Source organism: Larus michahellis, chromosome 19, assembly GCF_964199755.1.
Source record: "Larus michahellis chromosome 19, bLarMic1.1, whole genome shotgun sequence".
NCBI classification, from domain to species: Eukaryota; Metazoa; Chordata; class Aves; order Charadriiformes; family Laridae; genus Larus; species Larus michahellis.
Genome location: NC_133914.1, coordinates 2,794,787 through 2,863,531, shown reverse-complemented (window position 1 = coordinate 2,863,531; position 68,745 = coordinate 2,794,787). Strand labels below are relative to the sequence as shown.

Sequence of the window (68,745 nt, the reverse complement as noted above, 5' to 3'; positions counted from 1 at the left end):
GCGTCCCGGGGATGGCGTGTCTGGCGGTCCCTCCGCAGGGGCTGCATCCAGCCGGCACGGCGGCAGGCGGAGCGGAGGCGCGGGAAGCCATCCAGCTCTCGGCCGCACACCAAGCACTGTAATTACCGTGAGCTTTAATGGAGCTGGACACACCGTGCTGGTGCCTTTATTTAGAGTCCGCCCAAGCGCCGAGTCCTGGAGTGCAAAATGCATCTAGGAATTAGCCCCAGCTGGAGTAAATTGCTAATTATCATTTGCAAAGTACATTATCCTCTCTTCTCATGGACAAATGGAAAAGACTCGTGCTGCATGACCTGCCTGTCTCTCTCACCCCGTGACTAAGGGATAATTGGCGAATGCCTTGTGGTGATTGAGTTACAGAGCAAGTCCCAAAGTGTCTTTCTTCATCAGTGTGTCATGCAACTTGCGTCCCTGATTGCCGGATGAATAGGAGCCGGAGCCGCGCTCACCCCGAGGAAACCCGCTGCAGCTCAGCGCCGTAACGCCAGCGCCCTTGCTGTTAAGGGACATTTGCTGACGCTTTATTGAGGGGCCAATGAAGTTAGAAATCTTGGTAATTGATTTTAAATGGTAATCAGCACAAAGGCTTAAATGTAAAAAAGACTCTTAACAAATAAGGGAAGCACTGTGAAACAGGGAGCTCCACACCTGAGACGTGCTGGCGCTTTGGGGTCCCCCTTGGGGGTGCCCTTGGGAGCGGCGCCAACCAGCCTGGCGCTTACGTGGTCTTCAGCTTTACAGAGGTTTGGGCTGCAAATTCCGCACAGCGCTGCTGGGAACAGGTGAAGGAGATCTGGGAAGAGCCTGGACTGCGGTGAGAGCTCGGCACCGCGGCAGGGGCCAGTCTCTGCCACCGCCACCCCGGAGCACCCTGCCCCGGCTCGCCAGGGCAAGCGACCAGCGGGACCTGTCCATCTGAAACGCATCTGACCGCAAGTGGCGGCCACATGCTGCAGATCCCTTTGTAAAAAAATAAACAGCCTGCTGTGAAATTATTTCCGACGCCACCGAAAATGAAACTCCTAATGACAGCACTTCAAACAGAACTGCTGCAAATCTCTGTAAGTGATTTTAATGAAACCAGCCAGGAATACAAGGAGAGCAAATCAAAGCTAGGACAACTCCTTTCTTCAAATTACACGTAATTGGTATCAAAATTATGATAATGGTTGTTTGCACCATTATACTTGAGGTATATCATCATTTCTATCACAGGCCTCGGCTCTCAGAGGTTCAGACACCTGAGCTCTCAGGCTGCAATTCCAGATTTCAACCAAAGCAAGGGGAGCAGCAGACAAGGGGCTGCCCGAGCGTGAAGCTGTCTGTCTGTGCGAAGCCCGGAGTGCCGGCATCCTGCCCTGTGCTCGGCACCACCGGCAGAGCATCTCCGCAGGGCAGGACCTGCCTCCCTGGGGAGCAGGGGCATCTCTCCGCTTGGGACCCCCCAGCTCGGCTGTGACTGCACGAGGGTCGGCTGGGAAGGGGCTCCGGGCTCTGGCTGGGGGTGGCATCAGCCCCAGCGCCTGTGCGCATCGGCTGTGGGAGCAGGTTGGGATTCCTGATCCTGCCGCTCAGAAGGGACTGAATGGATGTGGCAGGACACAGTCCCAAATTCAGGATGTTTACTTTAAGTAACTGGATGTTAATTAGCACTAAGTTACAGCTGGTTTCCTCTGAAGCTCTAAATTACTTCCTATTGGCACCAAGTGGTTTCCTCTTGGTCGGTGCTGCCCAGGTGAGTGCTGGAGCCGTGGTCAGTGGCCGGTCGGTGGTGACTGCCGGGACGCTCGGGGGACGTGCCGGTCCCCTGGGTGCCGCTGTGCAGGGCATGCGGGGAGGAGCAGAGCTGTGGCTCCTCTCTGCATTCCAGCCCCGTGTCCGCCCTGCGCAAGGCTCTGGGTGCTGCTGCGGGCTGGGATGGGATTTGCCTGGCTTTGTCGTGGCTTGGGCTCCCTCAGCTCTCTAGCCTCAGTAATTTATATGCCATTGTGTGACTGATGAAAACCTGCTATCAGATAATTGATTCCCTTTGGTCTTTTTTTTTGGTAATCCTTCAAAGTCTCTTTGCTGATACTAATCACCTGTCTGGGGCCCTTGCCCGGACGGCCCCTCGTGCTGAGCCCGCTTACGGCCGAAGGAGTGCCCGAGGATGCTGGGCTCGTCTTTGCCAGGCAGCCGGCGGCTTTGCTGCCCTCGTGCTCTTGGCACCAGCTCCAGCTCTGCCCCGCACCCCTATTCCCACATGTCACCGACACGGAGCTGCGCGGCTGTGGGTCTGAGTCCCCTGGGAACAGCACAGGGAGCCTAATTAATGCATGTAATAAATCTGCCGAATTAGGTGGCCTGTCTGCTCTTGTGCATCCGTTGCTTCCTCCTCCACAGAGATAATTACATCAGACAGCTCTTAAAATAGGTGCTTTTTTCCCTCGCAGGGTTTTTGTGCGTGGAGCTGAAGGCAGCACGGGGACTCGCCTGGGCTGGGCACCCGGGACGGCCGGGTGCTGGGAGTGATGCTGAGCCCCGACCCCTCTGCAGCGGGAGAGGTGAGGTGGACTGTGAGAACGCCCCTCGCTCCGTGTCCCTGCCACGTCTGTCCCTGCCCTGCGGGTTACATGAGCCGAGGCCCGGCTTCTGCTTGTTCTCAGCAGGGCCGGGAGAGCGGGAGGCTTTCAGCTGGTCACAAGGAATGAGAGGATGAAGGTCCCGAGGCACGGCTGTGCTGCACGGCGTTCCCGGTGCCTGCTCCTGCATGGCTGCTGTGGCTCTCACCCCCCTGCCAAAGCCACCAGCGCGACCGGGGGTGGAGACAGCGGAAGGCTGCTGCGCAGGGCGAGGGCAGAGCCACCTGCGGGCACTCCGTGCTGCGGGGCAGGGCATGGAGCAGGACAAGGAGAGCCGTCGCACGCAGGTGTGACGTGACAGCGAGATAAAGCATGAGAGTTTTGCCCAGGGACCGTTGCTCACTTGCTGGCGTTGGGTCCCGTGGGGTTTTGGTGGCAGGCGATGCGCCGAGAGCCCTGGAGCCCGAAGGGAAGGAGGGGACGGGGCTGCAGCGCTCCGAGGGGAGCAGGCAGAGGGGCAGCGGGGGTGTGGGGCTCTAGGGGAGACCTGCTTTGCAAAGGGGTTTGCACTCACCTCTGGCCTCCGCCTTGGCAGGGCACGGCATCACCCCCCGCATGCCCTCCTGCTGCTCCCCGCGCCGGTCGGGATGCCAGAGGGAACATTCTCCACGCACGAGTCCGCAGCTCAGTCAGTGCCTTGACTTGCCCTTCAGAGCCTGTCACCAGATTGCGGCGCCTGGATCCCTCCTGTCTGGCTCTAATTAATAGCGTGTGATAATTTGTCTCCGGTTGAGTTGGAATTTAACACTGAACGGATCCTTGCCCCCAGTGAAAGGCTGGGTTTCGCACTGATGATGACAGAACGGAGTATTTCCTATATAAGCATAATGATCTTACGCTGCCTGGAGCTCTGGATTTTCTCAGTATATGACGGATGTGAAGCGTTTAAAAATATTAGACACTTACTCTATTTTACATTATTTTCTAGAACGCGGATCTCTCTGGGTTGCCTAGAAATCCATTAACAAGAAATGTAAAGATGCTTAAAGGCATTTACCCAGATTAGCTGCCTTTATGTAGTCAAGGATCTTTTATGTGATTACCTTAAAAGCTAAAGAGCTGCTGCAAAATATTTATAGTACAGACATCCTGAGGCAGAGAGTACACATCTGACAGAAAAATTAAGCCGTTAAAAAGAAACGCATAGCTCTGGTTGCTTGTGTTTTCAGACAAACAACACAGAAGGTAAAAGGAGTTAATACACAGAGTGTTTTCCTTTCGCAGCCCAGGATTGCAGGGCTGGGCGGCTTTGATCGTGGGATTTATGGGGAAGCTTTACATTAACTTTTATTTTGTCTGTGATTTCTACAGTTAGCGGCGAGTGAGATGGTGCGGGGACGAGACGGCGCTGTCAGCAGCGGGCTGTGAAGGCACCAGCTGCGACGGAGCGTGATCCCCCCGGGAAGCGGTGTCTGAGCCCCGGGATCAGCCGGGGGCAGCGGGTTGGCGAGATGCCGACGGTACGGGGTGTGGATGGTCTGAGCCGCAGGAGCTCCGCCGCCTTCCTGCGGGAGATATCTACTGAATACATGGGTGCTGCGCTGCTGCTGCCTGCGCTCAGCCCAGCCTCCTCGCAGCACGAGCAGCAAAGCTCAGCCTGGAGCATGTTTTTGTGACATGCCCAAAACAGCACGAAATTGCACAAATCCCTGGTTTTCCATTGTAAGAAAACCCTTTCAAGTGTGGAAGAGGAGGGAGAGGTGCGAAAGCTGCCGTGAGGTTTCCGCCTGCTCCTGCTTTCTCCAAGGGCATCTCTTACAGCCACGTACCGCGGCCTCCTGGCTCCTTTGCCCTTTAGCACGAGAGTCATTTGTCAGCAAAAGAAAAAAAGTTTTGTTTTTCGGTCCAGCTCTGGCTGTCCTCCCACTGAGACTTTCAACTCTCTATCTCAGGAATTGATGGTCTTGGATTATGATCCTCTTTCCTTGGTGTTTGTATTGATTTTTTTTTTTTTTTTTTTTTCCTTCCAGGAGGGTTATTTTCACCATGGTTTCAAAACTATCTTTCCGTCTCCGCTTACAGCAGGTAATAGCTCAGCTCGGCGGATGACACCGTGCTGGCGCCGGCGCGGCCTGGAGCCTGGATAACTGGCCGTCTTTGCTTTCCCACTCGTCTCTCGGGCTCATCCCGTGGGGAGTGGGGTACGGGGAGCTGCCCGTGGGCTGGGTGGGAGTGACAGAGGTGACCAGACAAGGTGTATGCCTCTTCCTTTGCTTGCAGGAACTGGCCCCTCGTCACGCCGCGGGTGCTGGAGCAGGCAGCCGGTGTGCCGTGACGTGCCGTCCCGGGAACAGCATCCCTCTGTCCCGCTTGCTCCCTGGTGGGGCCGAGTCCTCGGCGCTGGCTGGTCTCTGCCGCGGCCCCCTTTGCCCGCCCCTGGTTCATCATCTGCGCCTGATAATGAATAAATCCAATAGTCTCCATTTAAAAGTCTGCTCTGTTTCCTTCACCCCCAGCAATGGCTTTTAGTCATCCGGTCTTGCCAAAGAAAAATTCATGAGATCATTTCCCCAAAACAACGTGATACTTCAAAATCGTAATTAAAATACCTCTGGCTGTTCTAATATTAAGCTTTTATAAGTGCTTGGAATAATATCTCAGATAAATGGAAAAGGTTTATACTCTATTAGCATGACATACCCTTCTCCTAATGAAACATATCTCTAACATCAAATCCTTCGTGTACATTGAAAACGCTCTTCCCTGTTTGGTTCTTCAGCGACACGAACGCGTTCACCTCCCGTGGGGCTCGGTGGTGAATGGAGCCGTCCCAGGGGGCCGTATTGATTTGCTTCATGACATTAATACCTTCCAGCGTACCAGCGGCAAGATCCTGCGCGTGAATACTAAATGGGAGGATGTTGTGCCCCAGAGGCTGGTAAGCGAGATCCCATATATTACACCATGTGAGTCGTGTGTCATATTAGAGCAATCTCGTTTTAAAGGGCATCTTTCAAGCACAAACTAGCTTTTTCCCACACTTGACTGATCACACAAATAACTGTGATTAAAGGTCAAGTGCCTGGGTTTTTCTGTTTTACTCCTTAAAAATTTATATGCGAAAGAAAACCTAGAAGTTAACATAGCATGAAATTGTTATGCAGTTATGAGCCTTTAACGACAACTAAATGTCGCTTCTCTTCCTGGGTGGCTTGAAAAATCTCCAGTAATAATGGGTCACTTCTTCTGGTTTCCACTCGAGGAAGATTATAAATAAACCCTGTCTTTTGCTTCCCTGCCCTGTGATGTGGTGGAGGAAGAGTTTTAATCATATGAACTCGTGGCCCCCGTCACCAGGGCTGTACTCTGGGCTCGCTGGGGGCTCCCGGGCTGCAGGCGCGCGGTGGCAGCGTCAGTGGCTGGAAGCTCTGACGTGGTGCGGCCGCGCTGGCCCATGCCAAGCTCTCCCGGATGGAAACAGCATCGATAAATGGATGGGAATTTTCTTGCGGGTCCAGTTAACCCAGAGAAAAGGTAGTGGCCGTATTTTCAGAGGGGATGAGAAATAGAGGGTGAGCTGGAAACCCCCCCCTGGCTTCAGGCGCCCAGCTGGGCTGTCTGCACCCCGTTACCGTCCCTGCCCGGATCTGCCCTGGTGGCTGGATGGCAGCTGTCGGAGCTGGAACACGGGAGGTGGGTGCTTTGGGGTGGGAAGGGAGTGCTGGAAGACATGGAGGGCAAGTAGAAACATTAGAGGTATAGATTGTCAAACCCAATCGTGAATCTTCAGCGCGCTTGAAAAATCTTTCCTCCGTTTCTGCAGAATGGCCACAGCGGCAGCAGCATCTTCTTCTTAACTGGTCAAGAGCCCCAGATTTCCAAGAGGTTTATACTCAGATGCAATGCCTCCCAAACCTCTCGAAAGCAAATATGCCTTAGGTGGTAAAAAAATGCTTGCAAAGGCAAGATTCCTGTGGAACAGGTTAAAGAAACATTTCACGGGGGTTTTGAGCTGGTACCTGGGCTGCTCAGGATTCCTGATCCTGCAGGGACTTTCGCATACGGTTCAATGCGTTCACGTGGGCTGTCTTATTGACTCCGGGAAGAGAATACTTAGAAACTGGAGCATGAGGCAAACGAACCGCAATCACCATATCTAATTAATCTTATTATGCAATGTGCAAATTGGAGTCTGAGTGGCAGCAGGCTTCAATGGGATACCTGCCGCAGGAAACTTTCTGCAGAACTCAGGCTTTGGTGCCTTAACACTTCAAGGTGTTTCGGTGCAGTGCCTTTACGCCGACGCACCGCACCCCTCTTTCCCTGCAGCGCCGCGCCCCCCGCCGGTTTTCCTGCGGGCATATTCCCTGGCTGCTGCCCCCCAGCAGCCCTCGCCGCACCCCTCATCTCGTGCGTGGGTTTTGGTTTCGCTGGTAAGTCCCGTTGCCGGCATGACCCAGCACTCAGCTCTCTGGGTCCGGACACAGCCCCGTGCTCTGGGCGCTCCCCCTCCCTGGGCACCCACCACCCTGAGCAGGGGCTGTGCCATAGCCCAGCCAGCATGTATTAGATGGAGACTCAATATTTTTATTCCAGGCTCACAGTGTTTTACGTTTGAGAGCACATAAGCACAGGGAAGGGAACATCCCCCAGGAAGAAGTGTTGCTACATAAGCAAGCTTTGGCGTCACGGCTTCAGCCATCAGGTGGGAAACCGTCGGGCGTTCAGCCTGACTCAATTTTGCAGGGACCTGTAACACCTACAATTAGTGACAATCAAACCTTGACGAGTTCCTCCCCCGGTGCTGGCGGCTGTGGGCCTGGAGACACACACCTCGCCTGCTGCAAGCTGGGAATCGCCTCCCCCAGCCCAGCCGAGCTCCCTGCACTGCGCTCACCGCCGCCACTCTGCCCGTCACGCAGGGCTGGCAGGGAGCGCCCTGCCTGGGGCTGCCTTTTCCTGGGGTTTCTTTCTGGCCACTCGGACTTTTATGGCAGCCACTGGGCGTAATGGACCTTGAGACAAAGCTGGGAATCAAATTCCAGCCCAGAAAGGCAGAGCAGAGGGCTTGATGTAAACCTGGCGTTCCTGGGCAAGGGCAGAAAAGAGACCTGCCCCGCTGCTCTCCTGGGCCCTGCGGCGCAGCAATAAGGCTCTGACTCGCCACTGCCTGGTAACGGCAGCAGGGAGCAAAGGTCGGCCAGTGGGGCAGCCCCACAGCACTGTTAATTAGGGCTGTGACCACAAGGCCGCGGTGTCTCAGCACCAGCAGGGGCTGTCCATGCCACAGCAGTCCTTTGGCTTGCATGGGGGGGGGCAGCCCTTGCCCTCGGCAGCCCAAAGCTCAGCCCCGCTGTGCTCAGTCTGTTCCAGCCCGAGCCTGCCCCGCCGATCGTGCAACGAGACTCAGCTGGTGGCAGACGAACTGCCGCTGCCATCCTTAGGCTTCAGAGTGAACGGCGCCCCCGCGCCCGCCCCTGGCCCCGCCCCTTCTCGCCGCGCGCCCCGGCGGCCCCCGCGGATTGGCCGAGCGGCCCCGCGGCCCCGCCCCGGCGGCGGCGGTTGGCGGCGCGGGGCTGGGGCGGGGCCCGGCGGCCGGCGCGCGGCGGCGGCGCGGGGCGCGCGGAGTCGGCGGCGCCATGGCGACGGCGCGCGGCGGCGGCGGCTTCCCCCGAGCGCTGCCGCTGCTGTTGCTGCCGCCGCTGCTGCTGCTCCTGCCCCGCGCCGCCGCCGAGCAGGGTGAGACGGGGCGGGACGGGCCGCGCCGCGTCCCCGCCGCGGTGGCTCCGGCGGTGGTCGCCCGCGGCGGGTCGGGCTGCGCGTCGCGGTGCCGGGAGAGACCGGCGCGGCTCGGCGGGTCCGGGTGCGCGTCCCTTTCCTCCCACCGGTGTCGCCTCCAGCCCCCGCGGGGTGGCTGTGCCGCGGCTCTCCGGGGCGCGGGGACCCGCTGAGGAGCGGAACGGAGCGAGCGGGTCAGCCCGGGGGGTCCCGGTCCCCGCCATCGCCAGTGGCGCCGGGAGGAACGAGCCGCTGCGGCGCCCGCTGCCCGCGCAGCGCTGCCGGTACCGGGAGCGGAGCGGCGGGAGCCCGGCCCGGCTGCGGCGGCTCTGGGGGCAGCCGCGGGGGGTGTCTGTGTGCGCCGGGGCTGCGCTGCCGGGAGGGGTGACCCCCCCCCGGGGTTATCCCCCAGCTCGCTTGCGAAGGGAGCGGCCGGGGATGCGCCTTCGCCGGCGGTACCTGGTGCGGGGAACGCGAGAGGAGGCACCGCCCGCCCGTCGGGGATGGCCCCCGTTCGCTGGCTGCGGGAGGATCGTGAAACTGTGAATTTGGGGGAAATGCCTCTTCCTGTCGCGCAGAGAATTGGCTGGTTTGTGGAAAAAGGATGTGGGCTTTCAAGGAAATTCTTGTTTCAAAGCAGCCGCTGGTACCTCTCAGTTCCAGGCGACGCACGGGCTCCGGGCATGGTACAGCTGCAGCGTTGGCTGGTGATGTCAGGCGGATTGTCCTGCAGGATCCCTTGGGAAGGGCTGCAGCCTTCCCTGGGACATCACCCTCGTTGGGTCAGGGTGCTAATCGCCTAACTGCGAGGCCAGCTCTGGGTGCGCAGCCTCCAGCCCTGCAGCGTTGAGTCCTGCTGGGTGCTCGGGCGATGGCTGGTGTCGCTGGGGTGGGAGCTGCCCCCCGCGCTCTGGGACCTGACCCACTGCTGGGGCTGGTGGGTGTCTGGGAAGGGCGCATGGCACTGAGCTTCCCAGCGGAGTGGCCGGGGGGATGTTTACCGGCGTCGCCTGTGTCAGTGAGTTTGCTTTCTAACGTGTTGTCTTCCCTGCAGTTGTCCTGCTGGACTCGAAGGAATCGCAAGCGGAGCTGGGCTGGACCTCGCACCCGTCAAACGGGGTGAGTGTGGCGGTGAGACTGTCCCTGTGCGCTGCCCTTTGGCGCTCAGCAGCATTTAAAGTCCCCACATGGAGCTGGCGGAGGGGGCCGGCAGCCTGGGGGTCTCCCCGAGACGGGGGTGGGCAACTTGGTGCGAGCTGTGGTGTTGATCAGCACCGGGGAGCCGGGCGAGAAGTGAAGTATCGGTTACGTGAGCGGTACAACCGCTGGGGAACCGCTCCTCCAAACGAATTCTACACTCCTGCAATGAGCAAATGAACACCAGCCAGTGAAGCCTGTGTATTGTAGTGTGCACGCCAGCGCGAGCTCCTGGGGGTCAGCTCAGCTCTTGGAAGAGGCTGCGGCTGGCGTGGGATTGTAGGGAACTCCGCATCGTGCAGGGTTTTTCTGATCAGGTCCTTGCTTTGCTGCCGGGATCATTCCATAGCCGTCTTCAGGAGAGTGTGCTGGGAAACTCAGAGTTGTGTTCCTTGCTGCTTTGCGTTCGTTTTCCAGGATGGAAACAAACCATCCAGAGGGGACAGCGATAGCTCCTGGAATCATCTGTGTTGCCCAGCTGTTAGTCTGCAGAAGAAACTCTGTTTTGGGTACATTTGGCAGTCTTGCGTGCGTTTCCCCCCAGAAAGAATTGCTTCGGGAAGTTGCCAGGTCATCCTTAAGGCTGTGAGGGTTGAATCATCGTTTCACTAATCAGAATCTCTGCTGGTAACTTTGGGGAAATACCGTTTCACTTGCAGTCAGAGGATTTGTCCTGTTCTAGCTGAAACTCCTCCTGACAGAGAAGCTGCTGCTGTTGTTCACAAAGATACTCGTCCTTGTGTGATGGTGTGACTGGCATCACATCTCCTTGGCCATCTTTCACTTCTCTGGGTAGCCCGGCCCCGTCTGGCATTACGCTGGGTGGTAATGCTGAGCAGACGCACCTTCCCAGGGACAGAAAATCCGCGGCATGTGTGGGAGATAAAGGCTCTGGCCGCTCGACAGATGCTGTGTCCAGTTTCATATTCAACTTCGGTTTAGAAGGTCTGATGCTGGTGCCCTCTCTCTGGTTGCGTCTCCCTGTTCGCGCCTCTGCAGAGAGCTCAGGTGTGAGGTGGTGCAGCAGCACCGCTGTGTTCCTACAGCTGGTGGTTTTGGTGGGCTGAGGACTTCTAGTGCCTATAATATAATGGCCTGTAGGTGGGGAGGCTTGTGGTGGTGATATTCATACCGGGCGGTGTGTTTCTGCTGGGGTGGCTGGTTCTTGCTCATGGCAGCTCTGGAGCCGTAACAGCCCTTTGTGTTCTTTCCCCAGTGGGAAGAAATCAGCGGGGTGGATGAGAACTACAAGCCGATACGCACGTACCAGGTCTGCAACGTCATGGAGCCAAACCAGAACAACTGGCTGCAGACGGGCTGGATTGCCAGGCGCGATGGCCAGAGGATCTTCATCGAGCTGAAGTTCACCCTGCGGGACTGCAACAGCATCCCCGGCGTGATGGGCACCTGCAAGGAGACTTTCAACCTGTACTACGTCGAGTCTGACTCCGACCTGGGCCGCAGCGTTCATGAGAGCAAGCACACCAAGATCGACACCATTGCTGCGGATGAGAGCTTCACGCAGGGGGACCTGGGTGAGCGTAAGATGAAGCTGAACACGGAGCTGAGGGAGATTGGGCACCTGAGCAAGAGAGGCTTCCACCTGGGCTTCCAGGACGTGGGCGCCTGCGTGGCGCTGGTCTCTGTGCGGGTCTATTACAAGAAGTGCCTGGCCACCGTGCAGAACCTGGCCGTGTTTCCCGACACGGTGGCGGAGACAGCCTTCGCGACTTTGGTGGAAGTTAAGGGCACTTGCGTGGCTCATGCCGAAGTGGATGTGGATAACCCCCCCCGGATGCACTGCAGCGCGGAGGGCGAGTGGCTGGTCCCCATAGGGAAGTGCGCGTGTGGTCCCGGCTTCGAGGAGAAGGACGGGGGATGCAGAGGTAACGGTGGCCGTCGGTGTCCTCTGGCAGCTTTTGTCTGTGTCAGTCCGCGTTGCTGCCAGACTGCTCCAGCCTGCCTGGTGCCTGGGCACAGCTCAGACGAGTGGAATTGCCTTTTGTCAGCAACATTATTTTTCAGTTGATTGCAGCTCCCCAGCTACAGCCTTATTTTGAAGGGTGGCAATTGGGAAAATGGGGCGCGTTGCTGGTAGCCGCTCTGCAGCATGGTCTTGGCTGGGTGGAAGTGCCAAAGCTCTGAATACCATCAGGCATTTCCTACGGCTTTATCTGTAACTATAAAATTACTCTAGAACACTAATATCCCCATTGTCGTGCTTCAGACACAACTTAATAATTCGGTGACTTTACGGCTCACAAGGTTACGTTTAATGATAGCTGTAAAAATGGATATAACCTCTACCTTAGCAGGTGTCCCTCTGATGAACCTGGCGCTGTGACCACTCCGATCTCACTTTCAAAGGCAGGCGAGGGCCAGGCATGGGATCAGCCCTGAGAGTGCGGGATACGGGATGCCGCACTCCTCCTCGCGGAGTGCGTGAGTCTTTTCAGATCTCGGTTGTGCCCACTGTGCCGCCTTCCTCCGACATGTGGGAAGCCTTTCCCGGCGCTCCGGGTAGTGCCTATTCACTTGGTGCCCTCCTTAGGAAGACCTTATTAAAACTATCGGATTGAAATCTCAGTGCTGTTCACTGCTTCAGTGGCTGCGTGGCAGCTCGCCATGCTTTCCCCATCTGTTTGGAGCGGGAATTTACATAGCGAGTCCCAGAAGGCTTTTGCTAATGTTTCAGGTTTCTCTGTGTTGAGTTTAAATAATTCATATTCTCGGAGGAAAAATATTTGAAGTAATTTAATGGACATAATTAAGTTTTTCCCCCCTCTCACAGAAAGCAGGTCATTAGTCACTCTCTGAGGAGCAGCGTCTGATGTCTGGTCAAATATCAGAAAATAGTTTTTAAGGGTTGAAAGTTTTTGGGTTTTTTCTTTTTAGAGCCCCGCATTAGCATAGCACTAAGTGAGTAACTTTAAAAGATTTCTGATGAAAGCATCCAGGGCTGCAGAAATTCTTCAACAAGGACAAAAGCCCTTGGGCTGGAGGCAGGTAAATACGGTGGGAGTTTGGAGATGTTGAAACGGGCAGGTGATGGCGCAGCGAACCTGGCTCCGCCGCGGTGGCTTTGGAGGGCTCAGCGGGTGCGAGTCCGCTGGGTCCTCCTTGGCCGCGAAACTCCTTGGCCGCGGTCGCTGTTGAAGCTCTCGAGGTCGTGGGAGGCTGGACCCTGCGTTGGTTGAAGGAGCTTTGGGGAGCAGGGACGGCCCAGGGGCCGACCCCCCGTCCTGTGCCGGGCTGGCCAGCAGCTTTCCAGGCTGTCCCGGGTGCTGCTGCCCAGCTCCTGCTCCTCTCCCTTATCCTTCCATCTTTTCTGAGGACTTGCTGGCACATGGCCGGGAGACGTGGGTCTTCTCTGCAGGAAGGACGAGCTTTATTTCCCGCTGAACTGATGAAGCTGTTGGAACTCCATCACAAAGCTAGCATCCCCGTAACCGCGATTTAAGTGCTGAAATCATCCTGGCCGCTGAGAGAATGTTTGTATCCTCACACTGAAATTAGGAGAGACGAAAAAAAGACTAATAGGATTTACGGCACCGCTAATTACCGCTGTGAGAAAGCCTGAGCCTTTTCCCTGTCCGTCCCTCTCCATCGCACCGCTTCTCCGAAGGAGCCCAGCGCGGCTGACGGCTTCCAGGGGCTTGTACGTTTCTGATGAATCATTTCAGCGGTCGTTGAGACGCAGCCATCTCTAAGGGCGGAACCGGCAGCTCTAGCAATCTGTTTAACATCTACTCTCAAATAAGAGGAGAGGTTCTGTCACTGTAAATACATTTAGGCTGTGTTTCTTGTGTCGTATATATCTATAGCCAGATGCTGGTCTGCGCTTACTCTGATCTTAAAACCCATTTCCAGCAGATGCACAGCAGGCGGGTGAGAAGTCCCGTTGCCCTGTGGATGATCACCTGTCCATCCCTATTTCGTTTTCTCAGCACTGGTGTCTTTTTACCCGTTAATTTTACCAGGCGTGAGCTGTGTCCCCTTCATGCCGCTTACTATTTATTTGGGGCGTTGCAATGGCTTTTTGTGCGAATGAATCCGTGATGCAGGGGATCTGCCTGACATTTGCTGTAAAGTTGTCTCTTTCTGCTTCGTCTTTTCCATTCAATCCCTTGTAATATCTGCAAGGAGAATTTCAACAAAGCCCAAGGTTAATATTTACCAGCCAGATTTGCTGCAAATGAGACAACTTCAACCAGACGTTGAATTAATATGATGGAGACCAGCTTCCAAAAATAGCTGTCAGCCACTCTTCTTTGACAGAAACGTAAATTTGTGCTGTAGTGAAGTTTCCTTCTCAATTTATTTCCCTCCCGAGCGTCGGGAGCCGGCTCTGGGTGGCCGTTGTGTGGGGAGATGCCCCGTGCCCGGCTCCCACACCATGTGCCTCCGGTGGGTGATGCTCTAATTAGCAGAACGGAGCCCTTGTCTGCGCGGGGTGACGCTGCCGGAGCCAGGTTTAGGAAGGAAATCGTTTCTAGTGCTCTGCCAGGATTTTTAAATGATGTTTGAATTGGATGCGGCCAGGATGGGTTTGATGCCTCCAGGCCGTGGGGCCCAGCCTGGCGCGGGTGCTGAGGCCAGTCCCAGCCCAGCGCTGCTGTTTGATGGCCCAGAGCACGTACGTGTATTTCTCTTCCAAGCAGCCAGCACTGCCGCTTGTCAGGGAAGGAAAACTTCGCCTGAGAAGCTGCATTGGTGAGTGGCTGTTTGTGGCAGCCCATGGGCATGAGGAGCAGCCGCTGATCACAGAATGATGGAATCACAGAATGGCCGGGGTTGGAAGGGACCTCTGGAGATCATCTGTCCCACCCCCTGCCAGAGCAGGGTCACCCAGAGCAGGTGGCACAGGAACGCCTCCAGGCGGGGTTGGGATGTCTCCAGAGACGGAGACTCCCCCACCTCTCTGGGCAGCCTGTGCCAGGGCTCTGCCACCCTCACAGCAAAGAAGTTCCTCCTCGTGTTGAGGTGGAACTTCCCATGTTCGAGTTTGTGCCCGTTACCCCTTGTCCTGTCCCCGGGCACCACTGAGAAGAGCCTGGCCCCATCCTCCTGACACCCCCCCTTTCAGTATTTAGAAGCGTTGATGAGATCCCCCCTCAGTCATCTTTTTTCCAGCCTGAAAAGACCCAAATCCCTCAGCCTTTCTTCATAAGAGACATGTCCCAGTCCCCTCAGCATCTTGGCAGCCCTTTGCTGTCCCCTCTCCAGCAGTCCCCTGTCCTTCTTGACCCGGGGAGCCCAGCACTGGACCCAGCACTCCAGCTGTGGCCTCCCCAGGGCAGAGCAGAGGGGGAGGATGACCTCTCTCCACCTGCTGGCCACGCTCTTCTTGATGCACCCCAGGATGCCATTGGCCTTCTTGGCCACAAGGGCACATTGCTGGCTCATGGGCATCCCATTGTCCCCCAGGACTCCCAGGTCTCTTTCCACAGCGTTGCTCTCCAGCAGGTCAGCCCCAGCCTGTCCTGGTGTGGGGGGTTATTCCCCCCCAGGTGCACTGATGTCCACAGTGAAGTTTGAAAAGGGGATTCAAAGTAGTTCCCCCTTTTCTGCATTACTGAACGGATTTTTGAGCAGCGTGTGGGATTCAACGTGCCATGGACGGGGCACAGGAAGGTTTACCATGTCTCACTTAGGGAGAAAGTAACTCATTCTTTTGTACCTTTGCCTCTAAAGCGTGTTGGTCTTCTGGGCTCTCATGAAAGAAAACTTCAAGGCTAGAGAGGGGAAAGGTGCTGCTGTTGTGGGATTTTCCCTTTTCCCACCCCCTTCCTATACATTTGTGCTAAATCAGTGCGAGCTGCGAGGCTCGGCTGGGCAGATTTGTGCCCTGGGTCGGATATTCCTGTACGTTTTTCTTGCACAGAACCTCTCCGCCGCTCTGCTTGTTTGCTGAGGTGGAAACGGGGCTTTACGAGGGCTGGAGGCGACTTGCCTCCCGGGAGCCTGTGCCTCTGTCACCGGGGTTCTCCTCCGGCCGAGGGGGACCGTCTTCATCTGTGGTGGCTTCATCCCTGGCGGTGTCTGCGTGGAGGACTTCAGGGGCTCCATGAGGCGAGCTGGCACGGCTGCCGTTCTCGAAACGTGGGGATAAGATGAAAGGCACAAGTCAGCGCTAATTAGAAGAAAGCAGCCTTTGCTAATGGTAACTGCTAGCGATACGCGACGTAACGCATGCTTGACACTCTGCAGGAGGCAAGAAATGGCTTCTCTGATCTGCTGTGGGGTTTGCCAGCGGCCTGCTGAAAAAAGAAGGGCACCAGACTGCAAGTCCGCTCTGCTCGTCAGGCTGGGGTGTGTTATTAATGGCTGTAATTGCCCGATGAATCTAACGCCGTGTGTAGTATAATTACACTTTATGGCAGCTTATAATTGTTGCTGTTAATGAGGAGACAGGATTTGTGACAGCACAGCTTTGATTCTGTTGTGGCCCTTCGTTGTTGCTGTTTTCCTGACCCGTTTGCAGCCTCACCCCCCCTGTAATTCCGTTCGGAGCTGTGCCCGTGCCCAGGCAGCGGCCGGGCTGCTCCTTCTCTTCTGCCGGCCGTGGCTGGGGCTCCAGGGGGCTGCAGGTCTCCCTGGACCGGCTCTGGGATGGTTATGCCACTCTCAAATCCCTCCAGCGGCGCCTCTGTCGCCTGCCCGGGCAGGCTGCACTAGCGCCTTGCTCTCCTCGTGTCTAACACGAATCGCCTTTGCAGTTGCTTAAGCTTATAACTTCTTGTCCTCGCGCCAGCGAGCGGCGAGAACGCTCCTCACGCGGCGGATTGTGCCGTGCTACAGATAGCTCAGGGAAGTCAATACTATCTTTCCTGCGCTTGGCTTCTTGAGTAGTAGGGGAGCAAACAGATAAGCAAAGCCTTTGGGAAGATCATCCTGCCTGTTGTGGGTGGTAGGTTTGCGGACGAAACAGCAGCTGTAAATACTATGAAAGAGAGTGGTTTCTTCATTGCTACCAGCCAGTACTTGGACATAAACTTGGTCAATGTTTTGAGCAAATGTAAAAGGAAGTTTTTCTGGGAAGAAAAGAGGTTTTGGATTAAGTCCTCGATTTTTATTTTTCCAAAGGGAAGTGCTACAACAGAGAAAGTGCTTGCTTTTTCAAAAACCAGTCTTTCCATTTGTCTCCTATTGTACCTCCCCTTTTAGTGCTTGCCTTTTTGCTGCCGAGCATCCCAAGCTGAGTGCAGGGAGAGGGAGCGCTCTGGTCTTGAACCTCTTTTACGCTCGTCCGTTGAGACTGCCATGATGAGCGCCTTTGGCTACTGGTACTTGTCTCTCCCCTTCCTTGGGAGGGGGAAACGCAACCGTTCGGTCCCTGTGTCGTCCATGGGGAGGCAAGCAGCGTTCCCGCATCCCCGAGGCTGAGGCTCGGCTCCGGGCGCTGGCAGCTCCTGCCTGGGCTGTGCCTGGAGCATCCTCCTGCCCGCACCGTGCTGCCAGATGGGGCTGGTCCCTCCTTCCCTGACGGTGCCTTTCCTTCTGCCAGTCAATTGCAGACTTTGACTTTACAAGAAGAAAAAAAAAGTCCCAGAGCAGTGGCCTGGCCCTGAGAGCTCCTGCCACCATCTTTCTCTTAATGACAGCGAGCTGTGAGCGAGGCGTGTGTCCTTGTAAGTCTCAAGGGCTGTCGGAGCCTGGCGCGTCAGCCGCTCTGCTGCGGCTCGGCAGGACAGGGAAGAGCAAGGCCTTACCCAGCCCGAGTGCCTCCTGTTCTTCTGGGAACCGGCCGCTTCGTTTGCTTGGTGGCAGAGGAGGAGGAATCGAAGCATCTGGAGACCATATAGGCTGGAGACTTCCCGAGCAGGCTGTCTCCTTCGGGAAGATGTTTTTGGAGAGCGAGTGCCCGTGTGCTCTGCATGGCCAGGGCTTGCTCTTGCTGAGCAAACGTTTGGGGCAGGAGTGGGCGGTGGCGTTGGTAAGATGCTTCCCCCTGCATTGCATGTGTCCCATCAAGGCATCATGTCACTACAGTGCCCTTAGATGGGAAATAAATAGTTCAACTGAAAGTTAGAGAAATTTAGAGTAATAAATTACACTATTTTGTAATTTAGCACAAAGATACTTCCTGAAGCCTAAGGTCTGCTTTTCCATTTAAATACAGATAAGATGGATCCAAATGTACAGTGCTTGGGGCTTTTGATTTGTTTCATCTTTTATACATTAGCTTACAAACCTGTACGTGCTTCTGGAGTTTATTTTATCTTCTGACTGATGCTTGAGTATTATGCAGAATAAGTTTATTTTTTTCTCCTGGGATTCGGTAAGTTGCACGAAGCGCCAGGTTTTACTTTCATCACCGACGGAGCCATCGGCATCCCGCAGACAGACGCTGCGCTCGGGGGCCGGTGCTGACGGCGGGTTTTAGCAGCACTTGTCAGGGCAGGAGCCAGGCACAGCGTGGCTGCGCCGGGTGGCACTGGGGTGGGAAAGGGGGCTGGAGGGGTAAATCTGTGCCTGTCACTGAAGGAATAAGCACTGAGGAAATGTCTGCTTAGAATCATAGACTGTGTTGGGTTGGAAGGGCCCTCTAAAGGCCATCTCGTCCAACCCCCTGCAGTCAGCAGGGACATCTGTAACTAGATCAGGTTGCTCAGAGCCTCATCCAGCCTGGCCTTGAATGTCTCCAGGGATGGGGCCTCCACCCCCTCTCTGGGCAACCTGGGCCAGTGTCTCACCACCCTCAGTGTACAGAACTTTGTCCTGCTTCAGTTCCCTTTCTGAATTATGGTTTAGCTTTCTCCTCCTGGGTCTTGTGTTCTAGCAGAACGTGGCTGGAGCGCCCTTGTGACCTGGGCAAAGTGACGGTTTGAGGACGTGGAGAGCTTTGTCCTGAATGAACTTGGAGTATGTGCATCCGTCAGCCCATTAGCAGCCTCCTTGGTAGCCGTAATGCCGTATGGAGGATGCTGCTTTCCATCAGTCACGCTTATGAAACACCCATGTAAAATATGCTTTCTCTTCAGTCTCTTTTTGGAGTAATGATCAAGCTTGGAGATATTTATTATTCGGGATTGCATATTATATTGCTGTTTTACAGTGTGTCTGAAATAATTATGGCTATGGAAATTGTGGCAGAGCCAGACACAAATTACTCTCTGACACTTAATTTTAGAGGAAACTACTCAGAAAATTACAAGCATCACCATTCGTTTGCAGAATTCTTGTCAGGCTTAAGGGTATAGATACCTGGCTGCTAGATGGACGTGCTGGTTATTCTGCTGAAACACAGGGGGAAATGTGTCTCGCCCACGGCTAAGGGAGTTTGTGCGCTAGAAAGCCCTTGGCAGGAGCAGGGTGCGTGTGGGATGCAGGTCACTCAGTCCTTCGCGGGGGATCATTTGGTAGATGCATCAGGGAACTGGAAGAGACACCAGTAAATTGCCGTTGGCTCAGGGGATGTGCCTACGTTAGTGTGTCCTTGAGGAACATGCCCGCATAAATAGCGATGAGGTTCCGTTCAGTACTGCCGTAGCGCTGAATTCAAGCAAATGCATTCTTTTAGATATCTCAAGACTGTCTTGCTAAATATCCTTGGGTGTTTAATTTTCTTCTGGACTAAATCACTGAATTTAATTTCAGCTATTAAGAGCTCATTGTTGGCGATGCACAAAGATCTAGCCTCTGGACATAGGTTTTCATTTCAGTGCTCTTCAAATTATTTAACAAGGGCAGAAATTACAGAGTGGCATTGTCCTAAAGGTTTCAGAGAGGCCGGGAACGTGTTGGACTGTAGGCTGCCGAAAAGTATTATTGAAAACCACTTATTAAAAAAAAAAACCAAAAAAAAAAAAACTTTGTGGAAGACAAGCTGCCTTTGAATTCTCTTGAGTGGCGCAGCCTGAAATACCCGTGCTGGCAGGCCGGGTACCGAGGTAAGAGGAGCTGGAGACCCGATCCCGTGCCAGTATTGATCGCTCCCTCGCGCTGACGCTGTCCCTCTTGCACAGGCGCGGAGATTGGACACGATTTCTTTCCCTTCCTCACAGTGGGGCTCTGTAGCGTCATCGCTCTCCGCCTGCAAGGTATTGATTACAGTTTTTGCAATAAGACAAGGCAAGATTGCAAACCCAGCATGTAAGGGGAGGACGGGAGCCTCTCTATTTCCCGAGGACATTTGTTGACAAGGCTCTTTCACCGGCTCAATACGCCCCTGAAACCTTATTCTGTCGGTGTGTTTTGCACAAGGTGCCCTGTCTGGATTTGGGCAACTTGTCCTTGTCTGCAGGCGCTCGCTGACAGCCGTCCTTCTGGGGTACCCGCTCCCCTGATCCTCCCCTTCCCCTGGGGGCCGGCTGCCCTCTCCCTCCTGCCGAGCACCTCTCCTCTTAAGCGTTGGTGAAGAGTTTGGAATGCAATAACCGGTGACTTGGTAATGGAATTAAGTTGGATGGAGGCTGGATGTGCCAGCCTGGTCCGGGGAGGGGGCAGCGGTAGCAATAGCTCCCGCAAGAGATGCGTTGAGAACCACTGCGTATTTTATACGACCGATGGTAACGGCGAGTTTGCAGAGACAGGAGAAATGGCGTGTGCCGTTGCCTGGCGGGCTGTGTCGTGGGGTGCTGGCGGCGTGTTTCCCCTAGCTGCTGCCTTTCCTCAATAGCGTTTTTATGAATGCCTGCTTCAGCAGAGAAAATTAACACAAGTTAAAAGCAGATGAACTTTGTCAAATGCAATTTCGTGAAAAAAAATGGAAAGGAATTGATTTTGGAAGACGACCGAGTTGTAGTGTTAATTATAAATGACTGTATAGGCGTTTTGAGTGAAACTGCAGGCGTTATTGATTCATGCAGGCATGCGCGTGGCTCTTCTGCTGTCTGCAGGAGTTCAGCAACACGAAGAAGTTCAATAGTGCTAACGCAGGCAGTGTCCTTCGTGGGTTTTTTTTTTTTTCTTTCTTCGAAGATATCTGCAAGGTTTGTGGGTCAACAAGCTGACCTGAGACAGTTTGGTAAGGGGGGGGCGGGGAAAGGCAGAACCCATCCAAAGCATTAGGACTAAATGCTGAGGAGGGTGTAAACAAACCAACAAACTTCAATATGATGAAAATGACACCAGACAGCAAGGAGGGGTAAGCGTGGAGCTCGCCGCTGAGACAGCGAACGCCCTCCACAGCCAGTGAGGGGTTTATCCCGCTCGTGTGTGGAGGAGCCGACCCACGGCCGTGGTCTTTGCCAGGCACTGGTATGGGCACGCTAGCACAGAGCTCCCTTCCCCTTCCCCTTCCCCTTCCCCTTCCCCTTCCCCTTCCCCTTCCCCTTCCCCTTCCCCTTCCCCTTCCCCTTCCCTTTCCCCTTCCCTTTCCCCTTCCCTTTCCCCTTCCCTTTCCCCTTCCCTTTCCCCTTCCCTTTCCCCTTCCCTTTCCCCTTCCCTTTCCCCTTCCCTTTCCCCTTCCCTTTCCCCTTCCCTTTCCCCTTCCCTTTCCCCTTCCCTTTCCCCTTCCCTTTCCCCTTCCCTTTCCCCTTCCCTTTCCCCTTCCCTTTCCCCTTCCCTTTCCCTTTCCCAACATCCGCATTAGGAAGCGGTATCTCTCATGCGTGGTGTGGGTCGGGGGCCCAGGTGCAAGAGTTGCGTTGGTCCATATCCACATCCAGGTCCAGGAGGGGAAGGGGGGCCGTGACCGAAGGTGAGAGGAGGCCGTGCCGGGGTCTGTCACTGCTTTTGTGTGGGTGGGCTGAGAAGCGCAGACCCGGAGCAGCATCTTAAAATGGTCCTTAAAATGGTCCTCCTGAACCGCACCCTGGGGGGGATCCTCAGGCCAGTCCTTCCCTGTCCGCGGCACAGCGCAGCGTGAGTGGGCAGGGGGGGACGGGAACACGTGCAAACACGCATGTTTTTTCCAGCTGTGGAGATGTGCAGGAAGTATGTCTGATGGGGTTTGCCTGATTTTTGTGTTAACATTAACGTGAAGTTGTCTGGGTTAAGTAGCTTTATTCCTAAATCCATGTTATGAAGCAATTTCAGCCTGGTATTTAATCTTCCATCTGTGCTTCTTCTCGTAATATTTTATGCTAAGCTTCAGTATTTACTTAGGTCTCGGCCCCTCCTTCTCTGTGAAATGATGAACACTTTTTAATTAGCAGAGACGTGTTAAGCTGCAGGAAATGGATTTTTGGTTTTACTGGACCCTGCGATGTGTCTGGGTTGGTGTTGGTGAATGCTTCTATACTGATGCTCGCATTTGTCTGCTGGAACCCGGGGCATAACTTACAAAAGGTTCTGCAGCTGAGGCACCTAGGTTGTGCGCAGCAGCCGGACGCTCGCACAGCCACAGCGACACGGCCCCAGGCGCGCAGTCCCCGCCGCGGGTGCCAGAGGGAGGGGGAAATTTCCTTTAAATTTGCCAAGTTACAGCATTGCACCTTCGCGGGCTCCCCCGGGCTGTCTGCTCTTCTAAAGAAGACCGTCTTTACCCTGGGAGGCGAGTTGCTGCCGCCGCGGTTCCAGCAGCGCGGTGCCGCTGGGCTCTGCTCTCAGGGTTGCGTGTGAAGCTGCGGGGAGGGGATGCGCCATGGACAGACGCTTTGCGTTGAGCTTAACATGGGAGAACTCTAGCAAGAGCTGCGCCTCTCCAAGAGGTGGCTGGAGTAGGTCTCAATCACAGAATCACAGACTGTGTTGGGTTGGAAGGGCCCTCTAAAGGCCATCTCGTCCAACCCCCTGCAGTCAGCAGGGACATCTGTAACTAGATCAGGCTGCTCAGAGCCTCATCCAGCCTGGCCTTGAATGTCTCCAGGGATGGGGCCTCCACCCCCTCTCTGGGCAACCTGGGCCAGTGTCTCACCACCCTCAGTGTACAGAACTTCTTCCTCATGGCTGATCTGAACCTGCCCTGCTCTAGTTTAAACCATTGCCCCTCGTCCTGTCGCTGTGTGCCCTTGCAAACAGCCCCTCCCCAGCTTTCCTGGAGCCCCTTTAGGGACTGGAAGGGGCTGGAAGGTCTCCCCGGAGCCTTCTCTTCTCCAGGCTGAACCCCCCCAGCTCTCTCAGCCTGTCCCCACAGCAGAGGGGCTCCAGCCCTTTGAACATCTTTGTGGCCCTCCTCGTGGGCCATGTCCTTCTTGCGCTGCGGGCGCCAGAGCTGGACACAGTACTCCAGGTGGGGTCTCAGGAGAGCAGAGTAGAAGGGGATCTCTCTTTGGTCTTATTTGGTTCTCTTATTATCTCAGTCTTTGGTCTTATTTGGTTGAAAGCCCATTTCTTTCTCGGTGTGTGTGTGCAAGCCAACATGCAGAGCCTTTGCAGAGGAAAGTTGGGAGTCCCTAAGGGTCAGCTTCTGCCTTTGGTTGTGCAGTCATTGCGCTGGGCGGACCTCCAGAGACCCGAGCCCTCTTCTTGGTCCTGCTTGTCTTGTGTGACTTTGTGCAAATCACACGCTGGCTCTGTCCCAGTTTCCTGCTTGTCAGTGTGGTTAACGTTTCCATATGTCAAAAAGAAAACAAAGGTTAACTTAATTGTTCGAGATACCCATCACTGCAACAGTTGACGTAAAAGGCTGGTGACCAGCTGGTAAATGCTGCCGGGTGATTAATAACTTCATTTTACTGCTGCATGCAAAATCTTGGCCGTGCTTCACTTGAACTGCAACTCTCAACCCTGGAGCTTGCGCAGCCCGTGTCCCGCAGTCAGGTTGTCCTGCTTGATGCACGCAGTGAGTCACTTCTAATCACTGTTCATCGATTAACAAGATAAAGCTGCTCAAACTCCGATGCCCTTTTGCCGATTGATCAGGATCTCTTCTGCCATTTTTCAAGCCCAAACTTGGACGTGCAGCTGACAGTGGCTTGGCGGATGTTGAGACCCTTGCTGGCGGAGGAGAAGCTTCAGCATCCTTGGAGCTGTGGCTGGCTGGAGAGGGAGGTTACGCCTACGAGCCCCTGGTGGGAAAATCTAGTTGGTAGGCTTCGTGATGCTGGGAGATGGAGATGTCTGAACTGCTAAGGAGGGAAAATGAAAGGTGTCCCGTGCCATATGAGTAGGAAACCATGTATTTTTCAACTCTGCATCCTCAATTGCTCCCGCTCTCCCTGTGGCACAGACTGGGCGTGAGAGAGGACACTGCCCTCTGCTCTCGGGAGAGCCATCCGCTCTTGTCCGAGGAGCTGCGGCAGATGGGTCGGTAAGAGAAACCCTTCCCGTGGGTGCCTCGTGCCGGGTAATCTGCCAAGCTGCGGCACAAATCAATGTTGCTTGTTCTGCTACTAGTTTGGTGGTGTGTGCGTACAGTGTTATATCAAGGAGGGAACATGTGCTCTCTCTGTCAGAGGAATGACTACGGCACGCCTGGTGAGCAGGGAGTAGCTTGTGTGGGCAGCGATGATGGAGCTGGAGAGAGGCAATTAATCTGTCTGACCCATCCGGCTGCTTCTCTTTTGCTCTAGGAGAATGTATTATTGAATTTTATTATTTAATAATTAAGTTGCGGTAGTACCAGAGGACAAGGAATAGGATAGAAGACAGCGTACAAAAAAGAGAATTTCATTCTATAAATTGATGGCCTGATCTCTTGAGAGCTGTCACATACCCGCTGCAAAAATGAGCACTGCGAAATAACAGGGACACCTAAACCAGCTGGGGACCAAGAAAAACACTTGTAGGATGAGGTGGGAGAGGGTGGGAGTTTATCCGAGAAAAGAAACGGAGGTGCACACATGATGCATCACATGTGCTGGGGCGCTTTTGTTCTCAAGTGTAAGATGCAGACACCCAAGGAACAAGATGAACGAGTAACCCCCAGGCTGAGCTGTGCCCGGGGGACGCGGGGGACGGGCTCACGCGGGGTCCTGGTACCAGTGTTTCTGGGAAATGCAAATTGCGGCGCTTCGTACTGTCACTAACTGCCATACCTTCTGACAGACACCTGTGTAAACTTGCTTCTAGCTATTAGAAAACAGGGAGGAACAGCCTGAAAGATGCTGCTAATTGAAAATGTTCAATTTCCTACGATGAGATGTCAAATTCCTGTGACCGTCAGGCTCGCTTTCACATCTGAGGAATGGCGGCAGAATGCTCTGGGTTTGGTGCTCAGGTCCCATCAAGTTTGTAAACAAGATTGATTTTTCCGTTCTGCCTGACAGAGGGTGCGAGCAGGAATTTCGCGCCAGCGTTCGGGCTTTGATGCCGTAACGAGATGGGCTTCTCCCCGCAGGGAGGAATGAGCCGGACCTGCCGCGGACAGAGGCGGCAGTCGATGTGCGGCACCGAAGCCCCCGAGCCCCCGTCCCAGCTCCGCTCTCGGGGTGCAGGTGTCCCCGTGTCCTCCAGCTGCTGGGAGAAGGGCCAGTTCAGTGGTGGCACCAGCCCCGGCTCTGGGCGTGCGCTCGGGTCACCGCTCTGCAGGGCCGGGAGGGAGCGCTTGAGCGTTTGGGGGAGTTCAAACCTTGTCCCCAGCCCTTGGGGACGGCGGGGTGCGGGGTCTGCCCGCTCTCTGCCTCTTGGGGCTGGGCGCAGCACGTGTTCCGCTCGCTGTCGGTGGCTCTTTCAGCAGAGACCTCCAAGCGCTCAATGCCGGTGCTGGGTTTCGTGGTTGAAACCTGGCCGCCGCCTCCGGTGCGGTAGGATGGGCTCAAAGGCTTCTGCTGTGCCCCGTGCCTGCGGGGCGTTGGGACCTTCAGCGACCTGCTGGTGATGTTTCTGCCCTGTGTCGTGGCCAGTGCTGCCTACCTAAAGGAAAAAGCAAGCCACGTCTCCATTATATGAAGGTCACATTAGTTTTGGTTTGATTTCTCAAATATAAAGAGGAAGCTGGAAGTTTTGACAGTAATTTAAACACGTGCTAGTTTTTCCTGTTTTATCTAGCACCCTAGGTAGGGAATGACATTTATTATGCATTGTGGCTCTCCGTCTTAATCTTACTTCTCTGTTGTGTTTGTCAAGTCCACGCTTTTAAAGGTTAGCTTTATCTGGTACGGGAGGCGTGCAGGCTGTGAGGCAGGAGCCGTGAATACAGGACCGCAGGCTCTCTGGTCCCATACTGGCAGCAGCTGTTGCAAGATCAAGGAGCAAACATCAATAATTCTTCCTAGAAACACGTAGTTTCCTAGAAATCCCTCCTGCAGCACCTCTCAGGAGAGGATGCTCCAGCTGCCCGGCAGACCTTGGCCTGTTGGCGGTGCCTGGGCTCCCCTTGCAGCCAGCGAGAGCGACGGGGACGTTGGGACGTGGATGGTCTCGCCCAGTGCCAGCATCGCGGGCAGGTTGGGCAGACAAACACCCCTGCCTCTCTGGTGACCACTGCGGGGTCCCCATGTCCAGCTCGGTCACCGGTGATGAGGCTGCCCTTTGTGTCTGGCTGACTGCAGCACGTGCGGAGATGCTTTATCTTGTCCAGGTCAGGTAGGAAGCACAACCAAGAGGGGCCCAGGAAGAGTCTGCTAATTTTGGTTCCCTCATTTTGAAAAGGTATGGACTTTTTAATTCTCCATTTTAACAATTTAACTCTTCAGTTTTTCTATAGAAATGTAATGTTTGAAAGTTGCAATTTCCATTCCAGTTAGAAGGAAGTCTCTCCCCATTACTTCGGCATGACTGAAATGGGCTTGAGGGGGCCCAATCTGCTGCTTTCTGCAGGCTTTGCTTGCGCTGGGTGACACGACAGAACAAGATCTTGTCTGGCAAGGAGGCAAGGCTTTTAGGCAGCTCTTGAAAGGTTTTATATATAATGTAAGAAAAGCAAAAATATCTGCTGTGTGTTGCTGCTCCCAGCTCTGCCGGGCTGCTGTGTGTCGTGTGCCAGCGGCCGGGGCGGGCAGGGACCGCTGGGAGCACAAACCTCAGCCACGGTGCTGCCGCTCCCTCCCCACCGGTGACCGCAGGGCGCTCAATTTCTAAAGACTTTGCGGTAAATTAAATAATCTCCCCTTAAACAGTTCACCCATTTTCGGCATCCCAGGGAAGAGTCCTTTCCAGCCTGTGCTGCGTCTAGCGCTTTGTCCTCAGATCACAGCCGTAGCTGCCAGTTTTATATCACGCTAAAAATTAATGAACCGGAGTGCACTGGAATAATCTGCTTTAAAAGGAACAGTCTCAGCAGCCAACTCCTTAAAAATGATAAGAGAGGGGACTGCGTTAGTGGAGCTGTTCATCTAGGAACTTTACGAGTGATTAAGTTTAAATATTCAGGGACCTGATGAAGGGACAGCAGACAGCAGCACCACGCCGAGAAGGTGAAGAAGCCAAGGAAAACACGAGTGGTTCTGTTGGGGTCGAAAAACCAGCTGAGACAAACTCTGTCCCTGGGGCTGGCCCTGGGGGGGTCCCGGCTCCGCGCGGGGGGGCTGCCAGCCCAGGGGAGCACTGCGCAGGCAGGAGGGGTGCACGGCAATGACGGACGCACGTTTCTTTGCAGGCTGCTTCCTTTTCAGACGTTTTAGGGTCAAACTGAAGCTGTTGCAAGCAGCTCTGTGGAGTTTTGCAGCCTCTTTTTTGTTGCTTTTGTAAAGTGGTAAGTCTTTTGTACAGAACCAGCCTCTGGGTGTCCTGCTAGGGGTGCTGCCTGTGGGCTGCCTGCTGCTTGTAGTAAAGATCAATCAAATCCTTGAGCGACATGTGAATTACTTGTTTGTGTATCAAGGGTTCTTTCCAAAGGATAAGGGAGGCCTGTATGCGGCCTGTAAAAGCAAATTTATACTACTGTTGTTTAACTTCACTGTGACTTCTGTATAATCCGCGGTGATAAAGCTGTGGCTGGCAGTGACGTGGCCGTGTGGCTCTTGCGTCTGTATGTGAACCTCTGGTGACTGATGAGGTCTACAGCTTCTCTGTTTTCAATATTCCTCCCCTCTGGGGGCTGTTGCTGACTCTTGCTGTGGCTCCCACATCATTTCTGCTCTGCTCACCTGACTCTAAACCCTAAGCCACGTGTTTTCCATATCCTGCATCTTTCTGCAGCCACCTGGTCCCCCGTGTCCCTCCAGACCCTCCAGCTCCCTTCACACGTTGCTCCAGCTGATGTCTGACTGTTCCTCCAGCCCCTTGAGAGAGTCAGTGCAGAGCTACAGCACCCGAATGTCCATGCCGGGTCAAACCAAAGACACGTCTCTCTTGGTGCCAGGATCACACCGGTGCTCGGGGAAGGTAGCTTGGAGGGTGGTATCTACTGGGCAGTGGCAGGCAAAGGATGTCCCGGGAAAGAGGAAAACACAGTCAGTCATCAGTCATCAGACGTGTCCCCCATTCACCTTGTGGCGTTATTCCCATAACTCCCTCTCTCTGTCTTTTCAGCTTGTCTTCCTGGATTTTACAAGCTTTCCCTGCGTCTCCCTCTCTGCTCTCCTTGCCCTGAGCACAGCTTCACGCATGAGGAAGCCTCCACGTTCTGTTCATGCCAGAAGAACTACTCCAGGTCCCCATCAGACCCGCCATCTGCCTCCTGCACACGTATGTCTCGCCGAAATGCCATCTCTTTGTCAAGCGAGGAAACACGGGTCCGGATGCTGCATCTGTCCCACAGCGCAGCGCCTGTGGGTGCCCAGGAGGCTGTCCGGGGCTGTCCCCTGCCAGGGTGCCCAAGCCCATGGAGCTGCGCCTGGGGGGGGTGTGTCCGTGTCCCTGGGGGTCCCAGTCTGCGCTAGGGTGCTGCCGTGGTGGGGAGGGATGAGGGGCTGTCCCTACGCCATGGAGCTCGCGGGCCGAGGCTGCTGTCTGATGAGACAGACGGTAAAACTCCCTGGTAAAACTAGGGCACAATCATTTAGTCAATATAGTTCACAGATTTTAATTAAATGGCCTCTAGTTAATTGGATCGGACCCCGGCTACTCCAGTGATGGATGCTGTAGAGCTGCCTGCACAGTGATGAGGAACCTTCCGCTTTGCCCGAGAGCGAGCGTGGCTGGGCGGTGTCTGACCGGCAGCGGGGCTCCTGGCTGCTTGGCCAGCGAGCCCTGGGGTGGTGTCAGGTCCGACTGGCTACTTCTCACGCTCTGTGTGAGCCCTGGCTTGCTGTGTATAATGTGTCCCTCCGGCGGGATCCTCTGTCCGGTGTCCCCGCTGTGCCACACGCATCAGTGCGTCCATGTCCCCCTGTGCTGCCACGAGCTGTGGCTGCCCGGGATTGTGCTCTCTTGCTCGGCCACTAGTGCCTGTGCTGCTGCTCCCGGGGGACCCGTAGGTTTGCCCTCGTCCCCAGGCAGTGCCCAGCTGTCCCGCGCCTGTGCAGACACTCCTCTGCTTCCAGGTCCGCCCTCTGCCCCGAGGAACCTGGTCTACAGCCTGCGGCAGTCCTCGCTGGTCCTGGAGTGGAGTGCCCCCGCCGACGCGGGTGGCCGCAGCGACCTGACCTACAGCCTGTGGTGCGGCCGGTGCCCGCCGGCTCTGCGGGGCCGCTGCGAGCAGTGCGGCAGCGGGGTGGGCTTCCTGCCGCAGCAGACGGGGCTCGTGGACCGGACCGTCACCCTGGTGAACCTGCTGCCTCACGTCAACTACACCATCCGCGTGGTGGCTGTCAACGGCGTCTCGGGCGTCAGCCCGCTCTTGGGGCAGCAGTACGCCGAGGTCAACGTCTCCACCGGCCTTGCAGGTATGGCTGCCGTGTAGCACGTGCGACTGATTAGAATCATAGAATCATAGAATCTTCATGGTTGGAAAGGACCTTTGAGGTCATCGAGTCCAACCATACACACACACACACACACAAAACCCCAAAAAACCGCCAACCCCATAAACAAACAAAAAAAATCCCAACAGCCTACGATCTCTGCCCTTCAGAGCATGCCCTGAAGTGCCAAATCTAGACGTTTCTTAAATACCTCTAGGGATGGTGACTCAACCCCCTCCCTGGGCAGGCTGTTCCAGTGCCTGACTGCTCTTTCAGTAAAGTAATTCTTCCTAATATCTAATCTAAACCTCCCCTTGGAGTCCCCGTCGCACCAAGAAGACGGTTGCCTGCACTATCCTATGCTCCTGTGTCATCTCTGGGGTGTGTGGGTCTGCTCGGCGGCTGGTTCCGTGGCTTTGTCACCGGGAGGACACGGGGTCTGGAGGTGGTGTGGGCACCGTCCTCGGGCTTTGCCTGCCCGACGCCCCGACGGCGGTGCCCTGACTCCTCTCAGTTTGCCGTGGTGGCACAGACGTGGTGCTCAGGGGTGGTGGGCGGCACGGGCGGGAGGGGGAAATGGAGACCGCCCTGCAGCGCTCTTGGGGGGGTTTGGTTGGTGCCATGGGGAGGCAGGGAGCTGGCTGTGCCCAACAGCCCGTGGCCTGTGTGTCTGCCACAGCGCCGGGCTGGCTCGCAGCCGGGTGGCAGCGAGTGTGGTGACAGCCTGGGCTCTGCTTTGTGATCCGGCTGCGGTTTGAATTTACAAATCACAAAAAAGAAGCAACATTTTCAGCCCGTCGCAAAAACCCCTCTTTAAAATAGAGAATTCAAATATTGGCTATCCTTTGGGAACAAAAAAAATATTGATTTCATCTCTCTCTTCTGTGCGGGTCCGTGGCACAGTTTCTCGCTGGACGTGTCCCCTTCCACTTTGTTTCACGTTTCTCTTTAGCGAGGGGAAGCCAGCACCCAGCCTGCCGGTGCGGATGGGGCCCCTGGCCGGCCGGAGGGGTTTGGTCCCTCCTCAGTTGTTAGCTGTGCCTAGGGAAAATCAGCTCTGGCTTGTTGTGTCCTTGTCTCTTCCTCCGTGGTTACGTTATTAATTTGCATGAAATCCCTTTGCCAAGCCACAGTTAATGGAGACAGATGATCCTCACATACCTCGTGGCAGGAATTGGCCAACAATTTCATCTGAAGAGATTAAACTTTGATCTTGTTATAAATAATTTTCCCACCGTTTGATCAAATGGTTTTGTGCGCGTTGTTGCTTTCTCTTCCCTCGTGTAATAATTTCTGTGGATCCGTTGGGTGGATGCTGTGCCGCAGACTGCTCTTCGGTGGAGGTGTCATTCCTCATTAGGATCTTTGCTGTTCAAGGATGGATTTAGCTCTGGGAAGATCTTCTGTCTCCTGAGCTCAGGCTATTCCCGAGCCAGCATACGAGCTAGGGAGGGGTGAGCTTAACGAGGTCTAATAACGAGCTGTTCTTCCAGAGGCTCGTGTCAGGCGGGGGGACCAGAGCTCGGGAGCTGCCTCCTCGCCTGGAGCTTCAGGTCTGAGCTGGGGACAGGAGGCTGGGGAAGGGCAGCAAGCGCCCTGTTCTCTCTAGGGAGGGAAGCAACAAGTCCATGGTACCAACCCGTGCCTCAGCCGTTTGTCCGTTTAATGCAGCTTTTCTCCTGGGTAAGCGGGAATCTCAACACTGCGTACTCCTGAAGGAACTGAAATACGCATGAAGAATATGGCATAATTAATCTCGTAATCTGTTCAAAATCAATGTCTCTTGTCGAGCTGTCGAGTCTCCGGATGCAGATGGTAGCTCAGATTTAGCCAAACAGCTGAGGCTCGGGAAGTTTCATGAAACGCTTGAGTTTTTTGCTGGTGAAGGTGTCCCCTCCCGGGGGCAGCGCCAGGCGGGGGCTGCTCCTTCCCCAGGTGGCTTGCGGAGCCGCTCTGCAGAGCCTGCCATCTCCAGTGAGTCCTGGAGTCCCCCGGCATGGAACCCATCACAGAAGTGCCTGATGGGACCGGGGATCAGGAGAAAGGGAGATTTCAGGGATTCCCGAAGCAGCAGTGACTTCCTCGGTGGCTGCGATGCGATGGTCTCGGAGGTCGTCTGCAGCCCCAGGGAAGCTCTGGCTGCAGGTATGCAGATTCAGAGGAAAAATTAAACGAAGAAACGAGACCCTATTTAGCTGTCAGATCCCTGCTCCTCTAAATATAGCTCTGAGCGCAGCCCTGGCGCTGCCCTTCCCCTTCAGCAGTCACAAGAGGGAATTAGCAGTTGTTCATTGTATTTGCAGGGGAAAAGGAAAGATGCTATTTAGTCCGCGGGACGCAAAATTAATACTGTGTTTTTTCTAATCTGGCCCCAGCGTGGGACTAAATAAAAATGTTTGAGGAGAGAACAGAGCTGTTTACCTGCAGGAGTAGGGCTGCGTTAGCTATGTAAATGTACACTCTAGGACAATGTCATTTATATTCCCGGCAGGGATCGACTCCTGTCTTAAAGGGCTTTTAAATCTGTTGCAGATTAATAATGCAGCCAGTGCCGAAATGCATTCTCCTTTCTGAGGCTGTGGAGAAGGGGTTTGTGCTGAGTGAGGTCCTCGGAAGCAGACTGCGCTGCCCAGGCTTGCTGCTGGCGCGGCGACGCCAGCACGGGGGCGGGGGGGGCCACAGGACGAGGCGATGCGGGGGCGAGGGTCTGTGCTGCTGGGGTCCGTGTCCTCCAGGCAGCGAGAAGCGAGCCTGGAAGAGCTGCAGGGTAACCGGTGAGGCCGCTTCGCTGGTTTGGAAAGAAGGACCCTGGGGCAGGAGTTGCCTGGGACGGTGCCCAGTGCGTTTTCTGTGTTGGGGCGTTAATAACTGGTGGCGGAGGGGAGAGGCTGGCTGTCCCTGCCGCGAGCGGTACGTGGTGCAGGGTGGCAGAGGTGCTTGGGGACGATGGCAAGCTCTGTCCATCCGATGGCCTCTCGCCCTGTGCAGGGAGCAGTGGACAGCACGGCGACGGGTTGTGGTCTGCTCTTGTTTGCTGCCCCAGCTCTGAAAATGTGTGGGGAGAGCGTTCCCCCAGGTGGCCGGGCACCAAAGGGGGCTGCGGGCTCCCTCGGTCCAGCTCCGGCTTTAGGTGTGCGCTCTTGTCCCTCCCTATGGGCCCCCGTCGGGTTTTGGGTCATTCAGCAGGGGTACACGGTGCCCACCTCTAGTTTTATGCCTCTTCTGCTTGTACACTGGTTAAAACCCACATACAACGGCCTGGAGTTTGTAAAATCAGGCAGAGTGGTGAATAATTTAATGTTTGCTTTTTCGGAAGAGAGGCAATGTTAGGGGAGCTTAAAATATTGATAGGAAACACATTTTTTTCACAGTGTGAAATGCTTTATAGCCTGCGTGATTTTCTTTAATCCCTTTTAAACATGTTTGAGGCTGGCGCCTGCCTGCTTTTCTGGCACGTGCCGTGGGCTCTGCTCTACAGCCCAGCACTGAGTGTGATTTTTCCTGGTGGCTTTGTTAACAGCCAGGATGACTTGTGCGGGTTTCTTCAGTCCATTTCTAGATGCAGAGATACAGGAGGGCACCTGTGTGATGTTTTATTGATGGGAATCGCATAAAACAGCAAGGAGCACTTAACTTAGTTTACGGGAGCGAAACCCAAGTTAAGCGCCAGGCTGGCCTCAGCCGCCCGCGTCACTTGCCGTGGCGTTGGACGCGGGGTGATGTGCACCCTGCGGAGGCCACGGGCTTGTGGTGGGGATTATGCCGCTCCCCCAGCGGTGAGAGCTGCCAGCCCGCCCCGTGCGTTCCCGTAGGAGGGGTTCGCCCCGCGGGCACCCCTGCGGATCTCTGTAGTCCTGTCTTTTACCCCGCGAAGGAGGCAGACCTCAGCAGGCATTTGTGCCGCAGGTTCGTGGTGCAGCCGCCCGGGGGGTCGCAGCCTGCTTGTCCTGGTGGGAGCGTTAATAACCTTTCTGCCGCGCTTCGTGAGCTGTCTCCCCCTTCTTTACATGTGGGCAATTCAATATCCCCTTAAAGGTCAGCTCTGGGGCCAGTGTATTTACTCTGAGAATGATTTTTGCAAATGTCAGATGACACGCAGCCAGACTGCAGCAGGGGAGCGGAGCGCGGGGGCTCCCGGCTGCCCTTCGGGTCCTCTGGCTCCTTTGGCAGAAGCCGAAGGGACTTGGAATCAAGGAGCAAATCATCATGAATAAAACATCAGGAGGACTTTTTTTTCATCAGGAGGGATTAATGAGCTAAGTAATAAATACAAAATTTCACAGATACTTAAGTTTGCTTTCCAGGGACGTGTTCCTCTCCGCAGGAGTCTCAGTGGGATAGTCAGGGTCCAGCAAACGCCTTGATGTGGTGGAGCAGCGGGACAAGCTGGAAACCGCTGAGTTCCCCGCGCAGCTTTCCCTGTGCCTGCCGTGGGGCCGCTGGTGTAAACGGGTGACTCGGTCGCTGCAGCCCCTTCACCCTGGTGTGTTCTGGCCCCTGGTGCCTACCAGGGTGGCCTGGGACCACCCTTCCGTGAATCAATCCTAATTTTCTCTCTAATCAACCCAAAGCAGACCCAAGAGGGTCTAACAGAAGCTTTTATCAAGGTACCAGGTATGAAGTTTATTTTCCCTACTAAAAAATACTTAGTGTCTGTCTTGAATGGCATCCTCTGCAGCAAAGACACCGCTGTCTTAGCGTGTCCCCAGCAGCCGCTGCTGCCTTGCTCCGGGCAGTCGGGGGATGCCATGTCCATGGCTGGCTCCCGAGATGCTGCAGACGGTCTGGCAGGTCCAGCTGGCTTTCTGCTGGTGCTTTTGGAGGAGCTGCTGGGGTGCTGCCTGCAGGTGGGGAGCCCGGCGCGGGCAGTGCCGCTGCCTGTGCCAGCTGCAGGAGCTGTACGGGCGCTGCGCGCTGCTCAGCGGCTTGAAGGCAGGAGAAGGCGGTCGGAGGAGGAGAGGACGCGGAGGAGGCTCTGGGAAGGCAGAGATGAGCACAGCAGGGTAAGGCGGGCAGGGCCGTCTCCGCTGCCGCAGACAGGAGAGGCGTCAGCGTCAGGCGCAGAGCCTGTGGATGGCTGGGGACAGCGAGCCGCCCGCGCCGTGCTGCAGAAGTCCGCTCGCAGGGAGCCAAACCTGGTTAAAATGGGAATAGTTGGCAAGGGCGTCTTGCATGGCGAGATGAACTAAACGGGAGCACACGTGCCAGGGAGGAAGACTGAGCGTGGAGCATGTGCTAACTACAAATCAGCAGCCAGCTCCTGGGGCAGAGCCGGCGTGTTTGGCAGCGGGCAGGGCAGGCAGCGCGCTCTGGGTGCCGGCTCACTGGGCTGGCGTGGGGCAGAGCCTGTGCCAGGGCGGCTGGAGAAGCCTTGGGATGTCCTACAAGCCCTGCTGCTCTTAGCAGCAGGTTCAGAGCACTGGACGTTAGCCAATGCTCAGACCCCTCCACGGCACTGTGGGTGGAGGGTAGAATTAGGGTGTTTTTTCTTGTTTTTGGGCAGAGCATTACTAGCTGCCCACAGATTACAAAGCTGTTGTATTTTTACAACCGTTTTCTCCCGTTGGATGATCACCAGCTCGGAGTTTGCCTTGTTTCAGTCCTGATTCAGAGAGGGGGAGCTGGTATCTGCAGAAGCAGCGTTCTCTTCAGCTGTTTAAATTGTTCAAGTTTTTACTGTGCCGTCCCAGGGCAGAAGCAGAAACGGAGTAACCACTGAACGCATTCGTGCTGACGTGGGACTCGCAGCCAAGATGAATGTGAGGACGGAGATAAAATGCCGTGTAATATGTGATCTCCTGGTTGCATTCACTTGGCTGTTCAGAACCAGAGCAACCGAAGCATGGTGGCACGCGGTGTCACTGCGCGTGTTGCCGGGGCTCTGCCCCAGGCTTGGGATGGGCTGGCGGGGGGCAGGTTTGGCTGCCACTGGCCATAGGGAGGGCGCGGGGACGCTCTGCCCCCGGCAGCGCCGCAGTCACCCGCTGTTTTCCTCTCCGCTTTTTCAGCGCCGACTCCTGTCACCGACATCCGCACGGATAAAGTTGAGCAGAAGAGCGTCTCCTTGTCGTGGCAGGAGCCGGGCTTCCCGACCCCCAACGGCACAGAGTACGAGGTCAAGTACTACGAGAAGGTAAGCTCCGGGGGCTGGCGCAGCTCCCGGGTGCTCCCTTTGCCAGCCGGGTCTGTCCCTGGGCAGCCACGGTCACGGTCACGGTCGCGCTCAGCCACCGCCACGGGAAGGCTGTACGGGGCTGCTGTGGAGATTTTACTGGCAGCTGACAGCAAGAGGAGCGCTTCAAATGGGGGCCAGCAAGGGCTTTTCTCCTCTGACAGTGTTACACAATCTGCTTATGCAAGTTATAGGAAATTTGGATTATTTGTAGAGTTCTTGTTAATTAGTGGTTTGTTTTTTTTTTTTTTTCCCCCCATCTGTGCAGCGAGATTTCATCCACTCCTAATGTTGACATCTCCCTGGGAGAAAGAGTAAAGCTAATAATTTTCATTCATTCATTCTTTTTTTTTTTTTTTTTTTCTTTTAATACATTGCATGGCTTGTTTCAAGGACATCAGAAATCTGAGGTTTGGGCGCTTGCCATTAGCCAGCCAGCCAGGGACTGCTAAAGCCCACGGGGCTTTCTAAATCTCTGACGAGATGACACCTGGATTCATAGTCTGTGTTCTGGGAAAGCGTTGGACCTTCTGGTCTTCACTGGTTTAGGACTGAGGGCCACAAGACCCGTGACTTTGGTGGGCTGTGAGTGGTCTTCCACACGGGAGGGGACACAAGCAAACGTTTTTATGACAGTCTCCTAATTTTAAAAAATAGCTGCTATTTGATGAGTGCGGTGAGTTGAGAATTTTAGAAGAAATACCGCTGGGCAAAGAACGGGGACAATGCTCTAAATCAAAATAAATGCAGTTTATGACACAGTTCTGCAAATTACCTTATCTGCGTGTGCTCAGGCTCGTTATGAAACTGATTACATGTCAGGCAAACTGTGCAGGTGACATGTTGGTGTTCTGTATTTAGAAACAAGCTACCTTGAAGCTGATTCATATTAATGTGATTTTTAGCATCTGATAGATTTGAAAGGAGGAATCTGTGGGTGAGGGCGAATGCTGAAGCCTGGAACAGTAATTCCTGTGCAAATGGGCTGCAGCAACGAGGTACTCGGGGTATGTGAAACGAGGGAACGTCCTGCTTGAGTAGGGAATTCTGACTGTAGTTTGGCAATTATTCACTGAAATGAGACTCTTGGTGCTGATGTGAAAATCAGCCTAGTTCCTGATCTTTGCTTTTAAAGATGTACTTTAACTGTGGAGATTCAAGGGGAAAAGCGTATCAAATGGAAAATACATTTCCCAGCGACGTCCCTGGCCCTGGGAGCAGCGTGATGGCCAGGAGCCTTCACCGGCTGCAGGAGGAGGGCTGCCCGTCGCCCTCTTCCGTAGCCGAAGCAGAGGGATCTGTAGGTCGCTGGGCAAGTGAATAAAATCCCAGGCTCTTGGCAAACCCGCCTGCCAGCTTTGGTTACTCGGCATGTGCGAATACCCGCGTGTTTACGCCAGGGCTGGAGCAGGGAGCGGGAAGGGGCCGGACGGTGGCAGCAGCCGAGCCCCAGCGCGGGGGCAGGCGGGAGGAGAGGAGCCGTGCAGGACGGCACAGCTGCTCCCCACCACCTCGTCCTCCGCCTGTCTTCATAGCGCATCATCGGGCTCCATCTGCCATTTCGCGTGACCTTTCCGTGTAATTTCTGTTAATGAGACATCTAGTAAGTGTATTCTTTCAGTTGAAGGTTTTATGTTTATATAGACTGGCCTGACGGGACGCAGAGGCGAGGCGAAGATACAGCTGTGCTCTGCCCGCTCCGCAGCGCAGCTGTCAGCCCGGCTAGATCTCGGGTATCTCATTATTTCACAGGATCAGAGAGATCAAAGTTACTCAACTGTGAAAACCACATCAACAGCCGTGACGGTCAATAACCTGAAGCCTGGCACCCTCTATATTTTCCAAATCCGAACATCCTCCTCGCCGGACTACGGGAACTACAGCCCGAGCATTGAAGTGGAGACGCTGGCAGAGCGTAAGTGTCGGCAGGGCTCGTCGTCTCTCACACAGGCACCTGCAGGTGTGAAGCTCTGAGACGAGTCCTGGGGACGCTGCTGCTCCTGCCCCAGATGCTCTTGGTTTTGTGGAGCAGCATTTGTTCCTCTGGTTCTGCTGCTCCAGGTTTAAGAGCAGGTGCTTCCCAGGACTTGCTTTTACAGAATCACAGAATGGTTCGGGTTGGAAGGGACCTTAAAGCCCACCCAGTGGCACCCCCTGCCCTGGGCAGGGACACCTCCCACCAGCCCAGGCTGCTCCAAGCCCCGTCCAACCTGGCCTTGAACCCCTCCAGGGATGGGGCAGCCACAGCTTCTCTGGGCAACCTGGGCCAGGGGCTCACCGCCCTCACAGCAAACAATTTCTTCCTGAGATCCAATCTGAATCTACCTTCCTTCAGTTTGAAGCTGTTGCCCCGTGTCCTATCATTTTCATATTTGATTTTAACAAGGTTGCTACTGCTGGCCTTGGAGGTGCCTGTCCTCGCTCCTCTCAGCGCGGCGTCGGTGAGGGCAGCCGGTGTCTGGCTGCTCTGTCGCGTAGAGGCTGGGGACAGAGTCTCTGCTCTTTGACTGGGGTTGCCCTAGAAATTGCTGAGCAGAGCCGGAGTGACCAGGGGGTGGCTCTGCCTTGGCGCGGTGTTGGTGCTGGAACAGATCTGAGCGGGTCCCTTTCGTGGGGCCACCGAGCAGGTGCTGGAAGCGAGCGAGTGTCGGTCACTGCCAGTGTAATTGCTCAGGGACATGATCCAGCCCGGGTCTGCGAAGCTGTGCAGCCCGGAGCGGGCGCTGCAGAGCCCGGGTGGCCGGTCACACAGGCTGCGGCAGAGGAGGCAGGGCCAGCATGGAGCTCCGGCTGGCCTGGGATGCGTGCCCCAGGTAGGAGACGGCTGCTTACCCGCGCTGCTCCCCTGGCTCGTGAGGCGCTTGGCTTGTTAGCCACTTGGCTGAGTAAGGTCAGTCAGTGTTATCTGCTGGGGCTTTCCCTTTTCATGGTTTCCATTCATAACATTCAGAAGCATCTTATTTTACTGAAGAGAGCTTGGGGAGATGGTTGGGCTTCAGCTTAATAACCCGCCCTGGCTAGGAATGAAAGCCCCGAGATGGCTGGCTCTGTACGACTCTCACAGATTGTGTTTAACAGGGCTTTAAATTGCATCCGTTTGCCACACAGAAGACGTTTTCAGAATGAATTGAAGCCAATAAAAATTTTATATAGAATGTAGCTTTCTAACACCCCTGTTTGCAAAAGCAGGAAGGGAAGGGATTAATGCGATGTAGGAAAACTATTTGTAAGCCATAAATTTTAATGTGTCCCTCCGATAAACGGGAACCTTTCCTCAGCGCTAACAAAACCGGGCTGCTGGTGTGGCGGCGCCGGGGGTGCTCCATCCGTGCCCACAGCTCTGGTCTTGGTCTGATTGCACCAGCTCCAGCTCTTAAAACGGAACCAGAATGTGAATTGTTGCGTAGCCTGTCCCACAGCCTTGCTGGGGGACGCAGGCTGGCACTGGGAGGACTGGCGGGGGCTGCCCCATGCCTTGGTCTTGCCCTAGGGCGCGTTGCTGACCCGCTCTGTGTCCCTCCCGCAGTGACAGTGGCCTCCAGCGAGCAGAACCCCATCCTCATCATCGCGGTGGTGGCCATCGCGGGGCTGACGGTGCTGGTGTCCATGGTGATCGGCGTGATGGTCTGGAGGAGGTGAGCGGAGCCGCGGCCGAGCTGGGGCGCACACCCAGGCTGGGCAGGGGAGGGGGACCAAGGTGCAGCCCCCGCAGCAGGGGGTCTCGGGAGCGTGGGGCAGCGCTGGCTCTAAGAATGGGAGGGGGCTGAGCCTCCTCATGCCGTGGGCCTGGACTCTGCTCCTCGGCGCTGCCGCTTGAGGCTTTGACGGCCAGCGAGGGGCTGCTGCCCAGGTAACGGTGTGTGTCTTCATTCTCGTTGCAGACAGTGTGGGTACAGCAAAGCCAGCCAGGATGGGGACGAGGAGCTGTACTTCCATTGTAAGTGAAGCCTGGCTGCTGCGGCCAGTGTGACTGTGTTTGGGGATCCCTGTACTTGTTGCTATTAATAACACAGCTTCCCATAAAGCAGCCCTGAATCCTTGCTTTTTGAAGTGTTGTCACCCCGCGTTATCCCAGAGCGGGGGCTCGGCACGGCGAGGCTCTCTGGGGACAGCGGGCTCGACAGCTTCATAAGCCAGTGTCCGTCCTGGACACAGGTCACCGCCGTGCTGAAGGAAAGGAGGATGCTTTCAGCTTTCCATGGGGCATATGAATTATTCCATCAGCTTTACACAAACGGCTGCGTGAGAATACAGCTTTGTTTTCTGGGGCTACTCTTGATTAGTGAGCAGCAATAATTTTACAGACAGCAGTTGTCAAAGGAAATTCGGATGTCAGGATTGATGAGTTTATTTGATTCCTGGCATATGCCTGTGCAGCGCACACATGCTCTGTTCCTCCCTGAAGCATTTCAGGAGCAGCAGAGCCCGCGTGCTGCTTCTCAGATGCAGCTTGGCCATTTCACCTGGCTCCGAAGGGCCTCGCGCTGCTGAGCTGCCCGTGGGAGTTTGCCGAAGGTTTTCCGTGCAGGGCGAGGGGAGCACGGCAGCCGCACGCTCTGGGCAAGGCGGATGGAGCCGGGGTGCAAGGGAAGCTGTGCGTGGTGTGACCCCTTCCCGGGGCGCTCTGGCTCTGCCCTTTGCCCGTGTGCAGGTTCTGGATGGGCCGAGCGGCTCGTGCAAAACATCCGTCGTCCTCCCACCGTTGCCCGGGGCGAGGAGGAGACGCGGCAGCGCCCTGCAGGGGCCCAGCGAGCGGCAGAGCTCGTGTGCTTACTCCCTTGTTTTGGCAGTTTGTTTTCAAGAGATGAGAATTAGGGTTTTGAGGAAGCTCCAGCAAGCGGGCGGCTGTTTGCAGGGGCTGCTGTAAGCGGGTCGGCCGCGTCCCGCGCGGTTCTCCTGGATGTGCTCGGCGTGCAGCAGATGGTGGCCGCCTGTGGGAGGTATTTTGCTGCCCATGCTGCTAATCGAGGGGACCTGGAACATGGCTGTTGTTCATGATTATAATTATCTCTCCTAGAGATCTTGGGAGCGGAGGTGATTTGGATACTCAGGATTAGCGCGGGAGGCAGATAGGCTCAGTCCTGGCGGGAGCTGCGCTAGAGTGAAGGAGCTGCTGTCCTTTAACCTGGAGGTTGTGGCAGTGGAGCGGAGCGATTGGGTTCATTTTATCCCACAAGGAATTTCCTAGCAACCTTAAAGCTGAGTCTTCTGCTTTGCTTATAAAAAGGTGGCAAGTTAGTCCTGCCATCAGACCTGAAGATGGACGACCTGCAAGAGCGTTTCCTGGGATGGGCGGGCGGGAGCTCTGCTGAGCCTTTCTCACACGCTCTTTGTGCCTTCCCTCCTTCCCTGCAGTTAAAATCCCAACCAGGAGGACGTACATCGACCCGGACACTTGTGAAGACCCCATGCAGGCCGTGCACCTCTTTGCCAAAGAGCTGGATAACGCTAGTATTAAAATCGAGAGGATCATCGGGACAGGCAAGTTGCTCTTCGGCAGGCACCGGGGCGGTGGCCGTGCCGTGGGGCGGTGGCCGTGCCGCGGGCTGTGCCTGTGCCTGGCCAGCTTGGTCCCCTCTCACCCTGGCACGCAGGGACGCGGCGGTGCCCTGAGGTTGCTGCTGGGGTCCTGCCCATGCCGCAGTGCCGCGGGTGCGCGCCGGCCCTCCCACCGCTGCCGTGGGCTCTGCCAGCCTCGCCGGCAGCTCCTCGGCCTCCCGCACCGTCAGTGCCACGGACCTTTGCTGCTGCTCTCGTCTCGGGGGGGGGCACACGCTTGCAACAGGGAGGCGGGAGCGGGGCTGGTGCGTATTTTGTTTGGGAGCCTGATTTTTTTGCGTTCCCGTTTGTTTTTCTGAGGCACTAAGTACAGCCAACCGAAGGAGGCAGAAAGCATCAGCAATTATCTGCATCTGGGCAGTTTGACAGCAGCATGAAAACTATTTATAAATATGTGAACTTAATGATTTATTGATTTTCATCAACTTCACTGCCTAAAACTTAAAAGCAAATTAAAATCCCCTCACTGGGCCCTAGAGCCTTAATTGCTAATGTGTGCCAGAACATGGGAAACACGATTTTTCTTTGTCGTTTCTTTTCCTAAAGATAAATTCAGCTGCAGAAAAACAGAGGTGGAGGAAGGGAAGAGGGAAGGGCTCGTGCACCAGCTTAAAGGACAGTGTTGAAGGGAAGAGGACACTGAAGAGGAGAGGGGGTTATCTTTGTAGCTGCCAAGCGGAGCAGCTGAGATGCTTTTCAGAAGCAAATTGGTGTTCGAAAAATCAAGAAAAATTAGTCAGGAATACACTTAAATGTAAGGAATTTGGGAGTGCATTTGTCTTACTGCTGACCTAACGAGTACCTGGCTTTCAAATCGTTAAAGCTTTTAATAGCTACACATTTTTTTTTTGCTGTAAAGCCAACAATGTTATGTTATGAATTGGGTAGCTGCTGTTGCCAGGCGCGTGGCTGTGCAGAGCGGGATGCTCTGTCTCACGGACTGCTCTCTCCCGGGAGAAGCAGACCCTGCCTGTGCCGAGCTGGGACGCAGGACGGGCCAGGCCTGGCGAGCATGAACTCGGTGGCTGGGGGTTAATCTCCTTTTCGTGAGAAAAAGCGCAATACGCACTCGAGCAGAGCGTGGAGAGAATGGCTTAGAGGTGTAGGAAGAGGAAGGAGAAATTCTGTCGCGCTGTCACACGGTTTTAGTATCACACGCTGACGCCAAACCTGTGCGAAGGGTGGTGGGTTCAGCAAAGGCGGGGGAAGATGGTAAAACAGACTCTGCAGGGGAAACTTGCAGCCACGCAGGGCTCCGTGCGTCTCTGAATTCATGGATTGGCAAATCTTCTGATTAACGGTGGGAAAATCTTGCTTGTCTACACAGCGAGACACATCGCTCCGCAGGAACGCGCTCTGTGGTCCCGAAGCAATGAAAATATCCCTAGAGGGGAGCTGCGAGGGACGTCCCGCCCTCGCTGCGGGCGCTGTTTAACTCCTCTCTCTGCCACGCAGGGGAGTTTGGAGAAATCTGCCGGGGGTGCCTGAAGCTGCCCAGCAAGCGGGAGCTGCCGGTGGCCATCCAGACGCTGCGGGCAGGGTGCTCGGAGAAGCAGCAGCGCTCCTTCCTGGCAGAGGCGTGCACCATGGGCCAGTTCGATCACTCCAACGTCATCCGCCTGGAGGGGGTCGTCACCAGAGGTAGGGGGTCCCGGACACGGGGCGGCCCGAGCCCCGCGCAGCGGAGGAAGGCTCCTGCGCAGGCAGCGTGCTTCGGCTGTTGCTTTGGAGCCATGGCCTGGTGCTGGAGGTGCAATGCTGTTGCTCTCTGGAAATCAGGTGTTTCCTCCTGCATTAGCTATTTTAGTGTTCTGGTGATGAATAAAATGCTTACAGCTAGACTAATGAATCCAGGTAGTAGGACTGGCTTAGCAGCAAAACTGCGCGCTCTTAATAATAGCAAATTGAAGCAAGGTTCTGTCAGTAAAACAGATGACTCTGACTGCTCCCGGCTCTCGTGGGAGCGTGTGCGCTGAACTAGTCTGCGGATGCTGTAGTTAAATGGATATTCGTGTAAATCCAAAGAAACGTGAGCGCGTGTGCTGATTTTAACTAGCTTTTTTATTAGGTGAGGAAGTATTTCTGTCCCGAGTCTTGGGCTGAGCTGTTGCTTTTGTTTTCACTGGGTAGTGCTGTGCTCCTTTGTGATGTGGTGCAGCGTCCTGATAAAAGGAGCACCTGATATTGGGGTCCAGTGGGTTCCCAGCTGGAACGACAGGAAAGCCTCGGACCCACCGCTCATGACAAACTGTCTGAGATAAAGTCCTTGTCTCCCTTAATGGCCGGGCAGCGCAGGTTGGCCTCGCTGGAGGCCAGCACCCGGATTTCTCAGCCCAGCAGCGTTAGAACTGCCTGAGCAATGGGCAGGGCTCACGCAGTGCTCCTTCTGTGTCCGCGCAGGGAGCACCATGATGATAGTGACGGAGTACATGGGGAATGGCATGCTGGACTCTTTTCTCCGGGTGAGTGCTGTGGGAGCCGCTGGTAACTGCTGGGATCTGCTGGCGGTGCCCCCTTGGACCGGGCTTTACTCACCCTTTGGCTTTTCCTCCTCTTTTTCTACAGAAACATGAGGGACAGTTGACGGCCGCCCAGCTCGTTTGCATGTTGCAGGGGATTGCCTCTGGCATGAAGTACCTGGCAGAGATGGGTTACGTACATAAAAGCCTTGCCGCCCACAAAGTCCTGGTGAACAGCAGCCTGGCTTGCAAAATAACTGGTTTCAGACGGCCACAAGAAGATAAGATGGAGACCATCTTCTCCACCATGGTAAGCTGCGTTTCCAAATTCTGTTGTCACCGTTCCCCAAAAGCAAAATGGTGACGCAACGGCTACAAAACCTCCGCGGAGGTGGATGTCCCTGGCTGCAATGTACGGCCATGGCCGAGAGCGCTTGGACCGGGGCCTGGCATCACTGGAGAGGTTTGCAGCCTGCTCTGAATGCTGAATAAGGATGAAATCCAAAGCCAGCCGGCTTCCCCAGGTGGAGTTAATATGCCATATAGCAATTCTACTCCCGAACCAGTATTTTTCCTAGGCTCCCATTTCCTTCCTCATGTATAAATGTGGGCTCTTCATCTTAACAGCTTCTTTCTCAGCTGGAAATCGAATGCTTTTAGCCAGGGACCCGCACAGCAGCCGCCCGGCACCGCTCTTCCTCTGGCCGCAGCGCTGCCACGTGTCTGCGCAGGCTGGCGGAGCGGCGGCTGGAGGCAGCTCTGGCAGCCTCAGGGCTCCTTGTGTCTGTTTTGTCACTTGTAATGGAATTCATGGGTTTCAATTAAGAATTTAAGTCCTGCTTGATTCACGCTCCTGCCTTGTCAGCTCTGCTAGCTAGCGCGTCTCCTGAGTGCCTGCACGTGTGCGGAGAAGCTGCCCGGCAGCCCCTTGGTGCAGAGCCGGGGGCTGCCCCTGCACCCCGTGGGCCCCCGAGGCGCCACAGCCCCTCACTCTCCCTCCCCGCTTCCTTCAGGCACCGCTTCGGCGCCTTTCCGTCGGGGTGCATCCGTGCCTTTCTGACTGCAAGAGCGATAGGACGTATTTCGTTTGGTACGCGGCAGCCGCCCTGTGTCGGCTGGGGCTGTTAGCGCATCACATTAACCGGGTATTAATATTTTAAAGAGCATTGATTCTTCAATCAAGTGAGCCCGTGCCGTTTGCAGGGAGCGGTGGGCAGCGCCGCGGAGGCAGCAGCTGATGTGTGCTGCCTGCAGGGACCCGGTGCCCGTGTCCCGGTGCAGGGCACGGGCGTCCCAGGGGAAAAGCTTGTTTGCAGGATTTGGCCCAGGCTCTGCGGGAGCTGCAGTCCAGTGCCAAGCAGGCTGGAGGCAGGAAGAGTCTTGGAAAACTCTTCCAGCCGTTACCAGCTGTGGGGAGGCAGGCTCAGCGTGCTCCGCAGGGAGAGCGCCACCGTCCCGAAGAGCCCCTGGCAAAGCGTGACCCACCTCGCCCGCCGTGGCGAGCGTGTCCTGCGGGCATGTGGCCGTTGAGCCGCAAAGCTCCCGAGCAGAGCTGCTCCGGCGCTGGTGTGCTGCTGGGTGCAGAGCAGCCTGCTGAGCCGGGGGGATGGAGAGCACAGCAGGAGCCCTGGCTTCTGCCACCACAGTGCAGCGGGGCTGTGGCTTTGGGATCAAGGTCTCCCCACTGTTAATAGCAATTAGCTGCAGTGTCTGTCACCTGCTTCCCTAGTGCATCCAGAGGGCTCTGCAGATGCCGAGAGGGGGATTGCTCACTGCAGGAGAGCAAGCCAGGGTGGAGGCACTCTGTGTTTGCACAGCTCTGAAACGGCTTTCGTTAAATATTAATGTATAAAATGCCATCAGCTCTTCCCAGAGACATTATCTTCTCCCGTTAATATTTCAGGACTCGCGCTTCCATGTAGCATACAGTTGCGTGGCCATTTTGAAACAAATTGAGGCGAAAGTTTTCTGTTAGTACGAAACCTGCACGTGGCATGGGGGCTTGCTCAGTGTCTGCCCTGCGATGCCAGGCAGGGCAGGACGAATGGCCACCCGGGAGCTGCGTCCAGCGGCTATGCGAGCACATCTTTCCTCCCTTTCTGCCCATCCAGCATGGGAAGAGCCTGGTGCTGTGGTCAGCCCCCGAAGCCATCCAGTATCACCACTTCAGTCCGGCCAGTGACGTGTGGAGCTTCGGCATCGTCATGTGGGAAGTCATGTCCTACGGCGAGAGACCCTACTGGGACATGTCCAACCAGGACGTGAGTCACCGGCAGCCGTGCGGTAGATGACGATGTTGCCATTGCTAATGGTGTGCAGGTGGCTCCGTGGTGCATGAAGGAGCTGCTGCTGCTCCCCTGGTGGGGCGTGAGGAGGGGGGCTTCCCTCGGGGGCTGCCTGCGATCGCAGCGCCTGACCCTGTCCCCTCACCTCCTCTGCTGCAGGTGATGAAGGCCGTGGAGGACGGGTTCCGCCTGCCCGCCCCCGTGAACTGCCAGCCGCCCCTCCACCAGCTCATGCTCGACTGCTGGCAGAAGGACCGCAGCCAGAGACCCAAGTTCTCGCACATCCACGACATCCTGAGCAAGATGGTGCAGAGCCTGGAGCCCCCGCAGTGTCCCAGCTCCACGTGCAGCAGGTGACCGCTCTTGCTGTGCTGCCTGTTGTTCTGCCAGTTCCCAGCTCAGCCGTGTCGGGCTCTGGTCCCTCCTCACCGCCCCGTTTTGTTGGCAGGTCCCACAGCACGTCCATCCCCCTCACCGAGCGTACCTTCTCGGCCTTCCCCTCTTTCAGCTCCGTAGGCGAGTGGCTGGAAGCGATAGAAATGGGCAGGTACAAAGACAACTTCACCGCTGCGGGCTACTGCTACCTGGAATCGGTGGCCAGGATGACAGCCCAGTAAGTGAACTTGACTTCCTGGCTATAACCTCGTGTCGCTGGGTGCAGCGTGAGTGAGCTCTGCTCTGTAGTTACGGTCAGGCGTCGCTAAACAAGAGGACAGACCCTCCAAAACGTGTCTGGAAGTGGGTTGGGCTGGCGTGGGTTGGGCTGCGTGTGTTGCGCATCTCAGTTGCTGATTTTTAAAACTGGAGTTTGTGACTTTAACCTCTTGTTTGTGACCAAGCGTAGTGTTGCCTGTCCCTTCCAGAAAGCAGAGTCAAATCTAATGCAATTTGCTGGTAACCTGTCACACAGACATACTGAGGGTTCTTACTCTGGCAGGTCCACGGTGGGCTAATAGTCCGAAACCTGCGTTGCCCTTGCCTGGGAGCGGTTGGCGTCGGGGCACTTTCCATGTTGGGTTGGTTTTTCCTGCCTGACACGGGGCTCGTTTTGCAGAGATGTCCTCAGCCTGGGGATCACGCTGGCGGAACACCAGAAGACCATCCTGAGCGGGATCCAGACTCTCCGGGCCCAGGTGATCCAAATGCATGGCCGAGGCGTGCAGGTGTGAAGCAGCCCCCGTGGAGGTGCAGAGCACGGAGCCGGCGCTCGCGGGGAGGAGGCAGCCAGCCGGCCCCAAACCCCGCACCCGATCTCGGAAACTTCGCGGTTTCAGGTGGGATGTAGAAATCGCCGGGCTGCTGCCAAACAAGTCATTCCACATGGCAAGAGAAGCAGGGCTTCCCATCCCCTGTGCCAGGGAAGCCGAGGATTCCTGGGATGTGTGCGGTGGGCCTAAGTGGATGTGGCTCTCCCTGGCACTGTTTTGTAAGACGAGTCAAACTGTAATGATGCCATTTCGTATGGTAATTAGGTTAACAGGGTGGATGGACATTTGTGCACTGTCTTAATCCAGAGCTGACAGCATTTTCGTATCTAGCATCCTACTGGTGAAATCCATGGGTATTTTTATACAAGGTGACACGTTCTAGCAACCCCACAAGGAGCTTTTATTGCTTTTATTTTTAGAGACCAGAGCACAGCTCACACCCAGCGCCCAACTTCTGGAAGGTGACTTTCCCCATCTGCTTTGCTGAAAGGAAACTCTTTCCCAGCCGGGTCCCTTCCGCTCCAAGAGTTGCTTCACTGAGTCTTGACACCACAGTTGGTGAATGAAAAACAAATACTCTCCACTAAATCGCAGAGCAAACGGTGCTGAATGTTTCTAAGGTTCTCTTGACGAGACAATTGCAGAGGAAGAAATGAAAAGCTTGGATGAAGAGACCCCTAGCCAAGAGAGGGCAAGCAGTGGAGCCCTTGGGCTGCCCTGCTGGTGCTTTCAGCCTTTGCTGCTTTTTGTGCATGTCCCGGTCCCTCATTTTACTGCTGGAGCCCCGACGTGGGGTGGGAACTCGTGGACCAGCACGACAGCAGGCAGCACTCTGCTGCCCTCGCGCACGCTGAGCCCACGGGCAGAGACCTGCCACCCATGCAGGACCGATGCTAAAGCATCTGTTGCTATTTTTGCCTCTCCTCCTGCCTCCTGCCTTGCAGTTTTGCAGGCAGAGTGTCCCGCATCTTGCCTTCGCTGGCTCCCTGGGCAGCTGTGGTGGGCTCTGACCACTGTCCTTAGGCTGCGGAGCGAAGCAGGCAGAGCTGTGGGTGACGCCAGAGCCCGGGGACTCCCTGCTGTCAGCTGAGCTGGAGCATCCGCGCTGCCTCGGAGCAGTAGATGGACGAGTGCTCTTCCCTCTCTGGCTCTGGGAGCTTTTGCAGAGGAAAAGGTTTTTTTGAACAGAACTTACTCAACCCGCAGCGGTGGAAGGGAACCTCCCAATTCAGCCAGAAATGTGAGGAAAACCTGGGAAATGGTTTGGAGTCAGAGACGGCGGGCACGGCTGTGCTTTGGGTGGACACTTCCCGTGTCTGCTCTGGCACTGGAAGGGCCACCGCAGCTGCAGTGAGTGCGTCCCCTCCTCCTCCGGCTGCCCCGTGGGCGGCTGGGAGCAGGGAAGGGAAAGGCAGCAGCCTGCCTGGAGCATCCCGCGGGACCGTGCCGGGGTGTCAGTTTTGCCCTGCGGGTGAGCGCTGGGCCAGAGGTCCATGCCTGAGGGCTGCAGTGCCGGCGCACCCCACAGCACCCGCAGCCTCTGCAGCGGGCGCACCCCGGGTCTGGGAGCGTGAGTGGCTGCAGGGCTGTCCCCAGGGCACCCCGCAGCCCAGCCCAGCGCCGGGGCATGGGCAGAGCTGGCCATCGCATCCATGGGATCCCTGAAATCCTGCCGTGCAATCCAGGGCACATCAGCACTTTATTCTGTTGCAGACGGTAGCACGGCACTGCCTGCCTCGCGCGCTGGCAGTTCCCACTGACGCAGGCCTAATCCCTGATGGAAGACATAAATAGCATCTGCTTAATAATACAAGTTTCCTTGAAGTTAGTTAATTAAATGGGTCTTTGCAGCCTTGTACAGAGTTTTGTAGGCCTTTTGTTATCATCTGTAAGTATTGCAAGTGAATTATTGATGAAAGGCAAAGATTTACAAAGGGAATGAATGCTGCGGGAGGTGTTCACAGTGTGGCTGGAAAGCTGTTCCGAGTCAGATCCTCCTGTGAGCCTGCTCCCAGGGGCTGAGACTCTAAATGGTGATGGTGAGACACTGGCCCAGGTTGCCCAGAGAGGGGGTGGAGGCCCCATCCCTGGAGACATTCAAGGCCAGGCTGGATGAGGCTCTGAGCAACCTGATCTAGTTACAGATGTCCCTGCTGACTGCAGGGGGTTGGACGAGATGGCCTTTAGAGGTCCCTTCCAACCCAACACATGCCATGATACTATGGAGCGAAGGGCCCAAAGGCAGCCTCTCAAAGGGCCAGGGCAGATGCCCGGGCATCTTCCTTCTGGTCGAGCGGAGCGGCACGACCATGGGCGCTGGTGGCTGTCCTGTGCCCGCTGGCCTTTGCAGAACACGTTACTGTAGGGATCCAGCTTCTGCTTAGTAAAGTCACAGAATCATAGAATGGCAGGGGCTGGAAGGGCCCTCTGGAGATCATCCCGTCCAACCCCCTGCCAGAGCAGGGTCACCCAGAGCAGGTGGCACAGGAACGCCTCCAGGCGGGGTTGGGATGTCTCCAGAGACGGAGACTCCCCCACCTCTCTGGGCAGCCTGTGCCAGGGCTCTGCCACCCTCACAGCAAAGAAGTTCCTCCTCGTGTTGAGGTGGAATTTCCCGTGTCCCAGTTTGTGCCCGTTACCCCTTGTCCTGTCCCCGGGCACCACTGTCACGATGGTTTCCTTTTCACTGGCCCTCAAGCTCTCCTGGCTCGGGCGCGTGGAGGGCAGAGGGCTGGTGGGATTGAGCCAGGCACCCCGGCACGCTGGGGCCGGGAGCTGCCCTCGCTCTGCGGGCACAGACGGAGCTGCCCTGGCATTGGGCGAGTGCTGGGCACCCTACGGGGAGTTTGCTGCTCTCCGGGGTAAATAAGATCTCTCCTTCCTGCCACCTCCTGTGGTTTAAGCAACATTCCCCAATGTCACTTGGTTTCATTTTTTAATGGAAATAATTTGTCTTTAAGTTTGGCCCGTGTCCGGTCTGGTCGATCACGCGCCATCCTGCTCTTTCACACCCAGAAGAGTAATAATGGTGAACTGAGACCCTCACATGGTAGAAATGCCAGATCCCAAGGGTCAAGTGCAATTTGTATGCTCTTTATGTTTACATTTTATCTAGAGAGAAAGTATATTATAGTTCTCCAGGCAGCGAGCTGAACCAACTTGATTCCGGATCCTCTCCCTACTCTTGTCCTGTCTGCTGGGATTTCCAGCAGCCTCCTGCGTCGGGATGCCCGGAGCGGTGCCGGGATGTCACTCTTGGGGCTGGCTCCAGGTTGGTGCAGCCGCTTTCAAGGAGGTCTGGGTGAGCCCAGGGCTTGGTGACAAGGTGACAGAGTGCTTCCGGGTGTGGGAAACAGACCTGGCAGTGAGCAGGCGGCGACACGTTTCTCCCAAACCCCCCAGGACAGACCCTGTCTCCAAAGTTAGGGGTGTGAGGAGGGGCCGGCTCTGAGCTGCTGGGATCTGCTCCTCGGTCCTTCCGACTGTTGCCAGGCTGGAGAAAGAGAGAGAGACCTCGGCACAGCTTGTCTGCTGTGGTGGCAGCTCTCCTGGGGCTGCGGTGCCCGGGGGCTGGTGGGAGCCGTGGGCCCCTGGGCGGCTGCCGTGGCCCCACGGGCAGTGTCCTGCCCCCCCCCGCAGCGGCCCGGGGCTAGCAGCCGCCTCTGCCACTTGCCTGTGTCATCCTACGACGCTCGCTCTGGGCTAGAGCACTCCCGGTAAAAATGAGACCATCTTTCAATCGTCTCTTCAGCGTTTTCCCCCACCGAATCAGGCTCCCGTACTGCATCCTGTAGGACAATCAGAACTGAAGGCATAATTCCTTCGTTTGAGTCTCTCTAGCGGTTCCCAAAGGAGATTCGGTGTTTAATTACTTCTCTGACTGACTCTGGTGAGGGATGCGCCGTGGTGTTTCAGGAAGCTGTTTCCTGGAGACAGTCTGGTTCTGGGGCTGAGCCCCTGCTCTAACTCAGCAGAACCAAGAGGCGTTCGCTTTTCTCGTCTCTCCTTCGAGAAAGAGAAGAAAAAGCACGTGATGGAAGTATGCTTCCTAGCGCTGCAACGAGAACCGCTTTTAACTGAGCTCCTCATCAACGCTGAAGGTAATAAAATGAGCAGATTAAGTCAGAGATTCGGGAAGCTCCGGCCGCAGCGCTGCTGGGAGCGGGCAGGACACGCGGCTCCACGGTCACCCCCCCCCCACCCCCCCCCCCAGCCCCGTGAAACCAAAACTGGAATCAAGTTGGTTCACATCCAGATGCTTTTTGATATTCATTAACCACGTGTTATATACTGTAAATACTTACTTGAGAAGTCAATATATATTTTTATAAGCTTGAAAGAAATGTAATATAATATCGTAAGGGACACTGTGTGCATTTCATGTTTGAGCTATAGTCAGACATCTCCAGGGAATCACTGTTGGTTTGGAATAACTACTAATAGTAATAATAATAAAAAACGGTAATAAAGATCTATTGACATTTTTGTTAATTTTCTATTTATTGAACTATGTTTAAAGATCGCAATAATGAGATACCTAAGTAAAAACAACCACTAATTCAGCACTGGCTTGTCTCTGTGGGTCATTTCGGGTGTTCTGATGAGCGGCACCACTTCGGCGGGTGCCAGGGGAGGAGTTGGAGCAGCAGCGAGGTGTGAAACGAGGCGTCGTTTTGTGGAATAGCGTGTGCGCGTCTTCGCTCCTGCCGCAGCGGCCGTGGGACTCGGGATGGTGGTTTCTTGCTGTTGACGCTTTTTTAGGGGGAAAATCCCCATCGCTCGACTCGTGCTGGGGTGTGTCCTGCGGGCAGGAGGCTCCGATGCTTGGCCTGGCGGGGCAGAGGCTGCTCGGGCAGGCAGGATCCTTCCCGGGGCCCGGATAACCTTGGAAGCGCTCGCAGCGTGGAGCTGTCAATACAAGCGCAATTGCCAGGCTCGTTCACGTGTTGCTGGGTGAGCGTGGAGATGCTGCTGAGCAGAGGGAAAACACTGCCGAGTTACTGTGCTCAAGGCATGTAATTAATTGCTTAATTGAGTAAATGAAAGCGGTGTATGGCCAGCATGTTAAATGCAAACACTGCGCGAACGATATTTAGAAATAATTCGCCGTGACTCTCTCACTCGTTCACGTTTCTTTGCTTTTTCTTAGGCTGCTTAATGCCGAAGTCCGCGCACAAAGGTCTCGTTTGGGTGTGCTGACAGCAGTGACAGCTGCGGGGAAAGAGGAACCGAATGGGTGCTTGAAACGGGTGAAGTCTATTTGCCTTCTGTCGATCAATTAATTCAGCCAGTCTTCACTCGGCGCCTGGCCAGGGCTATATTGGCACTATAAAGAAATAATTAGGGCTCTGAAGCAGGGTTATGAATAGCGCGTTGCAAGTCACAGCCAAGCAGATATATTTTTCGCCCGGAGTTATCTGCGCTCGTGCCTCCTGTGGCCTGCGGTGATGGGTTTTACTCCTCGTCCGTGACCATCCTGGCACGGTCTTGGCCATGGGACACCTCGCCCCCGGCTGCCGGGGGGCTGGTTACCCCCAGCACAGACCCAGGGGGGTGCCATGGAGGACGTGGGTGATGCTGGGGGTGGTGGGGGTCTCCAGCTGCCCTCCCTCGGGGCCGGCGGGCGGGTGGGAGGACGGCGGAGGTACCGGGTGGCGCTGCCGTGGTGCGTGGGCAGCGCCAGCCCCCCCGGGGAAGGTGGCAGGCAGAGGCCGCGGCGTGCCGGGTAAATCCAGCCATTAATAATTGAGATCGTGTCACACGGAGACAAGTCTGCTGTAGGCTGCGTGCGGTGGCTTGCGGAGACAGCCCAGAAATCATTAGCAGCGCTGTGAAAGGCGGGTGTGAGAGGCAGCCTGGGGCGGGCACCGGCCGTGGCTCCGGGGCTCCGCGGCCGCCTGCGCGGCTCCCCCCGGCTCTGCGCCCACTGCCAGCTCTCAGCCCGGGCAGGTTTGAGCTCCGCTCTCCTCACGCCTTGTGTGAAAAGTAAAAATAAGGAAGGTAATTGCCCAGAAACGAGTTGTTACACACCCGTATAATTTGCTGGCGTTAATTAATGGCACAAAAGGGGCTCCCTCCCCTCTGCCACCCAGGGAGCAGAGTTCCCCGGCTGTCTCACCGCAGGTCCGCACTCGAGCGCTTTGCTGCGTTGCCTGCCATGGAGGTGGAATTTCCGTCTCACCGGGTCAGGCTGCTGTAGCGAGCGGTGCCGGTGTCTCCCTGGGCCCTGTCGGAGGTGGAAGCTTCATCCTTCTAACTTCGTGCTTGCGGTTTTACGACTGCCCTGTTGCGGTGATGGATGGCGCGGGCTGACGCTGAAGCTGCTGCTTCGCCCTTCCCCCACCCTCTGCTGATGGAGCTGCCCAGACTGCGAATGTTTTCTGCACAACAGACCAGAGAAAGCCTCTCTCCATCTAATTCTACTTCCCTGATCTGGAGGTTTGAGGGGAAAATTACAACCTGGTCTGCAACTGTGCATTTGTCTTGTGTATTCAGCAATGGACTCACCAGCTTCTGACACACGCAGTGTCTTTGAGGAAGAAAATGAGCTCTGGAAAATGTCTGGAAACATCACAGTAAACAACACAGCTGCCACACCGTGCGTGGCCGGCCCATGGCTGAGCGGTGCCAGCGTCAGCTCCTGCGCCCTGGAGAGCTTCCCACCGCCGGCCCCGCACCGCGTGTGCCCATCGCCCCTGCGGCCATGGGGACATTGCTCTCTGGTGACAAAGGGGGGATCAGTGAGCTGTTAAGGCCGAGACACAGTAAAATGCGAGATGCAGCAGCGATGGGTCGGGGAAGGGCTCAGTGCTTGGCAGGTGCTGCCTCATGTGGGGGCATTTTTTAAATCATTGATTGCGTGGTGCTGGCGAGAGCAGCTGGTCGCGGCGTCCGGCCAGCCCCGCGCCGCAGGGACAGCAAAGGAGGAGCCGGGTCTCCTCTTCCTGCCCCTCGCTCCCGCTTAGCGGCCCCAGGCATGAAATCCATCGCCTTCCTGGCCATTCCTGGGTTGGAGTTTACAGGGGAGGCTCCGTGGCCCCATCTCTGCGGCAATGGCTGACGGGGCTGGGATGAGCCACTGGTGCCGTGGGATCGAAGCAGCCCGGCCTTATGGCGTGTGTCCCCGTCCTGCCCACGCTGCCTCCGGGACGAGCACGGGGAGGGGATGGGCAGGGGCAGAGCGATGCCCAGGGAATGTTCCAAAGAGCCCGGCTCTGGAGGAAGAGCAATGTTTAAATATGAACGACTGCTAATTATCAGGAAGAGCCGGTGTCATCTATCATCCTAATCAGCGATCTGTCAGTTCAAGTGTCACTGAGACGGATGCACCTTTCCTCCTCCTATTAATCTCCCACCGTCCCGGTGCGGGAGCAGGGTGCTGCAAGCGCTGGGGCACAGCCGGACCCCACCGTCTCCTCCTGCCCTCCCCCAGCTCTGGGACTTCGCCGGGTCCCCTCCCCACCACGGTGCCACGCTGCTGGCACGGGCTGGTGGCCTCGGCAGGGGGCTGGGTGGCCACCAGCAGCACCCACCCGTGGGTCACCTCGGCTGCCGTTGTGCTTGCCGTGTCCTGCTGACAATAGAGCCATCTGCCCAGCAGTGAGAGATGCCTGGAAGGCACAGGAGCCGTTTAATTACACAATTATAAATGTCTTTGGCTGCCTTATCTCGCCGAGGCTGGCAAGCACCTTCGGCGTCAGACAAAGAGCCGCGTTATCGCGGGCGCAGCAGCTGCATCCCTGGGCAGCCGCGGCCGAGGGGGCACAGACGGCAGCAGAGGAACGGCGCTGGGTCAGCGGGTCCGGATCGGTCCCAGGGCCACCGCCTCGGCACAGGCTCTGCCGCGCGGCCGCACCTCGGGGAGCTCGCGCTGGCCCTTCTGCCCCGATTTGTTGTATTCCAACAACCTGCCGCGTGCCCGGCCCCACCAGCAGCAGCCGGGGGCTGACAGGGGCCGTGCCCCCCAGCTAACGCTGCTTTAGCTTTATCTGCACCGTGTTTGGAAGCAAAACACGCCTGCGACGGGGATGTGCTGCCGGCTGGACCGTGTCCTTACCCAGCTGTTGCTGCAGGCTGGTGGCAGGTCTCTGGTGGCAAAGGGGGAAAGAAGAGGGACAAGACGTGGTTTAGAGGGTTTCTGTGACAACGAGGAGCCTTTATAAGGGCTTGTCACCAGGCACCTGCCCCCTTGCCCCTTTTTTTTTTTTTTTTTTTTTAGGGTGGCATCTGACTTAAAGGATGTAAGTAATTAAAAGGCCGTTTTAATGAGTCCTGTTTGTTAGCAGAGCAGACTTTCAGGAATCAGCTGTGCCAGGAGGGGTCTGCACGGCTGCTCCCAGCACACGGGCGTTCTCGCAGCGAGCCCATGGGCTGCCGAGCGGGTGAGCGGCCTTGGCACCTCCTGGGGGAAGCAGATGTCCTCGGTGCTCGGCGCGACGGAGCAACCAGCGGCACCCTGAGACCACACGGGGCACCCCAACTGCTGCCAGTGCCGGCACCTCCTCTCCCGCCGCTGCTCCTGCACCCAGCGGCCACCCTGACCTGCGAACGCCAGCGGGGCTGATGGGAGCACGCACAGGTCTGTATCGCAGCTAATAAAACTCATTGGGTGAGAGAAACTCCATGAAGTGCCTGGGAATTGGCAGCGGCTGAGCAAACGCATGCCTTAGAGACGCAGCCGCATCAGGCGTGGGGGTGCCGCTGGATGTGGATGTTACAGAATCACAGAACGGTGGGGGCTGGAAGGGCCCTCTGGAGATCATCCCCTCCAACCCCCGGCCAGAGCAGGGTCACCCAGAGCAGGTGGCACAGGAACGCCTCCAGGCGGGGTTGGGATGTCTCCAGAGACGGAGACTCCCCCACCTCTCTGGGCAGCCTGTGCCAGGGCTCTGCCACCCTCACAGCAAAGAAGTTCCTCCTTGTGTTGAGGTGGAACTTCCCATGGTCAAGTTTGTGCCCGTTACCCCTTGTCCTGTCCCCGGGCACCACTGAGAAGAGCCTGGCCCCATCCTCCTGACACCCCCCCTTTCAGTATTTAGAAGCGTTGATGAGATCCCCCCTCAGCCGTCTTTTTTCCGGACTGAAGAGACCCAAATCCCTCAGCCTTTCTTCCTAAGAATTTCTTCACGTTCTTTAAATCCCGCTTTACAAATGGGTGACGAAATACTTACCCACAAACATTTAGCACAGCTGAGCCGTGCGGCAGCAGCCGTGGGGTTGGGGATGTCCCCCGCTGTCCCTGCGGAGCCGCCGGCGGTGTGCGGAGGAGCAGGTGGTGGGGACACCCCCAGGGCCACGACGAACCCCCCCGCCCCGGGCACCGGCAGCCTGCACAGCGCCGGTCCTGCTCTCGGCACGACGCACTGGGAACACAGCTCGCTGCTTTATGGACAGCCATAAACATCTCCATTAACTTGCACAGTATTTAAATTCCATAATGGAGCTGAAATAAAGCAGCAGCATCTTATCCCCGCCGGAGCCCTAGATCATCTGTTACAAAGAGGCACTTTGGGGAAACCTTGCGCATTTTCTTTGAATAAGAGCTTAGAACTGGGCAAGTCAGGTTTTTCTTGCCAGTCCCTTCTCCTCAATGAAGGCTGCTCTCCCCGGTACGTTCCCAAGGGAACGCAGCGTCTCTGTTAGCTGGATGCTTAACTAGCGTGCTCAGGTGTGGTGGGGCAGCGGTGGGGCAGCGGTGGGGCAGCAGTGGGGCTTTTGCGTTTGCTGACAAAAGAAGCGAAGGCCGGGATGGGCCCTCCAGGAAGGACATCACAAAAAAAAGCTGTCGGTCCGATCCTTGTGCCAGAGCCTCTCAGAGCCATGGCTGCGTCTGACGGACAGATGGACCCTTGTCCTGGGTTGAGCGACACAGGACTAATTTCTCTTCTAATGCTGGGGAAAACTCCACTTTTGGAAGACTCTAGTGTCTGAATTTGTGAAAATATTTGCTTTATAGCCAGCTAGGCTATGGGAGATTCAAGGTCACAGTGGTTTCAAGCCTTGCCAGGTGCAGCGATGAGGAGGAGCGAGGCCTGGGTGTTTGACCCGGGCTGGCCAACAGGGTTATTTCATACCATGAACGTCACATTCAATATAAATTAGAAAGTTTGCTGCGTAGTTTCGCTCTCCCTTGATGGCGGCGGTCCAGAGAAACTCCTTGCCCCAGTGCCGGAGCCCTGAGCCCTGAGCCCTTCCCTTCCTCCCGAAGCCGCAGCGCTGGCAGCGTCCCACATTTACTGTCCCTGCCAGGAGCGCACGGCTTCCTAAGATAGAATGGGCTGAGCACAATTCTTGTGTATCTTATATTAATATTGGGATTAATACTGGCTCTTTAGTATTATTGTTAATTATTTAGTCTTATCCTATTTATTTACATTTCAACCCTCGTGTTTCCTTGCTTTCCCCAATTCCCCTTTCCGGGTGAGGAGGGGTCATCGGGGGATGGAATAATTGTTTAAACGACAATAAACTGTTGTGGGTTTTTTCAGACCATAATAACCCTGTAGGGAGGCTGGTACCTGGCGCATCCCAGTGCTGCTGCTGCTGCTGCCCGGCCACAGCTCCGGGGCTGGGGAGCGTGGGCAGCCCGCGCTCCCTCGCAGGGGGGTCGGAGCACAGCGGGGACGGTGCCCGCTGTGTCCCAGGCACAGAGACGGCCGGGAAATCTCACCAGGCAGCCACAGGGACGGCACCGAACCATGGCGATGCTGTTAAATGTCTGGTGGGGGTTGGCCTCTTCTCCCAGGTGAATAACGACAGGACCAGAGGAAATGGTCTGAAGCGGCGGCAGGGGAGGTTTAGGTTAGATATTAGGAGGAATTACTTTACTGAAAGAGTGGTCAGGCCCTGGAACAGCCTGCCCAGGGAGGTGGTTGAGTCACCATCCCTAGAGGTGTTTAAGAAACATCTAGATGTGGCACTTCAGGGCATGCTCTAGTGGCAGAGATTATAAATTGTTTGTTTGTGGGGGGCTTTTTTGTGTGTTTTTTTGTTTGTTTGTTTGTTTGTTTTTTGGTGTGTGTATGGTTGGACTCGATGATCTCAAAGGTCCCTTCTAACCATGAAGATTCTATGATTCTATGATTCTAAATATTTTTAAGTGCATTCTACTAAACGCCAGGAGACCAAGAGATTAATAGGGCAATGAAAATGCCTTTTTTTTTTTTTTGGTGAGATTTAGGGTGCTCTGGGGTGATGGGAAGTGGTGTGCTGGATAAACAGTGGTTTGTGACTGTAAATGCTAGCTCCCGGGGTAGGCGCTGTGTCAATTGGCAATGCTGAACGCCTCGGGGGGAAAACTGACCCAGGCTGCCTTCACCGGGGCTGTTTCTGGGCAAAGTCAAATGAAGTGCAGCTACAATGCGGCCTGGCAGGAGAAGCAGAATTCATTGCAGAGGTTCACGTGAGGACCAGCAAGAGAGTCATTCCCTCTCCACCGTTTGGTCACCAGGAATCCTGAAGACGCTGGTTTATCCTCCTGCTGCCTGTACACGTGTGTGTAACCCAGGGGGTTTTGCCGTGGCGGTACCCACTGTCATCCTCCCGCTGCCGGGCGGATGCTCCTGCCCAGCCACCCCCAGCCCAGGCTGCGGCAGCACCTCGGGATCATGCATTGCCTTCTGAGGCTCTTCCCTGCGCGTTTCCCCCTTCCTGACAAAAAACAAAAAAAAAAACCAAACCAAAACAAAAAAATTCTCTTGCGGTTGTAAAGATGCTGCCAAATTCTTGCTGGCTGAAGATGAAAACCATCGCATTAAATCCCAGTTAATTAGACCCCTTCCCTGCCAATGCTGCCCAAATCTGTGGGGTGTGGAGCCCGGCGCTGGCCCCGAGGAGCCCCCACAGGCTGGGGCGGGGGGTGCCCGGGGGGGGGCTGCACTGTCAGGAGGGGTGACAGGCCCATCCTGGCCATCTCACAACGTGCCCGAGTCCTTGCCATCTGAAGTCCCGGCCAGCGAAGGGCCGATGCCAGTGGGGCTGGTTGTGCTGAGCCGGGCAGTTCGCAGTCAGCTCGGCAACAGCCTTGATTTCCTAATCATCGTTAAGTGCATAATGGGGTCTGCAGGGCCTGCAGCTGGGGCAGGTCCTGGTTTCCACTTAAATTATTTTATAGGGAAGCTCGATTATGCGTGTAACAATTGCCCAGGAAAGGATGAGAGTTTCCCTGAGTTTGTTAAAATTATCGTCACCGGAGTATTGTCCTGCCTGATAAGAGCAGGGCGGCTCCCGGCCCGGCGATGCATAAATCTCTGCTTTGACTTGCAGGGAGATGGGATGTGTCAGGTACCGCACCGCGCTGCCTCAAAAATGTGACGAGGCACAATGAATCAAACTTCCCAAAAATAAAACTTTCTTCTCAAAATAGACTTGTCGCTGTAAATTTAAACTCTTGCCAAAGAATCGTGATTTGATGCGAGTTACTTTTGCCAGTCGTTTACGAAAGTGGGTGGTTTTAATTACTATTTATACCATGTGTAAGAGTCTAAAAAGAGAGAGATGAAGGTGCCTTTATCCAAATATGCGTTAGCTGTACGACAGAAACCCCAGCGCCGTGATGTAGCCCCGATCTAGCAGCGACAGGAGAGGAAAGACGACAGCAAGATGTATGGGCTCAGAGCAAAATTTTGTCAGACGCCCCGTGTCAGCCAGGAGCTGGGAATAAAAGGAAAAAAAATCCATCAAAGAACCTAAAATAAAAGACACGGCGAGGAGCCGTGGTTATTGATGGTGAAATCCCTGAGATTCGGCTCCTGTGCATCAATGTCTAACTGCACGGAAAGATTCTGTGTGTTCCTCTGATTTAGTTTTTCAGGAAGACAAGAGCTGATTAAAATTCAGCAGCCTGAGGTACTTTAAGTGGTTATTTAGAGGCAAAAACTTACAAAATTCTGCAAGGACAGAAGGGATCCTGACTTGTCAACAGGCCTCGAGAAACATTTCAGTTTCCCAGCCTGGGGAAGGGCGTTTGTCTGGGAAGAGCCCGGATCTGTCGGTGATGCTGATCAGCAGTCACTAATCACAGCGGCTCCCTTGTTCACACACCTGCTCACCAGGGACCGAGGAGGCGGTGACATCTCTTGGGCTGCTTGGCTGCAAAGACAAAACTCTCTCGGCGGTCGTGATTCACTCGTAAGAGAGAGGTGAAATATTTATTAACATAAAACAGTGATTTAACAAAGTTAATAGGGAATGCGACGGTGTTTTACGAGATTCGTTGGCAAGGTACACTTGCTTATTTCCTGCACGGAGGCCGGGGTCAGACAGAGCTGTCAGGGAGCCGCCCCCCGTTGAGTCCCGAGGCTCAGAGCGGACCCCCTGGATTTCTGAACTCCTCCTCAGAGAGGAGTCTGGGTGCGGCTGGATCCAATCCCAGTCCCAGACTTGGTCAACGGTTTGTGTCTAAAGGATTAGATAGGCGCAATCAATCCTTTCTATCCCGTAGCTGAGATTTCAAAGTTTGGCATGCTGTTAGTCACTTACCGAGAATCTGTTGCGGCAAGGAATCTCGCAGCCTCGAGGAGCAGAACCTTAAGCGAGCGTCCCTGCTCACAGGGAGACGCTGGCGTGCAGCCGCTGCCGCGCAGGAGAGCTCCGAGGGCTCTTGGGCTGCCCGCTATTTATGGAGTAAGAGAATTGACCTATAGTCATAGTCGCGAGGGAACAAAATGTCTCATTCCCCTCTCCACACAGTGTTTTGACCGTGTTGCCAGCCATCCCCCCCCAAAGTCCAGGTGCAACTCATCACATCTCCCGCTGAGTGTTAATCCTGATTCTATTCTTAAGAGGGCCTACAGGAAAGCTGGAGAGGGACTTTTTAGGATGTCGGGTAATGGTAGGACTAGAGGGAATGGATTAAAACTAGAGATGTGTCGATTCAGACTGGGCGTTAGGAAGAAGTTCTTCACCATGAGGGTGGTGAGACACTGGCACAGGTTGCCCAGAGAGGGGGTAGATGCCCCGTCCCTGGACTGGCCCAGGTTGCCCAGAGAGGTGGAAGTTTTTAAGGCCAGGCTGGACGGGGCTCTGAGCAGCCTGGTCTAGTGGGAGGTGTCCCTGCCCATGGCAGGGGGGGTTGGAACTAGATGATCTTTAAGGTCCCTTCCAACCCTAACGATTCTATGATTCTATTCTTAATGGCTTGAGCAGGAGCCGGGGGGAGGGGGGGTAAGGGGGGAAAAGGGAGAGCACACCGCCACAGCGGCGCAGGCAGGGGGACAATTGGCCCCTGGGCAAGGGCTGGCACCGGCTCCTGGGACGCACCAAGCCCCTGGCCCAGCTTTCAGTTTGCCCGTGGGACCCACCTGAGCCCCGGTGGGTGCTGGAGATGCCGAGCCCCCGCCAGCCCCCAGCCCCTGTCCCCAGCAAATGGACCTCGGGCCACCACCCATCGCATGCCAGTCGTGTGCCCTGCTCATCCTCCCTGCTCATCCTCCCTGCCCATCCTCCCTGCCCATCCTCCCTCCCCATCCTCCCCTCCCGGCCACCCTCACCCCTGCCACCCTCCTCCCGGGACCCCGACCTGTCCCAGACCCATCCCAGCCTCGTCCGGGACACGACGAAACGCAGGTAACAAAGGCTGAAGGTGGCAACCGCAGAGGGCTGGGGGGGAGCGGCGTTGCCTTGGACGCCGTTATTGATTTGAGGAATGTTTCAAACAGATCATTTATTTTCATTAGACTTCTGCCGACGTCTTCATATCAGTGTCCCCTACGTAGGTCGACATCTGTCCTCAGGAATGCTTTAATTGCATTTTCTCTGCTTTACGCAGCTCTTAGCTAATGCATTCTGGCTTCATTAGATTAGACACCTATTGTCCTGAGGATGTTGTCATGTTTTCAAATGGCTTCAATCAGCACCTCCCAGGCACCAGCTATTTCGGGATATAATAAAACCGAAACCTCATTCAGGCTGGGTGAGTAATGGAGGTGCATTTCCCACCCCCCCATCCAGCCTGGCTTTAAATTTGACTCGCTGACATCCCCCTGGATGCTGGCAGAACACAATTAAGCCTCTTGTCTTGCAGGCATCGTCCGTGTGGTTACACACTGCTCTGAGGAAGAGCTCTGCAACAGGAACCGGGTTTCTAATGATCTTGTCATCGTGAACAGCACAGAGAGATTAAATGAAAGACGGGGGGAACAGTCAAGATCAAAACTCAGATTTCCAGATGTCCGGAGCACGGCAGGCTCATGACGCTCCATCTCCTCAGACCCAACCTGGCAAAGCCATTCCGGGCACGTGTGTGTGCACATACTCTAAATGAAAGAGAATAAATACGTGGTGACAGAACCAGAGCCCACCCGCCACCAGCAGCAGCGCCGGGGGTTTCTTTCCTTGGCAGCTGCAGGCAGAGGCCATTCTCGGACCTTGTTCTGCAGAACCTCTTTCCCCCAGGGGAGCGCCAGGATCCTTTACCGGCGCTTCCAGCAGCTCCTGTCCCTGCTGCACGGCTGCGAGCCGGTCACAGGTTCAGGAAATGAAGGTAGGAGGTAGAGGGACCGGCCAGACCCCGAGCAGGGGCAGAGATGTGTTGGGACAGCAGAGGCCCCGCTCCCCTGGCGAGAGCTGACGGCTGTGGGACGGTCCCTGTGCCATGCCATCGGCTCAGCACACGGATCCCCAGGCAGGGACCCTCCTTCCCCGGCCGCTCTCCCTCCGGCAGAAGGATTGCCTCAGCCCTGTCCTCCTGGCACGAGCTACCATGCTACCCGCATCTATCCTTTTCACCCCACAGGCGGCATTTTGACTTCTGGAATTCATCTTACCTACCGAGGGACTCTAAATATATCCCAGACAATTTCCTCTCCTCATTTTTAATAATCTCTTTCAGCATTAAATTAGTTTTTGAAAATATGTATTGGGATGATAGGCTTTTTATCACAGCTGATAGACAATATTCATCACCCCCGTGTCCTAATCCTCACAACACGCGCGCATTCGTTACAGCAGCCCTGCATCAATTTTAACAGCACTTAATTCATTACAGCTCCATTACTGCCTGTGCAGGCTCCCCACAACAACGTTACCGCAGATTTGTCACCCGGGTCCCCACCGTGCCACGGCCTCTCCTAAACCATGGGACGGGACAGGACGGGGCAGGTGGACGATGCCGCTCTGTCCCTGCACAGGAGCAGGGCTCGCTCTGGGAACCTCGGGCAGGCGACAGATGGAAGAGCAGAAGTATAAAATCCCTTCTCCTGCCCAGGATCCCTCTCTCCGCTCCCAGGGCCGGGAGCGCAGGGGGTGTCTGCAGCCCCCATGGGCACAGGGAGGCCGAGGCGATGTGCTGGGACAGGCACGTCCTCCCGTCCCCCAGCCCTGGCAAGACCGAGCTGGGAGCGATGGAGACCGATGGAGCCTCCCTGTGCCCTCAGCTGGGTCGGGGATGCCGGGTCCCAGGGCATGAACCCACTGGCAGAGCCCATTGCAGCAGCGGCTCTCCCAGGACAACTGCTCTGGCAAACCCCGGGTTTAGAAGGAACCTCTCTGTAAGCAGAGGCTCCAACATCAGGGCAATGAGGAGCCACGACGCCTGCGTTGGGCCAGAGCCGAGCGCGGGACGAGGAGGTGACATGATCCAGAGCCTGGTGACAAGGAGGAAAATCGCTGAAGCCTGCGAAGCTCAGAAGTTGCATTACAATGAGCGGAGATGGTGAAGCTGCAACATCTGCCGTGTCCCGGGAGTGCAGAGTTGTCTACTCAGCAAAAAATAAATCTCCTGGGGCTCGCTGTGCCAGACCAAGGACACAGCAACGTGGCACCCCGGTCCCCGTGTCAGTGCCTCTCGTTCTGCGCCCGTCCTTAGCCGGCATGTAGAAGAGCAAGTGCAGGATTTACGCCCCTCAGCCCACGTGCCGGGAGGTTTATGGCACCATAAAATGGCCAGGCTCTGAGCAAACACAGCAAATTCTGCGCGGTCCTGTGGTCCTGCGGTCTCCAAAGCTGCTTTACGATTCCCTTTTAACGCGGCTGACTCCCTTTTACTGCACGGGCTGATTAAAGGTATCTATGGGATGTGACGGCTCCCTCTTGCCTTTACCCAGAGCAGGGGGGTGGGACGAGGAGAGGGTCCCCCCACGCTCCCCCTTTGTGCCGGGGGGTGCTCTCCCCCCGCCAGCCTCGCAGAATTACCCCAGAATCGATTCGAGCCACTCTGCCAGGAAAGGAAATACCCCGCGACGCTGCTGGTACCGCAGGTGTGGCCAGAAGAGCGCTGCCGTTGAATACCCGCAGAGAAAGATCCACCAGCGACCCTCGGAGCCGAAAGGCAATTATGACCGTAGCAAATAATTTCAGCCTCCAAAAAGGACAAGGATATCGCCGGTGCAGGGAGATCTAGGGAAGAAGGAAAAGCAACACGGTGGCTCTGTATTTAAAACGGTATTTCTACTTCTAACCAAGAGCAAATTATTGTTTTTAAGCACAATAGAAACAAAGAGCAGAAACGGTCTGACGGTTTAGCCAGAAAAAGGGGTGAACAGGCAAAGCCTGATCATTAGCAGATGCAGAGAGAGAAGGAAAGCTTGGCAGAGACCTTCCTTGTTGCCTGCAAGTCCCTGCCTGGATCCATTAGTTAATGAGTCCTGACCCAGCACCAGATCGGAGAGTGATGGGATTCATCTCAGAGCTGCTGGGTCCCACTGGTGCCGGCAGCCCCCAGCCCGGCAGGCGAGGGGCCATGGCGAGCCCCCAGCCTCCGAAAGCCCTGTGCCGTGCTGCCGCCGCGCTCCTGCCCGCGGCCCCGGCTCGCCTCCCCTGACCGGGAGCCGGCTCTGCTCCGAGAAACTTCCTCCAGCAAAGCGCAGATAAGTGTTGTGGGGAACAGATGGCGAGTGCCAGATGGGTAAGGTGTCTGAGGAGGGAGATGTTATTACATGGAGTGAGCCACGGACTCCAACGAGCCCACTCCAAACAATCGGCAATTAACTCAGGCAATTAGCATCAAACTTTGTCTCCGAAGTTCCCTCCCTCCTCCCTTTGCCCTCCTCATTTCTAGGTGAGCTGGATATTTGATGAGAAATGAACCTGTAATGCATTCGCAGCAAGACGCCTGGTTCCTCAAACAAGTGAAAAACCGCCAGAGGCGTTATTTGCCAAAAATAATGGGATTACTATCGGCCGGCACTGTCCCAGAGGGAAAGGGAAATTGGTTCTCTCTTGCAAGGGCTTTTATTTATAGTGAGCGGGTGGAGCCTCATGTCTGCTTTGTCCTGGCCCAGGCACGGGACGTCCTTGCAGGGGATGCCGTGCTCTGCCCGCAGAACTCTGCCCCCCGCGCGGCCGCCACTGCCCTCACCGCTGCTGGGGCGATGTCGCCCTGTGCCGCCTGCTGTGAAGCACAAAGCCATTGCTTTTCGGGTCCCTGCCCCTTTCCGTCTGGCGGGATAACAGCATCCCTTTTATCTGCCAGAGCTGGTCAGGGCTGGCAGGACTCAGAGCTGGCAGCTCTTGGCAAGCAGTTTCCTTGTCCGGGTGATTCCTATGGAGCTGCATCTCCCGTCATCTTTGTGTGCAATAATTGAAAGGCAGAAAGAGAGGGCAGGAGCGTCTGCAAGCGCGCACGAGCCGAGCGCTGGTCCCCAGCCTGGCCACGCTCCCCTCCCGGGCCACACGCTCCAGACAGAAGCGTTTTCAATCGCACTTTCCATCTGGCATTGATTACTGCCCAATTTCTCCTGCCTTCATTTGCAGTCAGCAGAGGCGGGCTGACTGACATTGAGGGAGAACGACTCCTCAGATCCCATCAATCAAGTGCCATCAGGATCCAGCTTCCCGGGCTCCCAGGCAACAAGGTCACCCCCGGGGGGGGGAACCAGCGTCCCCTCCAAAGCAGAGCCCTCCTCGTGCCCCTCTCCCTGCACAACGGCCAGGGGGAGACAGATCCGTCCTTTGCTGTTCGTGTGGATGAGCCAAAGCCCCCCGACATCAGGGACAGGCACAAACAGGGCCGCCAGAGCCAGCTCTCCCCCCCTGGTTTGCCCACTGGGGATGGCTGAACTGAGCGAGATACACCTCCATCGCTAACGCACGCTGCGGCAATGGAAAAAAAATCCACTTACTGCTCACAGAAGGCATTGCTTGCAGATGCTCATCACACCAAATTACTCTGCAATTAGTGTTCTTCATGAAGGTGAACCGAGGCCCTTTGCAGAAGGGGAAGGTTTGGAAAGAGAGCGCAACAGGCTAAAGGAAACCAAAGAAACAATCTCCCAAGTTGGATTTATTTAATTGCCGTTAAGAGCGAACGCACAGAGGGGCAGGTGGGCTCTGCTGTCACCAGTCCTGCCTTTCACCCTCCCACCAGCATGGTCCTGCCCGGCCTTCCCCTGGACCACCAGATCCTGGGGAGGCACTGGCTCCTCTGGAAGCCCTCGAGGTGCCGCGCTGCCAGATGCTGCCCGGAATCTGCAGAGTTGGTTGGGAGAAGCTGAAATTGGTGCTTAACACCCCAGCTCTATTTTTACGAGCAATGCAGAACAAGGATGAATTGCTCTTTTCCGCTGGCTTTATGTTTTGACACTAAGGATCGATGGTCACTTCCCCCCCTGCCCCCTCATCCTCTCGATCCAGGAGTGGTGCAGGGTCCTGGCACCACTCAGGATCACACCACCAGCCCAGATCTTATTAACATCTTCAGTTACTACCTCACTGCAAATGAATTAGTTTCAAATTGTGTACAAAACGCGTTGGCTTCCCCGCTCTGCATAGCCCTGAACTGCACAAAATGGGCACGGTTTGTCCTGTATAAGGAAGATTGACCCATAACTAGTAACTATTGATTTTTCCCGTGAAAGCTGCTCTCAGGCAGTGGCTGCAGGGCCGCACTACACCAGCGGAACAGAAGACGACAGACACCATTAGAGCATGGGACCGTGAGAACATATTTTCTCTTAATGAGAATAATCACGACTGCAGTTCCAGGTGCTCTCTAGGGGAGCACTTGGGCAGCGATGGCCGCTGCTCCGGAGGTGCTGGGAGCAGAGCCTGCACGCCTCCGCGCCATAAACCACCTGCACCCCCCCTCTTCTGCAGACGTGCAGGGGTGTAACTGCGCCCACAGCAACACGGCGAGCACAGCTCCACAGGGACCTTCCCCGGTCCCTTCGGACGCAGCTCCTGGCACCAGGGGCATGGGCACTGCCCTGGCCACACTCCTCAGCACGGCCAGGCTTAGGGATGGCCACGACTTTCCTATTAACTGCCTCATCCCCATTACGGGAAATTAGATTAATTACATTGTAGCAAGCCCTAGATCTTTCCCTGGAGAAACAGGGAGGGTGCCTGGGATTTTGATCTCTGCGTGCGATGTTAAAATTAGTGATTCTGTCTAATCCCATTTTTCAGTGTAATAATGCTTCTGGGCAAGAGGAGGGTAAAGCTCTGGGGCTTATGGGCACTAATTTTCTGAGATAAATAGAGAATTTCATCCCAGCTCCCATCAGAGCTAAGGATGAAATTGCTCTGAAGTCTGCACCCTGTAAGCTCCGTTTCCCACCTCTGTATTTTAAGAGAACATTTATGCTTTCTCCAGCTCCGATGTGACAGCCGAGCAGCGGCACCCTGCAATTCCACAGCCGGGTCCAGCCACATCAGTTTTCATATTATCTTGCTCTAAATGAGATTCACTGGACAACACGGATCTGATTTGCAGCACAGCTGTGAAAGAAATCCTGCCTTTAAGCAAGCTCCCATCTATGAATAAATTGGATATACTTATTTTGGTCTCCTGACAGGCACAGGCTTTCAGCCGAGACCCAGCCTGCCTCGTGGGCGCCTCTCACAGAAGGAAACACTCGATGGACAACCCAGGAAAAGGCTCGTCTTGCTGGAGGGTGCTCGGCACACCCGGATTTCCACCCCCCATGGGGACAGCACCATGGATGGGGGGGAACTGGACTCACAGGTCCCTTCCCAGAGGGCTGGGCTGTTTGGGCAATCACCTTTTCCCTCTGTCCTCAGAGGCATCAGACCCCCAGAGCCAGGCAGCAGAGAGTGGTGCTGGCCCTGCCACCAGGAAGGCAAAGCTCTCCTTGTTTTGCCAGTCGGCTGCTGCAGGATCCAGAGGGATGGGCTGTGACCCAGCGCCAGGAGAAGCAGCGATGGGCCAGGGAACAGCAGGCACTGCACACCGGACAATCCCTTCTCCCAAGGACCTCACCACAGAGCAGCGCAGCTTCCCAGCAACTCGTCTGCATCATCAACAAATTTCCTACACAGGAGTTAAGGTGCGGCCCCTCTGGCTCCTGACACAGGTTCCCCAAGGATGAGTTTTGCCAGCCAGCATTCCCCTCCCTGCTGAGCCAGTGGGGAGTGGCAAGAATCCCCCTGTCCCACCTCGGAGCACATCTGCACATGGGAAGACAAGCACGCACTGCAGCATGGCTCTTCTCCCACCGCACACCTCCAGGATTCACGCGGGGTCCTGCAGCACAATCAATCAGCACAATCACAAGCTGCAGCTAAATGCATGGCAAACAACAGCGTATGATTTGGTTCCTGGAATCCCCATCACATGCAGTGACACATGACACGGGATCAGCCGGAAGGCTGTGAGGTCCTGCCAGGGACACAGCGTCGCGGCGGATGGCGACAGGCAGAGTCCAGCTGCCCAAAACACTGCAGACATCACCAAACTCTGCACAGCACAGCCTCCCTGCGGCCAGACACCAGCCTGGAAAACCACAACCATTCACATCATCTAATTAATACATTATACCTCACTGAGTGCCCAACTGCTAAATGATGTCAGTCAGGTTAATTAAATGTTAAACCTTCATCAGTTAGCAAAAAAACCAACCAAACAAAAAAAACACCAAACAAACAACCCCACTGGTAAAAAGCCCACAAAGAAAGGAGGAGGAAAAAAGCAAAGTTAAAGAAGCTTACGCAGCGTTGGCAGGCTGCGCCCCCAGCTAGTGAGGGGTAATTCAAGCCTTGCAACTCTGGTCTTAGA

The 68,745-nt window shown here is 55.6% G+C and overlaps 1 protein-coding gene and 1 long non-coding RNA gene across 4 annotated transcripts in view; both read left to right on the top strand.

Annotated features, from left to right (window-relative positions):
• LOC141733012 (uncharacterized) overlaps positions 1-4,064 on the top strand; it is a 12,154-nt gene extending 8,090 nt beyond the window's left edge. The window contains exons 2-3 of the long non-coding RNA XR_012584202.1: positions 2,454-2,564; positions 3,954-4,064. This is a non-coding gene — a long non-coding RNA (uncharacterized LOC141733012). The remainder of the gene's footprint in view (positions 1-2,453; positions 2,565-3,953) is intronic.
• Positions 4,065-8,205: 4,141 nt separating this feature from the next.
• Positions 8,206-51,351, top strand: EPHA10 (EPH receptor A10). Of its 3 annotated transcripts, XR_012584223.1 has the most exons (18): positions 8,206-8,321; positions 9,415-9,479; positions 10,774-11,443; positions 27,798-27,953; positions 28,751-29,092; positions 35,119-35,243; positions 37,035-37,197; positions 38,809-38,917; positions 39,164-39,219; positions 40,638-40,763; positions 42,297-42,482; positions 43,242-43,303; positions 43,407-43,610; positions 45,412-45,561; positions 45,745-45,938; positions 46,034-46,198; positions 46,640-46,859; positions 47,213-51,351. XR_012584223.1 is itself a non-coding variant. In XM_074563042.1 (17 exons), exons 1-17 carry the CDS (start codon positions 8,222-8,224, stop codon positions 46,752-46,754), a joined length of 2,988 nt encoding a protein of 995 aa, XP_074419143.1. In that variant the 5' UTR covers positions 8,206-8,221; the 3' UTR covers positions 46,755-51,351. The 3 variants fall into 3 exon arrangements, 2 of the variants coding, with proteins under 2 accessions (XP_074419143.1, XP_074419144.1); XM_074563042.1 differs by having other exon boundaries at positions 46,640-51,351; XM_074563043.1 differs by lacking the exons at positions 43,242-43,303; positions 43,407-43,610; positions 45,412-45,561; ... (2 more) ...; positions 46,640-46,859; positions 47,213-51,351 and adding an exon at positions 42,972-43,219.
• The last annotated feature ends 17,394 nt before the right edge of the window (positions 51,352-68,745 follow it).

Coding starts and splice junctions, on each gene's coding strand:
- EPHA10 (XM_074563042.1), top strand. CDS start 8,222: ATGGCGACGGCGCGCGGCGGCGGCGGCTTCCCCCGAGCGCTGCCGCTG. Junction 40,764..42,296: donor CGAGAGGATCATCGGGACAG/GCAAGTTGCTCT, acceptor TCTGCCACGCAG/GGGAGTTTGGAGAAATCTGC. Junction 45,562..45,744: donor GGGACATGTCCAACCAGGAC/GTGAGTCACCGG, acceptor CCTCTGCTGCAG/GTGATGAAGGCCGTGGAGGA.